This window comes from Coregonus clupeaformis, chromosome 8 (assembly GCF_020615455.1).
Source record: "Coregonus clupeaformis isolate EN_2021a chromosome 8, ASM2061545v1, whole genome shotgun sequence".
Taxonomy (NCBI): Eukaryota; Metazoa; Chordata; class Actinopteri; order Salmoniformes; family Salmonidae; genus Coregonus; species Coregonus clupeaformis.
This window is the reverse complement of record NC_059199.1, coordinates 53,827,156-53,899,244: the sequence shown is the minus strand read 5'-3', so window position 1 is coordinate 53,899,244 and position 72,089 is coordinate 53,827,156. Positions and strand designations below refer to the sequence as shown.

The 72,089-nt window shown below is 43.4% G+C and overlaps 2 protein-coding genes across 3 annotated transcripts in view; one reads left to right on the top strand and one right to left on the bottom strand.

Annotated features, from left to right (window-relative positions):
* The window catches only part of LOC121571334 (astrocytic phosphoprotein PEA-15-like), a 46,608-nt gene extending 36,589 nt beyond the window's left edge, over positions 1–10,019 (bottom strand). Inside the window, exon 1 of the mRNA XM_041882737.2 lies at positions 9,643–10,019. The gene's annotated coding sequence lies outside the window, so the exon portion shown is untranslated. The remainder of the gene's footprint in view (positions 1–9,642) is intronic.
* A 17,540-nt stretch (positions 10,020–27,559) lies between these two features.
* On the top strand, positions 27,560–64,806 carry LOC121571335 (calsequestrin-1). 2 transcript variants are annotated; one of them, XM_041882740.2, is made up of 12 exons: positions 27,560–28,005; positions 51,139–51,171; positions 52,996–53,089; positions 54,680–54,780; positions 56,382–56,493; positions 58,348–58,421; positions 58,732–58,862; positions 59,124–59,169; positions 59,561–59,615; positions 59,834–59,934; positions 63,507–63,581; positions 63,812–64,806. In XM_041882740.2, exons 1-12 carry the CDS (start codon positions 27,769–27,771, stop codon positions 64,133–64,135), a joined length of 1,383 nt encoding a protein of 460 aa, XP_041738674.2. In that variant the 5' UTR covers positions 27,560–27,768; the 3' UTR covers positions 64,136–64,806. The 2 variants fall into 2 exon arrangements, with proteins under 2 accessions (XP_041738674.2, XP_041738675.2); XM_041882741.2 differs by lacking the exon at positions 51,139–51,171.
* Positions 64,807–72,089: the final 7,283 nt, after the last annotated feature.

Below are 72,089 nucleotides of genomic sequence, written 5' to 3'. Positions count from 1 at the left end.
CGCGCAGCACTCAGGGAGAAGGGCACAATGGCCACTGGCCGCAAAAGGCATGGATTTATTTAGGGTGCATTACGGCCACACAAAGGGGATGCCGCCGTGAAATTCTAGGCATTATCAAGTGCTTGTCAAATTGTGAATGAGTGACTGATGTAGTGTGTACAGCCTGCGCAAAAAACAAAGCAGAGCTCATGCCTTTCAAGCGACTTTTTTCAAATCATCATTAGAGTCGCATCATGCAGCCTTACAATGTAAAAAAATCTAAACAGATAGCCCAATGTTTGTAGAACAACTAAAGTTACATTAATATCTCTAAATTAAGCATATAGGAATACCTATTTCTTTGTTAACCACTCAACACAGAATAGCCGCATGTGCGCACTGCCTCAAATTGTTTGGAGAAAATATCCTATTTTATTCAGCTTTGTTCAATTTTATTCTTCATACTATAAAATAATGCCACGGAATTCTAAGCAAATCTTGTCTGCTAAATGAACTAGTGTAGCCCAAAGCCATATGACATAGCCAGATCAGGATCTAACATAAGGACAACACAGAGTATGCTATTCTGTTCTTCTGAAATAGACAACATTTTCTTCATACCATGCTTCTTTAGACCTGTCTAAAATAAATAATGGATTTATTGTGAAGGTGGAGGCTATATTACATGGATTTATTATACTTGTAAAATGTAGATGTTCCAAAGGTCAGCATCAGTGGCTTGTAGGCTATGTGTGGAAGCCAGGAGATGCTAAATATGTTGATGTTAATTAACGGTTAATTACTGTGAGACCGACAGTTATTTGCTTGACAATCACCGGCTGACGAAATTTCGTGACCGCCACAGCCCTAGTTGTGTATTGTTAGATATTACTGCACTGTTGGCGCTAGGAACACAAGCATTTCGCTACACCCGCAATAACATCTGCTAAATATGTGTATGCGACCAATAACATTTGATTTGATAAGGTATCCTCATGTGGATTACATAAGCAACAGCACACCACAAGGTCAAACCCGCACGCATGCACACACTCACACGCATGCACGCACGGACGCGCCTACGGACACACATGCATGCACGAACGCATGCAAGCACACACACACCTCCCTAGCGAGTCTCTGCCTGTCTTTTTATTGTGTTATAGTGTATGTCAATGCCAGGGGAATCAAGTTAACATCGTCAGCTGGCACAGAGCAGCACAAAAACTCACTAAGTAATGGAAGTCATTCACCTTAGCTTTATAGAAGAGAAACTGATCAAATGTGAAGCTTGTGTGTGTGTGCAACCCTTAACTGATGGAGGGAGTCTGCTTGGCCAAGACCCAGATGGATGGATCGATGGATAGATTCATGTCTTACTGAGCAAAATGAACAGCGAGAAAGACCCAGGCCAGAAAGGTTTGAAAACGAAAGACTTTGGGATTTTGTTTGTGTGTGTTTGTGTTTGTGTGTGTGTGCTCTTTTGGGGAATACAAATCTCTTAACAGCACCCAGGTTTGGAGATATCCACAGTGCCATGGTAACATACACCCACGTCCATCCATCCATCCATCCATCCATCCATCCACCTCTCTCTCTCTCTCCATCTTTTTACACTGATGCTAGCTGACAGCACACACACTGGCTCATTGGTTACACAGGGGTTGGCATGGGCAAACTCACGCTCTCTCTCGCTCACACTCGCTCTCTCTATTGCTCTTTCTATCTCTTCCTCTCTCTCTCTCTGTCTCTCTGTCTCTCTGTCTCACTCCCTCTCTCTACCCTCTCTATCCCACTTGATCATCTCAACAGCAGATGAAGAGGCAGAGCAACAGGCACAGACCAGCCTCCCTGCCTAGAGATGCAGACTCTCACTCTCCCTTTCAATTCAATTCAATGATATTATATTTGCTTTATTGGCATGACGTAACAATGTACATATTGCCAAAGCTTAATTTGGAGATTTACAATATGAACATAATAAAAATAATAATAATCAATATTGTCAATGGGACAACAGTAACAACAATATTCAAGGGTCAAAATAACCATACATTGAACAATAACAATGGCATAGAGGACATGTGCATGTTGGTTGGTCTGTCAGACACTCCCTCATTTTATGGCAGGCAGCAATGTCGTGCGCTGCCAACCCACAGCTCTCTGCGTCCTCCTCCAAAAGGACGGGTAGCCTATTCTCATCAGAGAGGTCTTTGAAACCTTGAATAAGGGTTTTTGACATTTTGTCAAGAAATGCAGCTCTGTCTTGGGTTCTGCTGTGGTGCAGTGGTTGCACAGCCTTTCCTCTACAGGGAGCCAGGTTTTCCTGTATCTACCCTTCTCAATGGCAAGGCTGTGCTCACTGAGCCTGTACTTTGTCAAGGTTTTTCTAAGGTTTTGATTAGTAACCATGGTCAAATAGTTTGCCACGGTGTAGTGTCGATTTAGGGCCAGATAGCACTGCTTTATGCTTGTGCTTGAGTTTCACAATAAGTAATGTAGTTTTGTTTTGACTGTCTTGTAATTTGGTTTATTCTGATTGATTGGATGTTCTGGTCCTGAGGCTTCAGTGTGTTAGTAGAACAGGTTTGTGAACTCAGCCCCAGGACCAGCTGGATGAGGGGACTCTTTTCTTTGCTCAGCTCTTGGCATTGCAGGGCTTGGTAATGTATTGTTTCCAAAACTTAATTGCTATTTTTTGAGTTTTTATTATTAGTGGATATTGGCCTAATTCTGCCCTGCATGCATTGTTTGTAGTTTTCCTCTGGAAATGTGGGAGAATCTTATAGAACTCTGCATGCAGGGTTTCAATGGGTTGTTTATGTCAGTGGGTGAAATCTTGTTTTGCAAGAGGGACCCCACACCTCACTGCCATAAAGTGTAATTGGTTCAATGACACATTCAATTAATTTCAGCCAAATTTTAATAGGTATTTTTTTATATATATATATATATTTTTTGTCATTTAGCAGACGCTCTTATCCAGAGCAACGTACAGTTAGTGAGTGTATAATTTTTTTTATTTTGCTTTTTTTTTTATACTGGCCCCCCCGTGGGAAACGAAACCACAACCCTGGCGTTGCAAACGCCATGCTCTACCAACTGAGCTACACCCCTGCCGGCCATTCCCTCACCTACCCTGGACCAATTGTGCGCCGCTCCATGGGTCTCCCAGTCGCGGCCGGCTACGACAGAGCCTGGATTTGAACCAGGATCTCTAGTGGCACAGCTAGCACTGCGATGCAGTGCCTTAGACCACGCCGCCACTTGAATTTGAATTTGTTTTTTAATGGCGTAGAATGCCCTGTGTGCTTTCTCTCTCAGTTCATTCACTGTCTCATTTAGGTGTCCAGTTGAGCTGATTGTTAAACCTAAGTAATTGTAGTGTGTGCAGTACTCTATATATTTTGTACCAATTGAGAACTTTAGTCTAATTCTCTGAGATCTGGATCTTCTCTAAAAAATCATAATTTTTGTCTTTTTGGGGTTTACTGCCAGGGCCCAGGTCTGGCAGCACTGCTCTAGCAGGTCCAGGCTCTGCTGTAGGTCATGTGCTGTGGGCGACAGCAGGCACAGGTAATCTGCGAAGAGCAGGCATTTAACCTCTGAATTCTGGAGACTAACACCAGGGGCTGAGGATTTTTCTAGAATAGTGGCCAATTCGTTGATGTAAATATTGAAGAGTGCAGGGCTCAAATTGCAACCCTGGCGAAGGCCCCAAAGAATTCTGTTATTTTCTTGCCAATTTTGATCCTGCACGTATTGCATTTAATTATATAATATGTTTTACCCCCTACCCCACTTTCAATAACTTTGTAGAACAGTCCTGTATGCCAAATAGAATCAAATGCTTTTTGGAAGTCGATAAAGCAAGGCTACATCTTGGTATTATTTTGGTGGACATGTTTATCTATCAGGGTGTGTAGGGTGTAAATATGATCGGTCGGGCGATGTTTTGGAATAGATCCAAGATGGCTTTTACTCAAGACATTGTGCTTATTAAGGAAGTTTAGAACTCTTACATTTATAATACTACAGAAAACCTTTCGCAGGTTACTATTCACACAAATGCCTCTGTAATTGCTAGGGTCAAATTTGTCTCCGTTCTTAAAGATTGGGGTTATGTCTAGATGTCAGGGAAATAACCTACACTCAGGATCAAACAAAACAGTTTTAATATAGCCAATTGAAATTTTGCACTAGTGAATTTGAGCTTTTAATGTAGGATGCCATCAGGTCTGCATGATTTTTTAAATTTGAGGGCCTGAATTTTCTTATAGAGCTCCTGGTCAGTAATTGGGGAGTTCAATGGATTTTGATGGTCCTTTATAGCTTTTTCTAGTCCATTCAACTTCTCATGAATTTGGCATTGTTCTGCGTTTGCATCAATTTGAACGGTGTTGTAGAGTGTTTTAAAATGGGTTGTCCATATGACACCATTTTGTATCGCTAATTCCTCTAGTTTCATTCTCTATTTCCCTTTCTCTCTCTCTCTTTATCTCTCTATCACACACACACACACAGACCAGACCACCTGAAGATAAACCTTTCAATGTTGTGTGTGTGTGTGTGCGTGCGCGCGTGCATGTGTGTATGTGTATGCATGAGCTCGCGTGTGTGTGTAGTAAGATACAGAACAACTGATTGCTGGTACTGTGTGACACACACAGGCCACCATACCCACCACAGATACAGGCAGGAGGAGAGCCAGAGAAAACCAACACACAGCTGGACTGATCAGACTAAAGGTACAGATGTAGGATCTTCATTTGAGCCAGTTTGCTACAGCAGGAAAATAATCCTGCAGCAACAGGAAATATGAATTATTATGTGGATTATAATTAATGGAAAAATGTTGTAGGGGTTGATACATTTTTCTTTAGGGCAAATCAAGTCTGACATTTTAAAGTGGAAATTACAAACCTTAGAAGCCTTTCTAAACTTTGAATACACCACAAGTTTGCATTTGCTGCTATGCAGGAACATTCTCAGCAACAAAAGAGTGATCAAATGAAGATCTTACATCTGTATGACAAATCCACCAACAATGTGGAGGGTAGAAGGACAGACAGACAAACACGATAGAGACAGAGAGAGATGGGGAGAGAGAGAGAGAGAGAGAGAGAGAGAGAGAGAGAGAGAGAGAGAGAGAGAGAGAGAGAGAGAGAGAGAGAGAGAGAGAGAGAGAGAGAGAGAGAGAGAGAGAGAGAGAGAGAGAGAGAGAGAGAGAGAGAGAGAGAGAGAGAGAGAGAGAGAGAGAGAGAGACAGGCAGACAGACAGACAGACAGACAGAAAGAGAGACAGACAAACAGAGACAGGCAGACAGACAGACAGGCTAGCATCTACAGTAAAGAGTGAGACAGAGAAAGAGAGGAACACAGATGAAGAGTTAGAGGTGCCCCTTTCTGTGGCACACCACGATATCTCTCTACACACACACAAACACACACACAATACCTCCATATGTGCACTTAATCACCCTTCTCCCGACACAGCGGTCCAATCGAATCAAGTCATATCAAATCAAATCATGGCTATTGAGACGTTTCATCTGGAAGCAGAGAGAGTGGATTACATATAGGAGGGGGGATTGGGGGGCTGCTGTGTGTGTGTGTGTGTGTGTGTGCACGCGCACGATTCCAGGAAGATTCCCTAACAAACCAGGAATAGTGTAGCCTACATATGGTCTGTGTCCCAAATGGCACACTATTCCCTATACTGTATAGTGCACTACTTTTGACCAGGGCACTGACTCTATGGAAGCACTGCAGCATAGCAACTGCTGGGATGGGTTAATCCGTTTTTGTGCCGACCCAGCTTAGCGCTGGGAGAGGCTTAAGCCCTTCTCTCCACCCCACCACTGGACTGCCAGACAGTGGATGGTTGACCTTGTGAAAAAGAGAGAGAGAGAGAGAGAGAGAGAGAGAGAGAGAGAGAGAGAGAGAGAGAGAGAGAGAGAGAGAGAGAGAGAGAGAGAGAGAGAGAGAGAGAGAGTTTGTGTGTGTGTGTATTCGTGTGCATTTGTGTGTGACTGAATCGAAATTAACATGGATTAAGGAGGGAAACAGTTTCTGAAATATAACATACTGTTGAGAAGGTTTCCCCGACCCAAGTTAAGCCTCGTTCTGGACTAAAGTGCACTTTCAATGGACTTTCATATCTGTTCCAGAATGGAACCATGGTTTGAAAGGTTTTGGTGAGGAGTTCCAATTCCAAAATTCCAAAGTTATCTCCAGGGTTCAACTTCAATACAACACACCACTGGCAGCTCAATGATGTAACACAGCACCCACCCTTTAAGACATTTCCTCTACATCTGGAACTGATTGAGAAGAAAGTGTAAAAATTCCGGAGAATTCATTTTCACAAGCACATCCCGACTTCCTTACTGTCGGTTCCAAAATATGTGCTGAGACTGCAGACCTCAATACAGAAACACTGCTAAATAACGTATCTTACATCGTAACATGACAAAGCATTTAATGTATAGTTTCCTTTCCTTCAGGTACAGAGTGAGACATTCCTGATTCCACAAGTGACTCAGTCAGAAAATGCTCAATGGTCACAGTAAAGAAAGTTCTGCTCTGATATGTGAGTCAAGAGAACAACAGGGTGGTCAGGGTGTGTCTCTTTGACGTGGTGGTAGAGGACATTGAGACAGCTTGCTTTTTGGTTTAACCTCTTAAGGATCGGACCCTTTTTTTCAATTTTCGCCTAAAATGACATACCCAAATCTAACTGCATGTAGCTCAGGACCTGAAGCAAGGATATGCATATTCTTGATACCATTTGAAAGGAAACACTTTGAAGTTTGTGGAAATTTGAAAATTAATGTGGGAGAATATAACACATTAGATCTGGTAATAGATTATACAAACCAAAAAACATGCGTATTTTATTAATTTTTTTAAATAATCTTTGAAATGCAAGAGAAAGGCCACAATATAATATTGCAGTTTAGGCGCAATTTAGATTTTGGCCACTAGATGGCAGCAGTGTGTGCACAAAGTTTCACATTGATCCAGTGAAGCATTGCAATACTGGACTATTTTGTATCAAGTCTGCCCAAATGTGCCGAATTGGTCAATTGATACATTTTCAAGTACATAACTATAGAGAACATCCAAAAATGATATGGTAATACAAAATGTAAGTTTACACACTCCCAGGAATGTCATACATGATGGATCATTAGCTTACACACTAACTTTCACACATCTAGATGGCCGGGAGGGGTGGGTGTGGAGCCAGAGACAGCAGGGGTTCAAACTGTAGAACCCAGTTCCTACATTTGAATATAAAAATTGATTTGATCAAACGAAACTGTGCTACATTTTATCTCTGGGACCCTTAGTATGACAAATCAGAGCAAGATTACTGAATGTAGATATATTATTAACCATCAGAGGGGAATGTATCAAACCAGTTGCCGTGATAAGTTTTTTGTTGTTGTGCACTTTCCTCAAACAATAGCATGGTATTTTTTCACTGTAATAGCTACTGTAAATTGGACAGTGCAGTTAGATTAACAAGAATTTAAGCTTTCTGCCCATATAAGACATGTCTATGTCCTGGAAAGTTTGCTGTTACTTACAACAGTCATGCTAATCACATTAGCGCACGTTACTCAACCGTCCCGTATACGGGACACCGAACCCGTAGAGGTTAATGATCCTCTCCCCTCTCTCTCTCTCTCTCTCTCTCTCTCTCTCTCTCTCACTCTTTCTCTCTCTCTCTTCCGGGCCGGCATGGCGCTCCCATTTGATATATCGATTTCAGTTTTTTGCTCTGTGGACAAAACTGTTCAGCACAGCAGAAATGTGCTTCCCCCTTGGCTACTTCCTGTCTGTGTCTGTGGGATTGTATGCGGTCGAGTGTTTGCAGCAGTCTCTGAGTCAACACAAAGGGGGTTCGGAAAGACAAACTATTTAAAAACCTTAAACACAAAAACAACTGGTCCTTTTCTAATAGCACAAAGCAGAGTAGCTTTCTTAGCTATGACAGTTGTAGTCGTTACATCTTCCTACAGAATGACTTGAAACAATATAAATATAGTCTGGTGCCAAATCTGTGCTTTTAGCCAACTCCTCTGACTATTGCTGGACTAGTACACACTCAGTTTGTACAACAGATGTACAACGCATTTAATACATCGACTGACATACAACCAATATTTTTTATGGGTTTGGTTGTAAAAAAAAGTTTACACAACCATTGTGTGCACAGTGCACACAGATCAGGAGACTTGTGGAAGTGGTCCTTGGTATATTTGGAATGTAACTTGTGAGAGGAAAGGCAGTGACAGGAAATGCAGTGGCCGCTGTCACCCTTTGCCTGACACTGTTTACAGTGCATTCCACCATGCTTGGGTAATTCTTGTACAGAACAGGTCAATCAGGATCACTGTACTGTAGGCAGGATCAGGGACATATGTTTCAAGTGTCACAGAGTAGGAGAGATGGCCTTGGATCAGGTCCCCCCCTGTCCATGTAATAGTTTTCATTGTGATCTAAATGGCTAAACTGATTTTAGATCCTCCTCTGAGACGCTTGATACAGCTCCAGCTCTGTAGCCTAGTAGTGCAAGGTTTACTGTACGCCAAATCACTGACAAAAATGACAATGAAATAGACTAAAAATAATATTTAGATGACAATACATTAGTAATGCATTAGTAATTAACCAACAATAATAGCAAGATTAATTATTATTACCATTAGTGTTATTATTTCATGATAGTACTGTCACTAATAACAACATTGTTGTCTCAATCATCAACCTTATTCATTATAGTATAGCCTAACAGCAGTTTTCAGCAAGCAGTCTATATGGTCATTATCTTTCCCCCAATTGGTCACTCGTGCACACATTCGTGCATGGTGATGCTGGGCTCGCGCAGCGGTCGGGATTAAAGATGATGTGTGCTCAACATCTTCCTCATTTCCATTATTCACGGTCATGATGAGGCACGACAAACACCAACACATTAACTAGGTCACAGGTTGTTTAACAGCATCGATTATTAGGCTACAGTTGAACCACTCTCCGATACTGAACACCACAGAACGTTCCAGATAAAGTGGGTAGGGTTGTCAATGTAAAAAACCAAATGGGATTACTCTAGGCTAGGCTACACAGCAACATTGAGAAAGCAGAAGTGACAGTTTACACAATATCATCATAACGATTAATCAATACATCGAGTAAATTAAATGGTCCTTGAAGGATAAGGCATTCTCCTATAATGCAAATTCATGGGTTAAGCAGTTCATTCAAGTCGGGTTCTCTTCCGAGTAACGTCCCATCATTCAAACCAAAAATAATTGCCGGCATTGTTCACTTGTTGAGAAGTGGGTTATCATCCAAGACAAAAAACAACCCAACAACCAAACGAAAGTCATTTCAAGTGTTTTGAAACACAAAAGTATACATGTTATGAAAGTAGGGTTTATGGTTCATCATGTAACGGAATTCACTGATGATGGTGCCAAAATGATGATAAATCCAGTAGTAGCATACAATCATTATTATATAATTGTATAATGACAAATCCTAAAAGCAAAAACAGAAAAACACACTCGCATACAATGACACGCCAACATTATAACCTCCCATACAAACAGTGAGTTAAACCAGAATGTTAAAAAAAATGTGTTGGCTTACCCCGGGTTTTGTGTAGGCTATGAGTCCGCGAAGAGAGATGCCCTGTTCTGTGGGTAAGATAGTGTTCACTTCTCTACCAGTTATCAAAATGTGATTTGTATTCGATTGACGCACAATCTCGCTGCAAAATCGGCTTCTTCAGTCAGCTCCTCTATCCAGAATGTAGGCTAGTTGGTTTAGGATGTTGTCAGCTCTGGGACGCCGTCTAGTGATGGATTTTATTTTATAAACATATAAAAGCGATTACAAAAGCAATTGTTATGGTGAAATTATATTGGCTAGTGTGGATAAGTGCTTTGTTTTTGTTCCAGGCAAGTTCTATCCGTCCGTCCCGTTGTCTGCATACACAGTCTTGCCGGTTCGTTGATGGAAACGCCTTTTCTTCTCTCTCTCTCTCTCTCTCTCTCTCTCTCTCTCTCTCTCTCTCTCTCTCGCTCTCTCTCTCTCTCTCTCTCTCGCTCTCTCTCTCTCTCAATTCAATTTCAATTCAATTCAATTTCAATTTAAGGGCTTTATTGGCATGGGAAACGTATGTTAACATTGCCAAAGCAAGTGAAGTAGATAGTAAACAAAAGTGAAATAAACAAATATTAACAGTAAACATTACTCTCAGAAGTTCCAAAAGAATAAAGACATTTCAAATGTCATATTATGTATATATATACAGTGTTGTAACAATGTACAAATAGTTAAAGTACAAATGGGAAAATAAATAAACATAAATATGGGTTGTATTTACAATGGTGTTTGTTCTTCACTGGTTGCCCCTTTCTCTCTCTCTCTCTCTTGGTTGTAGTTCCTGGTCACACGCGCTGTCTGATACCGTTGTTTCGCAGACACTGGCGCACACACATTTTTCCAAGATGATGTCAGCGGGCTATCCGGTTTGCAATCCCACCTCCTTTTCTTTCCCTCTCTCCCTCTCTCCCTCCCTCCCTCCCTCCATCACTTAGCCTCGCAAAGCCGCCTGATCCCGCTGCTATCCATCACTGCCACAGTCCCAGACACGTTATTGTCCTCCAACTCTTTTTCTCTTGATTCCTCCGATGTAACGTCCAGTGTGGCTTCGGTATCGCGAGCATCTGAGGCGTGGCATCTCGCCAGCCAGCAGCGCGAGGTAGATGACATGGAATTCTCTTTACTGTTTGTCACAGTAAAAACAAGCCCAATTTTAATATCATTTTCTCTCCACTCTGATGCAGTTGTATATTCAACGATGTTAACTTGTGGGCCTACTATATTAGGTTAGCATACTATATTAAATTGCCATTTTGTGGTTGGATGGTAGTGGGTGGGAGAATTAGAGGAGAGATAGAGAGAAAAGAGAGATGGAGAGAAGGGACAGCTATTTTTGACTGTAGTTGAAATGTACCTCTTTCTTTAAAATAAGTGTAACTTTAAACCTGGACAACTCTCACAGCAGTGTTTATGGTTTAGGGGTGTTCCCTATATAGTGCACTACTTTTGACCAGAAGCCCTGGTAAAAAGTAGTGCCCACAAATTCCTCTATTGGCCATGTCTCTACATAACAACTCATTATGGTATTGAATATTATATGATATCGTCAGGGGCGCAACTTTGGTTTTAGAAGTATTATTAAAAAATATATATTACTTTTTTATCCAGTCGGATAAACACTCCAAACAGCCTACTCGACCGCTCGCAGTGTTGCCAAGTCCTCAGTAAGGAAAGTAGCTATTGGCTGTCCTAAAAGTCGCTAGAAGTCGCTAAATGACGTCATCACATAATTTGCATAATTGCCCATGTGCATGTAATTGTGATGGACCCTGTAGGAGAGAGGAATAACGTTGTGGGAGAGACAAAAAGTGAGTAAAAAACACCCTACATTGACATCCCGCCCTGAATGTAAGCCAGGGCGGGATCAGCCAGCGGTTCATTTGCAGTCTGGACGCAGAGCGGTGAACATCTCCTGCTCTGACTGCAGCTGGGAGGGACTGCTGTGCGAGGACTGGGCCGCCTGTGAGTGCTTTGGGACTGGGGTGGGACGGGGGTGGGGCCCACGGTATATCGTTGAGAAGAGTAAGAACGATATGTGCTTTCACGTCAGAGTCTCCAAAAGACTCCAATAACACCAGAAAAAGTCGCTAGATTTGTCGCTAGTCGCTTTTTTGAAAATGTGTCGCTAGAAGAGTCTGAATACTCGCTAAATATCGCTAAGTTGGCAACACTGACTGCTCGGAGGTGTCCACATGGTCCTAAAGCACACCGTTGCCTCGTTTTGTATCACATTCCAATGATAAAACTGGGGGGGACAAAAATGCAATTTTAGAATGTGGGGGGGGCATGTCCCTCTCAGGATCGTGTCTAACCCTCTCAGGATCGCTGGCAATAGAGTAAGCAGAATTACTCTGCTATGCAATGATAATCGTTATGGTATTAATAAAAATGATAATATTAAATATTAACTCGACTCCACAAGATGGGATGCAGATCCATTACTTTATAATTACATATTGCCATGACAATAATATTGGCTGTGGCATAATACAAATATGTAGTTATAAAATCTAGATTGATTGTTTTTATAATTTAGTCATTATACCTGTAATTTATGCCTTCACATGATTTGATATGTATCAACATAACATATACATTTGTCCAAATAGAGTATAGGCCCATGGTTTGCCTTATCGCATAGACAGTTGTGCTCAAGAATAACAGTTGCATATTGTTTTTGACATTTGCAAATTATCATCCCGTTCTTCATTTGCATACATCTAAAAGAAAGGGGGATGTCAGGTGGTCCCTTGCTACCGTAGCAACATAGATACAGCACAATAACCAAACAGAAAACACAGAAATATCATACAGAAAGTATCCAGGTTTTCTCAGTGACTTTGCAATGGATAATGAGTATGTCATTTACAGATCTTGTCCCATACCCTTCAAATAAAGTGTTACCCAAGTTTAAATAGCACAGCAGATCACAGTAGCCTAATCCAAAATAATTACTATAAAGTATTATATAGAAACTCAAACTCTTAGATTGTCGGATATGCAGTGGCGTTATCTAATTTTCCCAATAGATTTCGACAAGATCCTGGATTATGTTTTTATGTGTTTTGCACACATTAATATTTTAACATGTTTGTTTGACAATCACAGCACATGTGCTGCCATGTGCATGTGTGTGTCAAGGTTATTATAGTAAACTAAAACTATACTAAAACTATTATCTTTGTCCATAATTATGTTCATCCATAATGAATGATGTTGTTTTAGTTTTTTCTATTTTAAACTTTGGGCAAAAATCAAATGGGTTTTTCAAGCATTTTTTTGCAATGGGGTTTTAATTTCCAAGTTTCTGAATCTGGCAAGTAAATGCTGCCAGGAGATGGCAATGTTTCAAATAGGCCTAGCTTGTGCATCACTATCACTAGCTATCTAGTCACTCTAGACAGACAGTTTGCCTCCCACAATGTACCAATATTCCAGCCATACACATCCTTACAAGTACCTGGACAGAGAGGAGGAGTCAGAACAGGGAAGAATGTCACTGCCTTATCCAATGACGTCAACGCCTATCCGCTTGTTGCCCTAGTGTGAACATCCCCGCCGGACACAAAGTAGTAGCTAGCTAGCAATATGGAGAATGCTAAATGAAAAATATAAAAGTTTTTTTTTAATGAGTGCATTTCGCAAGTGGCTAGTTGGCATAATCTACCTTCACTAAAACCACGGCTAAGGTTTTGCCCACATACTTTGGTTTCAAATCATTCTGAGATGTCTGCCTCATTGACTGTACAGTATATGAATGGACCAAGCCATCGATGACGTCACACCATTCGTTCTTATGTGAAGACTCAATGGCTCATTTGAAGCTCAGGAAGTCAATTTTAGCTTGCTAAGATGGCGTCTCATGGGGGGGATTCTCAAGACATGACATGCGCAGTTTGAGCTACTCCAGGAAGTGACGTTGCAGGTTGCGACCAGGGAAGAACAACTGCCCCCTCTCATTGAGTATCTCAAGCTGAAGGCAGACCGGGGTACTGCAGGCTGCCGGTAGCAACTAAATTATCCTTATAACTTCTTCTGTGTGCAATTTTTAAATAATCGGCCCAAGGACATACAACTGGTGTAATAGAATAAATGATTGGTACCATGATTGTCTTCGATTAGTTTATTATTTACAAGAATATTGAAGACAAAGATTGCCATTTTCCCATTGACTATAATGGGGGGATCCTTCTTTCTGGATACAACAGCCTGCAGTACCCCGGTCAGCCTTGAACTTAATGGAAGGGGCAGTCGTACTCCTCTGGACTGCCTACAGGCTTCGGAAAGAGTTAGATTTTTCAGGCTTGGCCCGCCTACCAAAACTTGTGTTTTGTTGGGAGAGAACTAAAACTGAAACAAAAATAATATAAAAACGAAATGTTTTTATCAATCTAAAATGGAATAAAAACTAGTAAATCAAGTCAGAAAACTAACTAAGACTAAACTGAATTTCACATAAGAATCCTAAAATTAATATAAATAAAAACTAATATAAAACCACAAAACTATTATAACCTTGGTGTGTGTGTGTGTGTGTGTGTCTGTGTGTTTATATTATTATGTGTTTGTTTTGCATAGTGCGATGGGTGTGTGTGAGTGTGTGTGTGTGTAGTTGTTCGCCCCCAGGAGAGAGTCTAATCAGGAAGTTCTCATTTCCCATCACAAGATCAGCTTGTTTAGGAAAAAGAAGAAGAAAGGCTCTCAGAGACGAACACACACACACACACACACACAGACAGACAGACAGACAGACAGACAGACAGACAGACAGACAGACAGACAGACAGACAGACAGACAGACAGACAGACAGACAGACAGAAAGAAAGAAAGAAAGAAAGCAATCCTCCCTGAGGGGCCATGCTCACTAACTGAGAAAGAAGGAAGGGAGAGAAAGAAAGAAAATAAAAATATATAAATATATTTGATACAAAGAAAAAAAATTGTAAAAGAGAAAAAGTTTTTAGGGTAAACTAGATTAAGAAAAATATGTACAGATTGCTGTCGTAGATACAAAAGTATTTTTGTTGTTGTGGATGCTGAAAGCTACTGTGCAATATAGCCTAAACACATTTCTGCTAGTCATCTGATGGCCAGAGAATGAGAGAGAGAGAGAGAGAGAGAGAGACAGAGAAAGACAGAGAGAGAGAGAGTGTCTGTGCGTCTGAGTGTGTTCTTCTGTGTGTGTTCTATCCCTGGCCACTGGCTGTGATGTCGCTGAAAGGAACGCTTGTTGTAAGAGAGGGGGGAAGGGGGAAGAGTAGACAGAAAAGAGAAACAATGAGAATGCAGAGTCATTCTGCCCATCTCTTTCTCTCCTTTTAAACCCCCTGTCGCTTTCTCTGGCTGACCCTGATCTGACAGCACTGATTAGTAGTTTGTGTGTGTGTGTGTCTTACTGTCTAAGTACCTAGACTGGTCTTCTTTAGATAACACACATCGCTAAGTACTAATTGGACATCAATAACAAGCATAAGGAAGGAAAGACTGCATGCTTAATATTGACATGGAAAATGATATAGAATTGCATGAAATGCGTTTATAAAATGTTAGTTTTTTTATCAGACCGCAAATAAGTCCTCTACGGACTCGGGAGAGGCAAGAGCCATGCGTCCTCCAAAACACGATCCTGCCAAGCCGCACTGCTCACTTAACCCGAAAGCCAATCACACCAATGTGTCAGAGGAAACACTGTCCAGCTGGCGACCAAAGACAGCTTGCAGACACCCGGCCCGCCATAACGAGTCGCTAGAGCACGATGGGACAAGGAAATCCCGGCAGTGCCTTAGACCGCTGCGCCACTCGGGAGGCCCTAAGCAGAATATTTTAATACCACAACAGAGCATGACAACGAATGAGCGCATGCTGCAGCACCGGAGAGAAAATTGATTTAGCAAGATAGGCATTTCGAATTAAATGCGGAGTGGAGCTTTATAGTTAGGCGGTGACATCACGTGCCCCGCGTATTTTCAAAATGATTTTCAAAAAACATCATTTGTTGCAATAAGAAAAAATCCACCCCTGTCGAACGGATAAAAATGTTGTCGATCTTTAGAAAATGTATCCTATATCTGCCGTTTCCATTACACGTGTCGCAATGAATTGTTTTGCGACGTTGCTTTTGTCTAATATACCTTGGTCAATGGAAACCTGCCTAATGTCAATAAGCTTCATCACTATCTTTCCTTTGCGGTACCTCAAACTGTCATGATTACCAGCTGAGATAAACTTTTATGAGTTGATTTTACTCCTTGCTCAGAGTTTGTCTGGGCGGTGTCTTAGCATCATCTTAAAACCTACTCTGAGCTGTGATTTTTTTGTCTTAAAACAGGTTTTTATCAGGATTCCTTTTCTGAGATGCTCTTCTTCTACTACTTCTGTGAGTTGGTAAACTAACTGAAAGGGTGCATACTGCCACCTGGAGAAGTAAAGCTATGTTGGAAAATAGGAAACCACTAGGCTCTTTTTTAGTCGGAGTCAGGGTTTTGGAGAAGTTCTGCTTGGGAAATCCGTTTAACGTCTCCAGTAAAATCTGGAATGTGTTGGAGGAAAGTGTGGAGTTGGTGAGAGTCACAAGAAGTGGTCTTATTTTAATTTTTTGTGTGTCTGCGGAGCAGAAGAAGCGTGTTTTAAGACTAAAAAATATATCGGAGTGGAATGTTTCCTGCATGGATTTTCGTGGCAGGGCACCTATCAAGGTTATTTCTGGGGTGGCACAAGAAATAAAGGCCGATGTAGTGGTTGGTGCACGTTGACTGACCTGTATGGTGGACGGAGAAAATATATTCACTTCATCCATGATACTGTTCTTTGATGAAGAGTCTCTCCCTTCTCATATAAAGTTAGGATTCATGAGCTAACCTGTAAGAGCTTTTGTGCACAAGCGCCTTCAGTGTCATACTGTTGAAGTCGGAAGTTTACATACACTTAAGTTGGAGTCATTAAAACTCGTTTTTCAACCACTCCACACATTTCTTGTTAACAAACTATAGTTTTGGCAAGTCGGTTAGGACATCTACTTTGTGCATGACACAAGTAATTTTTCCAACAATTGTTTACAGACAGATTATTTCACTTATAATTCACTGTATCACAATTCCAGTGGGTCAGAAGTTTACATACACTAAGTTGACTGTGCCTTTAAACAGCTTGGAAAATTCCAGAAAATGATGTCATGGCTTTAGAAGCTTCTGATAGGCTAATTTACATTATTTGAGTCAATTGGAGGTGTACCTATGGATGTATTTTAAGGCCTACCTTCAAACTCAGTGCCTCTTTGCGTGACATCATGGGAAAATCCAAATAAATCATCCAAGACCTCAGAAAACAAATTGTAGATCTCCACAAGTCTGGTTCATCCTTGGGAGTAATTTCCAAATGCCTGAAGGTACCACGTTCATCTGTACAAACAATAGTATGCAAGTATAAACACCATGGGACCACACAGCCATCATACCGCTCAGGAAGGAGATGCGTTCTGTCTCCTAGAGATGAACGTACTTTGGTGCGAAAAGTGCAAATCAATCCCAGAACAACAGCAAAGGACCTTGTCAAGATGCTGGAGGAAACAGGTACAAAAGTATCTATATCCACAGTAAAACCAGTCCTATATCGACATAACCTGAAAGGCCGCTCAGCAAGGAAGAAGCCACTGCTCCAAAACCGCCATAAAAAAAGCTAGACTACGGTTTGCAACTGCACATGGGGACAAAGATCTTACTTTTTGGAGAAATGTCCTCTGGTCTGATGAAACAAAAATAGAATTGTTTGGCCATAATGACCATCGTTATGTTTGGGGGGAAAAGGGGGATGCTTGCAAGCCGAAGAACACCATCCCAACCGTGAAGCACGGGGGTGGCAGCATCATGCTGTGGGGGTGCTTTGCTGCAGGAGGGACTGGTGCACTTCACAAAATAGATGGCATCATGAGGAAGGAAAATTATGTGGATATATTGAAGCATCTCAAGACATTAGTCAGGAAGTTAAAACTTGGTCGCAAATGGGTCTTCCAAATGGACAATGACCCCAAGCATACTTCCAAAGTTGTGGCAAAATGGCTTAAGGACAACAAAGTCAAGGTATTGGAGTGGCCATCACAAAGCCCTGACCTCAATCCTATAGAACATTTGTGGGCAGAACTGAAAAAGCGTGTGCGAGCAAGGAGGCCTACACACCTGACTCAGTTACACCAGCTCTGTCAGGAGGAATGGGCCAACATTCACCCAATTTATTGTAGGAAACGTGTGGAAGGCCACCCGAAACGTTTGACCCAAGTTAAACAATTTAATGGCAATGCTACCAAATACTAATTGAGTGTATGTAAACTTCTGACCCACAGGGAATGTGATGAAATAAATAAAAGCTGAAATAAATCATTCTCTCTACTATTATTCTGACATTTCACATTCTTAAAATAAAGTGTTGATCCTAACTGACCTAAGACAGGGAATTCTTACTGGGATTAAATGTCAGGAATTGTGAAAAACTGAGTTTAAATGTATTTGGCTAAGGTGTATGTAAACTTCAGAATTTGGTCATGTGTCAAGTGTGTGCAGAAGGGAAGATTGCCAGATTAAGGGAAATGCTGCAACTGTGGAGGTGAACATGCGCCTGAATTCTTGGAGTGCCCTGTTAGGGAGAATGAGGTGGCAATGGTAAGGAGTGTCCAGCGTGTCTCCTATCTGGAGACGGTGAGAAGATTGGAAGGAACGAGTGGCGGGGAAGAAGCAATGGTAGTAGAGCCACTACGACCAGTGAAGGTTTCCCATCAACCTAGGGATAGTGAAATGCTGCATGTTAAAATGGTGGACTTTGTATTATTTATTGCAATGGTCATAAACTGTACAGCTCAAGTGGAGAAGAAGTTTAAGAAAATTGGAATCATTGTGAATGGCGCTGAATGTTTTTTGGGTCTTCGTGATTTCACAGCCGAGGCCGTGCAAGAAATCCTGTCGGTGAATGTACCCCTATCACAGGCCCCTGAGCCTGTGTAGGAATGTATTTTGGAGTGGACTGTGATTGAAGAAGTGTAATGGGTTTTCTTAGTTGATGTGTTATATTTTGTATGATGTCGTTTTCCCCCTTTCCCAAAATGTTTTTGTTGTTGTTGTTTCTTATACAATACCCCGTCCAGCTGGTGGCGGTAATGCACCATTAATATTGGATGCCAACTGCCGTTAAACCCCATCGAAAGATTAATTTAGACGCAATAATGGCTGCCGTGTTAGTGTTGTTAGAGGGAGAAGATCCAAAATGGCTGCAGTTTCAGTTCTCTGCAGGTGAAGGGAGAAGATACAAAATAGCTACAGTTTCAGTTTGGTGCAGGTGGAGGGAGAAGATCCAAAATGGCCGCCGTTTCAGTGAGGTGCAGAGAAAAAACGTAATGGTGGGTTGCAAAACTAGAGCCAGTTAAATTAATGTTCTGTTTCTTTGTGATTTGTTTTATTGACTTTGTAACAATATACAAAAACAAATGACAATACAAATGCATGTTACAGTATCTTTTCAGTGTGAAATTCAAGGTAGTGTAGATTAGAGGAAAGTATTGACATTTGAAGAACTGAAGTGACTGGCTAATCGGACAAAGGCGTTCATTCAAGGACAACACACACACACACACACACACATACCCACACACACACACACACACATCTCCACCAATCATCAACACCAACTGTTCAATTGGAGGCTTGATTTTGTCATTCTGTCAGGTTCTGCAGTTACCAAGCAACATGTCCCGTGTCCCAACTGTCAAAGAATCTTTCAATTTTTATAGTTACTTTGTCCCAAATGGCAACTTATTCCCTATGGCCCTAGTCAAAAGTAGTGCACTCTAGGGTGCCATTTAGGACGCAAACAGTGACTGTCATATTCTTGTCATCCTGAAATATGAAATAAAATGCCAATATGTGTCAGACCTGGGTTCAAATACTATTTGAAATCTTTCAAATACTTTGAGCGTTTGGTCTAGCCTGCCTGGAGTGCCAGATGACCAGGATTTTTGGTTCAAGGACTATTGGTCCATTAAGCCAGGAAAGCTCAATAAAGCACAGAAAAAGTATTTGAAACGCTTTCAAATATTATTAACCCAGGTCTAATATGAGTAAAGCCAATAGAAGGGTTATACAAGGATAGTGATTTTGATAACAATACAAGGCAGGCAAAATTATCTGTATTCCTGCACATGCAATACCCTTTTCAAAATCTCTGTAGAGTGTCAATGTAACGCTCCACAGGCTGTCGTGCGCGCGCATGTGTGTCTGCATGTGCGTGTGCGTGTGTGTGTGTTGCTGTCTTACACACTTTTCTGCCCTTTCTGGTTGCCTGGACACCAGTGCAAAAGGCTGGCACAGGTTTCCCAAACCCATTTGGTGAGCTCACAGCAGAGGAGAATGAGACACACACACACACACACACACTGCTTAGCAACGTTTAGGCTAGCATACGGACCGTGGGCGAGCCACAGAGAAGGAGTAGGCATTAAGGCCATTACTGTCCCAGTATGCTGTTTGTTTGCGAGTGCGCGTGCGTGTTTGGTATGTTATACACTGTGTTCCTGTTAGCTTTTAAAGCAGGTTATGGAGGTCTGATTAGGGGCTGTGGTGGGATAAGGAGAGGATATGAGGGTTTAATGATCTGATGGATCTGAGGTTCAAGCGGACATCAATATGTAAGGGACTGTTCTGAAAGGTGTGTCTGCTTTTGTCTCTATGTGTGTGAGCATGCAAAATGTGTGTGCGTGTGCACGCATGTGTGTGTGTGTGCACTATACACAGTCCCAGTGAGTCTTTCAGTGTGACTCTACTGAGTATAATTACTGCGATACATACCAAGTCAGAGAGATGATTTACATTTTCCTCATAATAATTGTTTATTCTCTCATAGATTCAAAACTGCAATGTCTCTCTAAAACACATTTTCTGGACTTTCCCTCATTTTCTGTTTCTTACCCTCTCCCTCTTTCTCTCTCTCCCTTTCTCTTTCTCACCATCTCTCTTTCCCTCTTAATCTCCCTGCCTCTCTCTTTGTCTCTTTCTCTCACTCTCTCTCTCTCTGTATTCCTGCCCCTCTCTCTCTTTCTCTCATTCTCACCACCTCTCTCCCACCACCTCTCTCCCCCTTAGCACTATAAGTCGAAGTGTCACATTCCCAGTTCCCACAATGCATCTGGTCTGAAGGAGGTGACAGGATGTACAGTACACGTATCATACTGTGCATTTCACAAGGCTTGATTTAGAAGAACAGAGTACATATATTCACTTATTTAAGGATAAATGAGATGACGAAAACATCCTTTTAGTGCACCTTGCATTGCTTTGGTATCATAGGTTATTAAAACTTTAATATAGTATACATTGATTGCTTCGCTTATATTTTATCTACCACTTTATTTACCTTGTATACATCCAAGATTGGTGACATGACTATATCACATTTGTGTAAACAGTGCCATCTCCTCTGTCTTGGTTTATTTGAGGAAGTGGAGGAGAACCTCCAATCACTATGGTAACAGCAAACACAATTTCCAATGACCACAGTAGCCTACCATGTAACAGACTAGGAGAACCTTGGAGAGGAGGAAATTATGCAGGGGCGCTCCCACAGAAGAAGAAGAGGCTGTCGGGCATTGTTTTCCCGCAGTTCTGTTAACTATGGCGAGGGCAGCTGTTCAGCAGGTGGGAGTGATGGACACTGTGTGCTAGCTTAGCCAGCTAGCCCTACAGAGAACTCCGGTACACAGCAGGCGGGGGTGACACAGTGTGCTAACTAGCAAGCTAGCACAGTGTGTCGCTAGCACACAGTGTCGCCCCCTCCTCCCGCCTGCTGTGTACCAGAGTAGCTAGAGGTAGGTGGGGGCGACACCGGTAGACAGTGTTCTTCGCCCCCGCCTGTTGGGCAGGGTTTTCTCCGGTACACAGCAGGCAGGGGTGACTCCTTGTGCTAGCTGACTAGCAAGCTAGCACACAGTGTCACTAACTAGTAAGCTAGCTAGTTAGCACATGGTGTCACCCCAGCCTCCGCCTGCTCTACTAGTGGGAGGCGGGGGCGAGCGGTAGACAGTGTCCTTTCGCCTCCGCCTGTTGGGCACGGTTTTCCCACAATTCTGTTAACAACGGTGAGGGCAGGCGGGAGCGAAGGACACTGTCTACCCGTGTCGCTCTCGCTAGCTAGAAAAGAGGACTCCGTTACACAGAAGGCGGGGGCGAAAAAACTCGGATAATATTTTTATTTCCCTTTTGACCCACATTCAAAAGTGTCACACAAGCAGATGCAGGAATGCCCACATGCAGGAACGCCCTGAATTGCGGGCTGCAGTTGCACACGATTGAACATTTTGGGCGACCTGACCAAATGAACATATAAATGTTAGTTATAGATCTGGCATTCTCATTGAAAGCAAGTGTAAAAAGTGGTAGCTCTGTCCTATGTGTGCTATTTCTATGCTTCCGGTTCTTAAGTTTTGTATTTGTGTCTTTTACTTTCGGTTTTGTGCACCAGCTTCAAACAGCTGTAAATACAATATTTTTGGTTATTGAAAATATACACTATATATACAAAAGTATGTGGACACCCCTTCAAATTAGTGGATTCGTCTATTTCAGCCACACCTGTTATTGATAGGTGTCTAAAATCGAGCACACAGCCATGTAATCTCCAACATTGACAGTAGAATGGCCTTACTGAAGAGCTCAGTGACCTTCAACGTGGCACCGTTATAGGATGCCACATTTCCAACAAGTCAGTTCGTCAAACTTCTACACCGGTCAATTGTAAGTGCTGTTATTGTGAAGTGGAAACATCGAGGAGCAACAACGGCTCAGCCGCGAATTGGTAGGCCACACAAGCTCATAGAACAGGACCGCCAAGTGCTGAAGCGCGTAGTGTGTAAAAACCATCTTTCCTCGGTTGCAACACTCACTACCAAGTTCCAAACTGCCTCTGGAAGCAACGTCAGCACATGAACTGTTCGTTGGCAGCTTATATAAATGGGTTTCCATGGCCAAGCAGCCGCACACAAGCCTAAGATCACCATGCGCAATGCCAAGCGTCGGCTTGAGTGGTGTAAAGCTTGCCGCCATTGGACTCTGGAGCAGTAGAAACACGTTCTACTCCTGAGTGGCGCAGTGGTCTAAGGCACTGCATCGCAGTGCTAACTGTGCCACTAGAGATCCTGGTTCGAATCCAGGCTCTGTCGCAGCCGGCTGCGACCGGGAGACTCATGGGTGGTGCACAATTGGCCCAGGGTAGGGGAGGGAATGGCCGGCAGGGATGTAGCTCAGTTGATAGAGCATGGCGTTTGCAACGCCAGGGTTGTGGGTTCGATTTCCACGGGGGGCCAGTATAAAAATATATGTATTCACTAACTGTAAGTCGCTCTGGATAAGAGCGTCTGCTAAATGACTAAAATTTAAAATGTAATGTAAATGTTCTCTGGAGTGATGAATCACGCTTCACTATCTGCCAGGAGAACGCTACCTAGATTGTTGTGGAAGAACTTGGCTGGCCTGCACAGAGCCCTGACCTGAACCCCATCGAAAACCTTTGGGATGAATTGGAACGCTGACTGCGAGCCAGGCCTAATCGCCCAACATCAGTGCCCGACCTCACTAATGCTCTTGTGGCTGAATGGAAGGATGTCCCCGCAGCAATGTTCCAACATCTAGTGGAAAGTCTTCCCAGAAGAGTGGACGCTGTTATTGCAGCAAAGGGGGGGACCAATTCCATATTAATTCCCATGATTTTTGAATGAGATGTTTGACGAGCAGGTGTCCACATTATTTTGGTCATGTCATGTATTTCACAGCGGTTTCGAAGGTACAATGATTCTCTACACTACACTATTGCTTGTTTTGTCACATAAACTGAAATTAGGGTTATTATTCGAATTTTAGCAACCAGGGAATGCCTGAGCGACTTCTGCATTTTGCACCTTTAAGATGCACTGAATGCCATAATATTATGCTATTATGTGCCTGTATATGCAAAGCAGCTAAATGACAATCATAGTGATTGAGATGTTTCAACATGTGTGGTGCCATTACTACTATGGCCAGAGGAGGGTGCTGTTTTCCACTGAGGTGCAATACCGTTGTCATTGCCCTACATTTTTTTGTTAAAAAATACTGGCCCCCCGTGGGAAACGAACCCACAACCCTAGCGTTGCAAGCGCCATGCTCTACCAACTGAGCTACAGGGTCCTAGTACACACACATACACACCACAAACATTCATGCACGCATGCAGGCTTGGTTGTCGACCATTAAATATATACACACACACTCAGTCACTTTCTCTCTCTCTCTCTCTCTCTCTCTCTCTCTCTCTCTCTCTCTCTCTCTCTCTCTCTCTCTCTCTCTCTCTCTCTCTCTCTCTCTCTCTCTCTCTCTCTCTCTCTCTCTCTCTCTCTCTCTCTCTCTGTCTCTCTCTCTCTCTCTCTCTCTGCTCTCTCTCGCTCTCTCTCGCTCTCTCTCGCTCTCTCTCTCTCTCTCTCTCTCTCTCTCTCTCTCTCTCTCTCTCTCTCTCTCTCTCTCTCTCTCTCTCTCTCTCTCGTCTCTCTCTCTCTCTCTCTCTCTCTCTCTCTCTCTCTCTCTGTCTCTCTCGCTCTCTCTCGCTCTCTCGCTCTCTCTCTCTCTCTCTCTCTCTCTCTCTCACACGCACACACTACCAATAAAATAGAAGTTCCTCCAACCTCCATTTAACTTCCCCATATATTGTACCTACCAGCTCCTTGCACCCAACCCCTCTTCCCCTGTCTGCCTGGTATCTAAATAGGCACAAACTGTATGAGCCAGCATATGACATGGAGGAGGAGAGGATGAGGTTACAAACGGTTAATTAATAACTCTCCTCTCCTTTTTCACTTTGTAAACTAATATCTGACATGCTCTCTCTCTTTAGCCCTCCTTCTCTCTAGCTCTCTCTCTCTGGCTCTAGCTATATGTCTCTTTAGCTCTCTCCTTTCAAGATATCGCTCTTTCTATCTAGCTCTCTCTCTCTCTCTGGTTCTAGCTCTCTCGCTCTTTAGCTCTCTCGCCTGTCTAGCTCTCTCTCTTTCTCTCTGGCTCCAACTCTCTCGCTCTTTAGCTCTCTCTCCTTCTCTCTAGCGCTCTCTCTCTCACACTCTCTCTGGGTCTAGCGCTCTCTCTCTTTCGCTCTAGCTTCCTCTCTCTCTCTCTGGCTCTAGCTCGCTCTCTCTATCTCGCTCTCTCCAAGTTCCCCTAAATATATATGCACTCACTCGTGCATATAGTGGTCCTCTGTAGCTCAGCTGGTAGAGCACGGCGCTTGTAACGCCAAGGTAGTGGGTTCGATCCCCGGGACCACCCATACACAAAAATGTATGCACGCATGACTGTAAGTCGCTTTGGATAAAAGCGTCTGCTAAATGGCATATTATTATTTATTATTATTATTATTATTACTGTACCTAGGCAACATGTGTACACACACGCAATACTAGCTAATAGCTAACATACACTGAGTGTACAAACATTAGGAACACCCGCTCTTTCCATGACAGACTGACAAGGTGAATCCAGGTGAAAGCTATGATCCCTTATTGATGTCACCTGTTAAATCCACTTCAATCAGTGTAGATGAAGGGGAGGAGACAGGTTAAATAAGGATTTTTAAGCCTTGAGGCAATTGAGAGAAGGATTGTGAATGTGTGCCATTCAGAGGGTGAATGGGCATGACAAAATAGTTAAGTGCCTTTGAACTGGGTATGGTAGTAGGTGCCAGGCGCACCGGTTTAAGTGTGTCAAGCACTGCAACGCTGCTGGGGTTTTCATGCACAACAGTTTTCTGTGTGTATCAAAAATGGTCCACCACCCAAAGGACATTCAGCCAACTTGACACAACTGTGGGAAGCACTGGAGTCAACATGGGTCAACATCCCTGTGGATGCCTTGATGAATTGAGGCTGTTCTGAGGGCAAAGGGGGGTGCAACTCAATATTAATGTTTTGTACACTCAGTGTATATCATGAGTAAGTTTCACTAATGCTGTAGTGGTCGAATGGTTTGGTTTAAAGTCAGATTGAAATTGTGAAATTAAATTAAATGTATGTACTGATACATTTGGGAATGTATTAATTTCTCAAAGAGTTTTGCTATTGAACAGATTACTGATATAGGTCTATAGTTATTTGGGTCTAAGGAGTTTCCACCTTTATGAAGAGAGGGGTTACTCAGGCACATTTCCAAACAAAAGGTATTTCACCAGTCGTTAAAGACATGTTGAATAGATCTGCTAGAGCAGCGTTTCCCAAACTCGATCCTCAGGACCCCAAGGGGTGCACATTTTAGTTTTTTGCCCAGCTGATTCAAATGATCAAAGCTTGATGATTAGTTGATTATTTGAATCAGCTGTGTAGCGAAAAACCAAAACATGCAACCCTTGGTAATTTGTGTATTTCCAGAGACTTCTCTGGATTGTTTTAATTCATTGTAAGACTATCCATATAGAAGGAAGCTTTTGCATTTCTAGTTTTACTGGCATTTCTTCATTTTCTATAGGAAATAATAACAGTCACAAAATGCCCAGTAAAGCATCAAAGATTGCTGTTCTTCTAGTCCATCAAAGGAACCTACACTCTTAGGAAAAAGGGTTCCAAAAGGGTTCTTCGTCTGTCCCCATAGGATAACCCTTTTTGGTTCCAGATAGAACCCTTTTTGGGGTTCCTCAAGATGTTCAAATGTTCATAGATGACCAGCAGGGTCAAATAATAAACAAAGTGTTTATAGAGTTATAGAGTCAGCACCTCAGGAGTAAACATCAGTTGGCTTTTCATAGCCAAACATTCAGAGGTCGAGAGAGAGAGAGAGAGAGATAGTCGAAACAGCAGGTCCGGGGAAAAGGTAGCACGTCTGATGAACAGGTCAGGGTTCAATAGGCAGAATTGAAGAAACTGGATCAGCAGCACAACCAGGTAGACTGGGAACAGCGGCAGCCAGGAGTCATCACCATAACGTTAAATGTACAGTACTTCAAGGCGTTTACTCTGTGCCAAAGAATCTGTGCCATCCTGAATATGCGTGTCTGTCTGTCTGTTTGTCTGTCTAGGCACTCAGCTAGGCCCTGCACTGGCAGACTACAGTAAGGCCGACCTAGTTCAACATAATCATCTATGTGTCTCATGCCCTTTATACTCTGTGCCACCCTAAATATGCCTCTGTCTGTCTCTCTTTTTTTCTCTCTGTCTGCCACCCAGCTAGGCCCTGCACTGGCAGACAACAGTACCTAGTTCAACATAATGTGCGTCATGCCCTATACTCTGTGCCATAGAATCTATGACACTCTCAATATGCCCCATTCTCTGTCTTCTCTGTCTTCTCTCTCTCTCTCTCTCTCTCTCTCTCTCTCTCTCTCTCTCTCTCTCTCTCTCTCTCTCTCTCTCTCCTCGCTCTCTCTCTCTCTCTCTCTCTCGCTCTCTCTCGCTCTCTCTCTCTGAACTTGCAGGCTACAGTACACATCTATCAAGCCAAGCCCATCGCTCATCGACCCTCAGGATTCCATGGCGGCCATCTTGCTCACACCGTTTGTGTCAGTATTTTTAGCCGTGGTCAGCGTCCTCTACAAAACTTAATATGGGAATGGAATCCCGTCTCTCTCTCTCTCTCTCTCTCTCTCTCTCTCTCTCCCTCCCTCCCTCCGTAGCCATGGCATCCAACAGGTGGCCATGCGATCCAAAGATAGCCCCTCCCACGTTTCCATCCATTTGCTATTTTCTAACCCCCCAAACCCATCGTCATCAAGCCCCCCCTCCCTCCCACTTTCTCTCCCTACTTTTTGGTTGCCCACTCTCCCCGGGTTGCAGCCTGCTTCTCTCTCTCTCCAACTCGCCCTCGTCGTTGGAACCCCACCCCTCACTCACCCCCTTGGACAGTAGTGTCTGAGCCCACGTGTAAAAGGGGGGGTTCAACACTCCGACCTGCTCTTCTCTGGCCGGCGTCGAAACGAAGTGGACCTTGTTCCTAAGTGGCGTTTTTTAAATTGTATTTTAGGAACAACGTAAAATATATATATTTTTCTCAACATTAAACAATTCAGCAATTGACGTCCAAGTCGTGGGAGACCTGAGTGGGGGGAACCAACAATAACCTGGAACCATGAAGTGGGGTTGGGTGTTTCTGGGGGCCCTGCTCTCTTTGGGGAACCTGTCCTGGGGAGAGAAGGGTCTGGAGATCCCTGAGTATGATGGGAAAGACCGCGTCCATGATCTCAATGCTAAGAACTACAAGTCTGTGATGAAGAAGTACGATGTCATGGTGATCTACTACCATACACATGTGGAGAACAACAAAAATGCCCAGAAAGTATTCGAGATGGAGGAGCTCGCCCTGGAGGTGGGTCCTATGGAGGGAATGGATGGAGGGATGGAGGGGAAGAGGGAGTAAGGATGAGAGAGATGGAGGAGTTGACCCTGGCCGTGGGTGTTGGGACAGCATGACGAAACGGAGGGATGAGGGGAAAAGGGGATGAAGGGTTGAGGGAGGTGGAGGAGATGGTCCCCGAGGCTATGACCCCTGAGGTGGGGAGAAAGGATGCTGAGAAAGAGGGGGAAAGTGAGAGAGTGGATAGAGGGAAGCTGAGGGATGAGAGAATGGAGGGAGGGGCAACAATGAGGGAGAGAGACATAGCATAATTTGAGCTGCAGGTACATTCCAGGAAGCCGGCAGCATCATCAACCCAGGGGGAAATGGAGGGAAGAGGGGATGAGGGAGAGAGAGAAAGAGACAAGGTGGCAGGGGAGAACACTACATGCAAAAAAAAAGCACCTTAATAGAAAATATAGACTGTCTTTCCTGAGAATATTAGGAACCTGGTTAGACTGAACCAGGATGTGGAGCACTCCAAATGTCTGGGCCTTGGACACGTCATGTTATTGGTTGTTGGTAACAGAGTTGAAGCTGGTCTGGTCTGTGTAGCTGAGTCCTAAATCTATAGGTTTTCGCTTCGGGGTTCTCTGGGTTATTTAGTTCTGGTTGAGGGTGTCCAAGCGGCTTGTGGGTATATTGGTATGTGTGCGTGCATGCAAGTACAGTATGTGGGTGTAGTGGACAAACTACGTAACTCCTGAATTCGGAGAGGGTCAAAATTAGACTATGACATCATAGCAACAACCGATATGTACCCTTGCAGTGCACACTGCACTGCATGCCCACAGCAGATCTGGGTCTGTATGTATCAAGCGTCTCAAAGAAGGAGTGCTGATCTAGAATCAGTTTAGCTTTTTAGATCATAATCAATAAGATTACATGGACAGGAGGGACCTGGGGCTGTTTGAATCAAGAGTTTCAAAGTAAGAGTACTAATCTAGGATCAGGTCCCCCCTATCCGTGTAATCTTATTCATTGTGATCAAAAATCCTAGATCAGCGCTCATACTCTGAGATGCTTGATACGGCCCCAGACTTACAGTGTCTTCTTACAGGTCTAGAGTAGCGCTAGCTGTCACGACTGTAAATAGCTCTGGACAGGGTTACCAAGAAGGTGAAGAGCCCTCCGGGGAGAGATAGAGAGCCATATACCACGGCTCTAACTTCTCTCAGTGCTTTCAATGCTCTCTCTGCACCATAATACACAACGCTAGGTGAACATCTTAACCTTCTACTGCAGTGGTTAAAGTACTTCTAAATCAGGGTCACACAGAGTGTTTTTTGGTAGTCTTAAACAAATCTACTTTGAGACAAAAGTATACACCTCACACACATGGTTATGGCCTTAAAAAAATAAGATACCTGTACCATGTCAGATATACATTTACATTTAAGTCATTTAGCAGACACTCTTATCCAGAGCGACTTAGAAATTGGTGCATTCAACTTAGGATAGCCAGTGGGACAACCACTTTTAATTTTTTTGTATTATGATTTTTTTCCAAAAAACGTTTATCGAGTTGAATTGTATTACATTTTTTTGTTTGCATCCCAATATTACACTTTATATACATCACAGAAAACTGAAATATAACAAAACCGTTTAACATTTAAACACTGGAGTTTCAGCGGGTTTTTTGAAATTTTTATTAATTATGAAATCATGAAAAATATTAATAACATTCCAACCATAAGGCCACTAGGTCATTTAACTGCAGGAAAGGGCTACATCATCGTTTATGTACCTACCACGCTTCGGATACGCCCATGTGCAGCCATGTAGCTGAGTTGAGCTGTGTGTGTGTGTGTGTGTGTGTGTGTGTGTGTGTGTGTGTGTGTGAATAGCTAGAACGCTGAGTCGCTGAGTAGCTAGACCCCTCACTGTCATACTGCTGACTTTTGGCCAATGTGGAGCGTTAGTTAGCCAATCAGCAACAAGCTCTCAGGGGTCTAAAATACATACTGAAAATAGCAGGTCATTTCCACCAAGCAGGATTTATTAATTTATGAATTATTAAATTATGTACCCTGACAAAATCAGATGTAATTGGATTTTTAAGAGTTCAGAACCCAATATACCTGTTATAATAGTTTTATTGCAGCAAAGACCCCAATTTCTCAAGATATTGATCAGAGGATTGGTCTAGCATGACGGTTTATGTTGTATGACTTGCTCTGACGCATTTCACAGATGGAAAATATCATATGATTTCACTTCAACCCTGTAATGTCCTGTAATGCTATTGGACAGATGAGTAGCACAAGATGTGTAATCCAATGTACTCTATATACGTAGTGATGAGGCTCCTGAGCTGCTGTCTCCTCATGGATGTCTCAAACCATAAATAGTGTGGATGAGAATGATTCAGCCATATACAAATTACAGCAGTCCCACAATGTCTAAGATTTTGCTTGTTTCTTTAAGTTGTTGTTGAGGTTGTGGTGGTGTCTGGATGCAAAAGCAGTGCTTATGTGAACAATTTAATGAAATGGTAATCTAGAGGTTTTGAGTGACATAACTGTTAAGAGTGTTGAGTGAGAGAGAGAGAGAAAGTTAAAATGCAGATGCACCACTTAAAGAGATTGAACGGGATCTTAAGCCCTTAGAAATTCGTAACATATTGTACAAATTGGAATTAGTGAAATATAATACGAATTGCAGGATTATATATTGATTATTATGTAAAAAACATTGCAGGATGTAACGTATCATACAAATTTTCGGGGACAAGTTTTGGCTCGTGAGCGCTACTTTCAAAACTACTGGTTGGAATTATACAAAAACTGTGCTGCATCACTTTAAGACAGGCAGCCTGAGCAAGATCACAAAACAACCTCCGGTTACCATCTTCTTGCCTGTGACAACCCTTCTCGACCTAGCGTGGCCGTAGCGAGGAAAGTGATCCTCCTCAGCATCTTCTTCTCTGAGAGGTCAAAGGTCAGAACTCTAGCGAGAGTCACCCCGGTCCTCGACCAGTCACACCTGAAATATGCCTAAAATGTCACCCTTTTAACCTTACCGGAGTCAGATTATCTCTCTCTCGCTCAAAAATAGGATCACTGAGCTGAATATCTATATCTATACAGTGCCTTCGGAAAGTATTCAGACCCCTTGACTTTTTCCATATTTTGTTACGTTACAGCCTTATTCTAAAATGTATTAAATAAAAATAAATCCTCAGCAATGCCCCACAATGACAAAGCGAAAACAGGTTTTTAGAAAATTTTGCAAATGTATTAAAATTAAAAAACACAAATACCTTATTTACATAAGTATTCAGACCCTTCGCTATGAGACTTGAAATTGAGCTCAGGTGCATCGTGTTTCCATTGATCTTCCTTGAGATGTTTCTACAACTTGATTGGGGTCCACCTGTGGTAAATTCAATTGATTGGACATGATTTGGAAAGGCACACACCTGTCTATATAAGGTCCCACAGTTGACAGTGCGTGTCAGAGCAAAAACCAAGCCATGAGGTCGAATTAATTGTCCGTAGAGGTCCGAGACACGATTGTGTCGAGGCACAGATCTGGGGAAGGGTACCAAACAAATTCTACAGCATTGAAGATCCCCAAGAACACAGTGGCCTCCATCATTCTTAAATGGAAGAAGTATGGAACCACCAAGACTCGTCCTAGAGCTGGCCGCCCGGCCAAACTGAGCAATCGGGTTCTTGGTCAGGGAGGTGACCAAGAACCCGATGGTCACTCTGACAGAGCTCTAGAGTTCCTCTGTGGAGATGGGAGAACCTTCCAGAAGGACAACCATCTCTGCAGCACTCCATCAATCAGGCCTTTGTGGTAGAGTGGCCAGACGGAAGCCACTCCTCAGTAAAAGGCACATGACAGCCCGCTTGGAGTTTGACAAAAGGTACGTAAAGACTCTCAGACCATGAGAAACAAGATTCTCTGGTCTGATGAAACCAAGATTGAACTCTTTGGCCTGAATGCCAAGTGTCACGTCTAGAGGAAACCTGGCACCATCCCTACGGTGAAGCATGGTGGTGGCAGCATCATGCTGTGGGGATGTTTTTCAGCGGCAGGGACTGGGAGACTAGTCAGAATCGAGGGAAAGATGAACGGAGCAAAGTATAGAGAGATCCTTGATGAAAACCTGCTCCAGAGCGCTCAGGACCTCAGACTGGGGCGAAGGTTCACCTTCCAACAGGACAATGACCCTAAGCACACAGCTAAGACAACGCAGGAGTGGCTTCGGACAAGTCTCTGAATGTCCTTGAGTGGCCCAGCCAGAGCCCGGACTTGAACCCGTTCGAATACATCTGGAGAGACCTGAAAATAGCTGTGCAGCAACGCTCCCCATCCAAACTGACAGAGCTTGAGAGGATCTGCAGAGAAGAATGGGAGAAACTCCCCAAATACAGGTGTGCCAAGCTTGTAGCGTCATACCCAAGAAGACCCGATGCTGTAATCGCTGCCAAAGGCGCTTCAACAAAGTACTGAGTAAAGGGTCTGAAAACGTATGTAAATGTCATATTTCAGTTTTCTAATTTGTAATAAATTAGCAGAAATTTCTAAAAATCTGTTTTTGCTTTGTCATGGGGTACTATGTGTAGATTGATGGTTACCATGTTCTCAGAATATAAGATATTAATGTTGTAGACACGTTTCATGGGAATTTTGCCAGAACATTCCTGTGTCCAACGTTGTTTAAATCATAGGACATTCTGTTATGGTCCCCTGGAAGTTTTTGTCTTGTTCCAAGCTTGTTCCAGGTACATCCCTAAATACGTTTTTAAGACGTCGCCTGAAGGTCCCAATGAAACGTAAACATTTTTACAGACCACCCCTTGTTACTGTTGTCGACCCTATCAAGCTAAGTACAGGCAAAATCCTAGAAGAAAATCTGGTTCAGCCTGCTTTCCAACAGACACTAGGAGACAAATTCACCTTTCAGCAGGAGGACAATAACCTAAAACACAATCCCAAATATACGTACACTGGAGTTGCTTACATGTCCTCACCTGGGATTTAAACTCATAACCTCTTGGTTCACGGCATTCATATCTTCCTGCTATGCCACCATGTATGTGTCAGTTATCAGTTAATCCGACTATTCTCCTATCAATAATTTGATTTATTTATTTCAGAAATGTTAGGGTTTTCTGTATAGTTGTCTAATGTTGGTGGGGTATTTTACTCTCTTTTAATGTTACTCCTTTATCACTATTATAAATCAAATCATTTTTCTTGAGTGTACTTTTAACCAAGCTGAGATTTAAATCAAAGTGCAAAGTGTAGCAATACAGGTGAATCCAGTCACTGACACAGACATGGTGGCGTAGCAGCAAGATTAGAATGCCGTGAACCAAAAGGTTGAGAGTTCAAATCCCAGGTGACTCACATGTTAAATAATAGTTACTGTATAAATGAACATGCACAATGTAATTGAGCCGACAAGGTGAAAAATCTGTCTGTGCCCTTGAGCAAGGCACTTAACCCTAATTTCCTCCACGGGCACCATATATCTATGGCTGACCCTGTAAAACAACATATGTCACTGCACCTATCCGGTGTATGTGACAATAAAACATATATTTTTATTTACATGCTAGCTAAGCAAGCATTAGTACACTACACTATGGTGGATTCTGTGTAGATTTAGGCTATGAGTCACATCTAGACTGTGTAGCATTGCTGTACTTGAATATGTGTAACATTTTATGAAAATATATCTATGTCTGCCTGGGCATTTTAGTGTTGCAGTGTCTACTGTGTATACACATCCAAGTCCCAAGGATTGCATTAAAAGTAAAAGACTTAATATGCTGAACCCTCACCAATTATCGCCTGAGGCACCTACAGTAAGCATAGTAAAGTACCTATATACAACATGGTTCTGCACGCTTATCAGTTTCACAATGGGATTCTTAAGTCTTAAATTTGACCAGACAAGTAGGCTACCTCTGGATCATACCCAATAAGAGGAAACACGTAGAACGTTGGGATACCAGACATAAGATAACTCTGCAACAACAAATCTTATAATGTATTTTCAGTCATTGTCCACCTAATGCTCCATGGCTGATATTGGCCACCATTGCTCTACCTATGGGTGCAGGGTAGGGACTGTAAGCTAGCCTGTACCATGTATCTATGTTGGGGAGGCAGGGAGTAGCAAATGTTAGTAAAGAGACTGTAACCCAAAGCCTGAGGAGCGAATGTACTGTAAGGCGAAAGGTCAAGGGTCAACCTTATAGGCTGAATGGGATACTGGCTAAAGGGGGCAGCGGGCCACCGGGTTCTACATGTTTTTGAAGGGGGGCAGCAGGCAGTTAAGCCTTTATGGCTCACTGGCTTTGAAGAGGGGAATAGTGAAGAATAGATGCATCTATCCGTAGTCCAAATGCTACGTTTTCTTGGGTCAAACTGGGGTGTAGTTTTTACTCTTCTTTGGGAGAGGGATGGAGCAGGCCTGACATGAAATGGGATAAGGGACAGCGAGCTTAAAGCTCACAGTCCCTACCCTGCAAACAGTAGTAGAGCATGGTTACTGTAGGGTGTCCAATCAAAAACGCATATTTTGACCAACAGGTAAAATACTATGTTAATTGTGTAGACAATCCTCCAATAAAACCAATGGTCCAATGTCTCTATCACGATCTGTTCAAAAGCTATTGGAGTTTTTACCCTTGTAGGATGGCCAGAATTAGGGTCGGCTAAATCAATAGAGAGCAACAAGTGGTCAAAAATCAGGAAAATTACACAGCATCATGTCATCTAGACTGGATACTGTGAGAGAATAATGGCTACTGACAGTCTCACTTTCCTGTTGTACTCATCATCTTTCTTCTTGTATCCACAGTACATAAAACAATATAGCGGTAAGATAGATATCGATTTTGAGACATGACATATTTTAGTATAGGCTTTTCATATTATTGCAAAATTCCTGTTCTTTTTCGAAGATTTCTCACAAAAACAAGCGAATCTCTGTGAAATGTCAATGGAGCACTGAGTGAGCGTACCGCAAGCTTTTTTATTTTCAAAGCCTTTTACATTTAATTCAGCTCAAAAACCTTTACACACTGTGGCCCTCAATGGCTGATATTAGGTATTTAGGTATTTTATTAGGATCCCCATTAGCTGTTGCAAAAGCAGCAGCAACTCTTCCTGGGGTCCACACAAAACATGAAACATGACATAATACAGAACATTAATAGAAAAGAACAGCACAAGGACAGAACTACATACATTTGGACAGAACTACATATATTGATTGGCCACCCCTGGAGCTACCTGTGGATAATAGTACATTAGCTAGTTCCTCCACGTCTTCCTTGCATTACTAGCTGCATCTTCTACAGTACCATGTGGAATAGACATTCCCTGTTGTATTGAGCTGAAGGTTCAGACTGTCTTCATGGCAACCGCGTCACTCTTCTGGCGCCATGCTGTTGATGCAAAATAACATCATCACTGCTCATTAGGCAGCAGCAACAATAACAATACTTTTATTACTGCCAGTTCTCATGAGAGTAGCGATATAATGCAAGCCCAGAGTTACTAACTAAGAAATTAAAAAGGTTTTGAAAGTGGTTGAGTACAACATTTGTGGATGATTAAAATGTTACAAAGGATAAAGTATCCTATGGTTAAGATATTGTGAAGGTCAATAAACTGTGTGTCTTGGGCTTCATAGTTTGCGATGTCTATATTCTATTCAATCCATTACTCTTAATTGTGATAATTTAATTTTAACACAGTTCCACGGTCCTGCTCTTCCTTATAGCCCTCTACTTCCTGACTGTACGCTCCATAAATGCCTTTCCTCTGATGGCACTTTGGAATTAACAGATCCACAGGACAGCATGGACCAAGTCCAGACCATGAGCTTAGTCAATCAGTGAATGGATCAAGAGCTTGTTGAAAGGATCTACCAAAGCATGGCATCTCTGTGCCAGCCAGCCAGCTTGGAGACCACAGCCAGCCAGTCAGTCAGTTAGTCAGCCAGCCAGCCAGCCAGGAGACCACAGCCAGCCAGTCAGTCAGTTAGTCAGCCAGCCAGCCAGGAGACCATAGCCTCATTGGTTCTGACTCTGACCATGACCGCAACCCAGTCTCATCAGTCATGAACTGACTGACACAGACTTCTCCCACTCCAAGCCAAAATGTAACATCTGATTATCTTAGTAGTGAAGAGAACAAAGACTGTGTTCCTCAATATAAAATGGCTTCCTTTCCTTGTCTCCTCTATGGCTTATAACTAGGAATATGAGTTTTACCTGACCAGGAACAATTCTGGAAATAGCTATGGAAAAAAACTTAGTGAAACACTCCCTAGTTATAGGGAGAACTCTAGGCTAGGGCTCAAGTTTTATAGTGGTAAGGTGACATGGCCATGAAAAACTGGTCCTACAGATAGCTGGAAGGACAGGATATAATTTCCCCCTTGCTTCCACCCGTCGTGTCTTGCCAGGTCCTGGTCTTCGAGGAAATGGCACGTGGATAGAAAGATAGTTAAAGTTATTGAGACGCACATTCATTAATCACAGCCACAGTGGCAATGGTGGGGCTATGATACCGCAAGGTGGAAAAACACTCACACAGATAATTATTTATTGATGTGTGTGTGTATGTGTATGTGTACAGTGGGGAGAACAAGTATTTGATACACTGCCGATTTTGCAGGTTTTCCTACTTACAAAGCATGTAGAGTTCTGTAATTTTTATCATAGGTACACTTCAACTGTGAGAGACGGAATCTAAAACAAAAATCCAGAAAATCACATCGTATGATTTTTAAGTAATTAATTTGCATTTTATTGCATGACATAAGTATTTGATACATCAGAAAAGCAGAACTTAATATTTGGTACAGAAACCTTTGTTTGCAATTACAGAGATCATACGTTTCCTGACCAGGTTTGCACACACTGCAGCAGGGATTTTGGCCCACTCCTCCATACAGACCTTCTCCAGATCCTTCAGGTTTCGGGGCTGTCGCTGGGCAATACGGACTTTCAGCTCCCTCCAAAGATTTTCTATTGGGTTCAGGTCTGGAGACTGGCTAGGCCACTCCAGGACCTTGAGATGCTTCTTATGGAGCCACTCCTTAATTGCCCTGGCTGTGTGTTTCAGGTCGTTGTCATGCTGGAAGACCCAGCCACGACCCATCTTCAATGCTCTTACTGAGGGAAGGAGGTTGTTGGCCAAGATCTTGCGATACATGGCCCCATCCATCCTCCCCTCAATACGGTGCAGTTGTCCTGTCCCCTTTGCAGAAAAGCATCCCCAAAGAATGGTGTTTCCACCTCCATGTTTCACGGTTGGGATGGTGTTCTTGGGGTTGTACTCATCCTTCTTCTTCCTCCAAACACGGCGAGTGGAATTTAGACCAAAAAGCTCTATTTTAGTCTCATCAGACCACATGACCTTCTCCCATTCCTCCTCTGGATCATCCAGATGGTCATTGGCAAACTTCAGACGGGCCTGGACATGCGCTGGCTTGAGCAGGGGGACTTTGCGTGCGCTGCAGGATTTTAATCCATGACAGCGTAGTGTGTTACTAATGGTTTTCTTTGAGACTGTGGTCCCAGCTCTCTTCAGGTCATTGACCAGGTCCTGCCGTGTAGTTCTGGGCTGATCCCTCACCTTCCTCATGGTCATTGATGCCCCACGAGGTGAGATCTTGCATGGAACCCCAGACCGAGGGTGATTGACCGTCATCTTGAACTTCTTCCATTTTCTAATAATTGCGCCAACAGTTGTTGCCTTCTCACCAAGCTGCTTGCCTATTGTCCTGTAGCCCATCCCAGCCTTGTGCAGGTCTTCAATTTTATCCCTGATGTCCTTACACAGCTCTCTGGTCTTGGCCATTGTGGAGAGGTTGGAGTCTGTTTGATTGAGTGTGTGGACAGGTGTCTTTTATACAGGTAACGAGTTCAAACAGGTGCAGTTAATAAAGGTAATGAGTGGAGAACAGGAGGGCTTCTTAAAGAAAAACTAACAGGTCTGTGAGAGCCGGAATTCTTACTGGTTGGTAGGTGATCAAATACTTATGTCATGCAATAAAATGCTAATTAATTACTTAAAAATCATACAATGTGATTTTTTGGATTTTTGTTTTAGATTCCGTCTCTCACAGTTGAAGTGTACCTATGATAAAAATTACAGACCTCTACATGCTTTGTAAGTAGGAAAACCTGCAAAATCGGCAGTGTATCAAATACTTGTTCTCCCCACTGTATGTGTGGTTGTTTTTGCTTCATCCCATGTGACAACATGTGACAGAACAACAACAACTTTATGAATATCTTGTTATTTAGTATGAGCATTTTAGAACTTCTAGAACTATAGCTCCTCCCTGTGTGTGTGTGTTTACCTTGAGCATTTGTCTTGAGTGCCCACCAGGTTGGCGGGGTAGAAGGTTTTCACTTTTGGGACGATTCTATTGGTTTCTGTGCCCCAGGCAAGCTCAATCAAGTGCAGCTAAAGCATTTAAAATTATTAAAAATAATATTAGAACCCATGTCTGGAAATTAGCCGTATACAGGAGAGGTATGCAGTGGCGACCCGTCATTCAGGGCAGGTGTGGCAGAGCCAGTTTGCAAACAATGTAAAACAATAAAAATATGTATCATTGAGTCAACACAGCCGCATACAAACATGGTCTCTTTTTTGCTTTCTTGAGTAAGGCAGCTCCAAAATGTAGTTGTTTCAGCCTAGCTCAGTGCTTTCTGTGGTAGTGGGGCAGCCAGTGGAAAATACGGAGCGTAGGGGTTGGTAATGTTCTTTAGTTGCGCCGTGATTGGCTCAGTGTTCTGTCACTCATGGGGACACTACGTGACCGCCAAATCTAAGGGTAGAGCTCGAAAATTCAAGTCCGTTGGGCGCTGCCATAGAGTTACATTAGAAGTGCCCATCCAAGAAGGCTCAAGGTCATTGGCCACAGATAAAATGACGTCAAATCACGTTATATCTACAGTAGCTTTGATTGGACTGATCATGTCAACATCATATTTTCTAAATATTAGCTAGCAGTCGTCATCATGAATCAAGTCGACAATCTACTGGCAAATCCTTTTTAATCCTTGTCATATGAAGAGAAATTATAGATAAAACGTATCGGTGCTCATCGGCCATTGGACATAAACATTACACAACAAGTTGGAAATCGCAAATTCAACAATGAGTGGTTTGGAAGGAATCAGTGGCTAACTGCAAGCATTGCAAAGCAATCACTAGCCTGCTATTCAGTGGAGTGGCTGTGTGGTCCCATGTCTAGTTTTAAGGGTCTCTTTTCCAAGCTTAAAATGATAAACATTCAACATTGGCCATGCTGTCAATCCAGCATGATTTCTGCCGCGCTCAAAACAACTGTTAACTCGGAACTGGGAAATCTGACTTCAGTGAGTTCAAGAGACCTGGGAAGTCGGGAAAAAACGAGCTCCGACTGGGAAAATACGTTTTGAACAGTCATCCAACTCAGAATTGTAAATCAGGAACTCAGGCCTCTTTCTAGAGCTACGACCTGAAGATCACTGAAGTCATCATGATTCGACCTAGTTTTTTTCCCTGAGTTCCCAGTTGTCTTGAAAGCACCATAAATCCAGAGAATGCCAGACTTTGATGACAAAGTTTGATGACAAAATTTGCCCACGAAGGACCGCCGCGCCACCTTCCTGTTCAAGTGAGCACAGCACAACAAGGTGAGTCCAAAAATGTATTGTATTCTGCTGCATTAATGATGTAATATGCCAGGGCGATATGTATACTGTAGCTAAGAAAGTAATGCTAAGTGTATGTTGTGTAGTAAGCTGTTAGTAGCCCATGTGCCTCACCCTAATAATTTGGTCAATTTGCCCCTCTTAATTTCACCAACTGTTCTGACTTAGTGGTACACATGTAGCCTATAACCTGTTTTAGAGAAATGTAATCATTGAATATTGTAAGAGCTTTAATTGTCTGCTTATGTGCCCCCTTTATTTATCCTACGGATCTGAATTGGTGTACAGGGAGAACACTGTAAGAACGGCCCTTGTTTTGAATTCTGTCACTGTACATTTCAAAAGTGCTGAACAAATAGTTATATTGACTATGTCCGTCCTAGCTCGGTCATTAATGTCTTAATCGAAATTACGGATTGCCTCTTATCCGCTTGTCGTCCCCTTATGCCATAGTTTGTACATCTCAACTGTCAGTAGAAACCACATTTGTTTAAGCAAGTCAGCCATTACATTTACATTTTAGTCATTTAGCAGACGCTCTTATCCAGAGCGACTTACAGTTAGTGAGTGCATACATTTTTTATTTTTTTTATTTGTTCATACTGGTCCCCCGTGGGAAACGAACCCACAACCCTGGTGTTGCAAACGCCATGCTCTACCAACTGAGCTACACGGGACTATCCAGCCATATCAGCTATGTTTTTTAAAAAGGCAGTTAATGAGGCTGAATGAACTGTTTCACTGCCAGACAAGGCTCCGCTGATAGCCAGGTGTAGCAGTGGTAAGGTGTTGGGACTCTGCTGTTGGGACAGCTTTATGTAGGCCCTAACAGTTTGTGGGCACCATTTGTCACCGTTATAGTGCAATTAATGTATTGTTTAGTGTTGTGTTGTGGCTTTGCTGGCATGCATCCCCCCTTTGGCTGTCCCGATAGGAGAACCCTTTGAATAACCATTTTTGGATCCAGGTAGAAGCCTTTTGGTTCTATAAGGAATCCAAAAGGGTTCTACCTGGAACCAAAATTGGTTATCCTATGGGGACATTACTGTGTTTACGTAATGCCAAGTGACCCTTGTACTATCCTCACCAACCAACCCATAAAGAAACTATGGATGCATCTCAAATGGCACTCTATATACTTGATCATTATACTTATGTAACCGATGTGAAATGGCTAGCTAGTTAGCGGTGCGTGCTAGTAGCGTTCAGTGATGTCATTCGCTCTGAGACCTTGAAGTAGTTGTTTCCCTTGCCCTGCAAGGGCCATAGCTTTAGTGGAGCAATAGGTAACGATGCTTCGTGGGTGACTGTTGTCAATATGTTCAGAGGGTCCCTGGTTCGAGTCCAGGTTTGGGCAAGGAGAGGGACGGAAGCAACTGTGTTAAACTCACACCATCCAATGATCACACAGCACTGCATAAACATGATACAATTCTGTAAACATCCCTGCACTACACCCCAGTCCTAGCGATTTGTACAATATCTGTTCAGCGCTAAAAAAGAAAGAGCAGGATATTGGTCTCAGGCCCTTATGAAGTCTCTATCCCCATCCATCCTATCAACAGTCAGTTTTCCCACTGCACTACAGCACACCCCAGTTTTCTAACCTAGTAGATAATCAGACTCCTATCCCCAGATTCTGGACACACACACACACACACACACACACACACACACACACACAGATTCTGCAGCGTTGGCTGGCTGCAGCCTGTAGCAGACAGCTATGGGGGTTCTGTACTGTACTTCTCAGCAAGTCTCCAAAGCCTTGCCAAAATAGTCCCTGATGAAGCCAGAGAACCGGCCGTCTGGCTGCTCTCTCTCTGTCTGTGTGGAGCTACATTTAACCCACCTACTAACACATGGTGCAGTTGATGGTGGCGACTAGGTTGCTGAGCTTTAGTTGATTTCTACTGTCTGCTCTGGAATATATATATATATATATATATATAATTTTTTTTTTTTTAATTTTAGGACCATTCAGTGAATGTCTGGGTGAATATAATCTGCTGTCTGAATATCATTTGTAGAATCTGAGGTAGAATTCAGAAGAATATTGGACATTAAAGCCTAGATATCTCTTTAATGTCTCAAAGAGAGTACATTTCAATTGTTGTGCTTCTATGAGGTGGATTTGACCTCAGTGCAGGTTCATTGAGGTTGTGGTTCCCAGATTTAGTCACAAGTGACAGGCAACGTGACACACTGTTATCCATTGTGTTTGTACTGTAAGGCCTAGACTCTAGAGGACACACACACATGCATGCACGCACACACACAACGTTGCTGTTGTTTTATAATAGCCTGTACTTCATGTTGTGCCTAATGATTAATAGATGACCCTCCGCTCTCTCCGTAGGCCTACTGGATGTTGGAATGTATTTTTATATCTTATTCATAGGAGAGGTAATGTCAGGGAAAACGGTGCGCACGCAGAGAGGGGCATTATTTCTGATACCTCAACCTACCTGTAATTGTATGTAATATGTATTTTAGTTTGATACACTAGTCTTTAGAATATCTTGTATTTCTAACAATATATATTTTTATGTATCTTTTGCCCATCTCTGCATGCATGCACGCACGCAAACACACACACACACACACACACACACACACACACACACACACACACACACACACACACACACACACGAAAAGACAAGGGAGCAAAAAAGTGCCTGGTTAAAGTTTAAAACTCACATTTTTGTATTTACATTTCTTGTTTTATTCCCTCAAACTAGAACTAGAGAGAGAGCCAAAGTAGGAAAGGGTGTAAGGGGTGTCAGTCGTTGGTGTCATGGTTACTTTGAAGTGTAAACATTAGAAACACCTGTTCTTTGGAGTATCATGTGGTAACGTCTTTAGCTTAATATGTAAACTATCTTGAGCACCAGTGGAGCCTGCTGAGGGGAGGACGGCTCATTATAATGGCTGGAACGGAGTAAATGGAATGACATCAAACACATGGAAACCATGTGTTTGATGTATTTGATAGTATTCCACCCATTCTGCTCCAGCCATTACCTTGAGCCCGTCCTCCCCAATTAAGGTGCCACCAACCTCCTGTGTTGAGCACGTTTGGAGTGATACACAATATACAGTACAGGTTGGTAAATAAAGGATCTGTATTTCTAAGTAGTATTGTAGGTCCTGGAGTTTTTGCAGTTCAGGTCATGTGGTCTGGAAAAACTGATGGTCCTAGCAATAAGTAGTATAGTTTACCCCAGTTCTGTGCATTATTTGACATCTTAGGTGTTCTGCTTCTGACGTCCAGGTAAAACAGCCAGAATGATGTACTCCAGCAGAATAGACAGTTTCTGATAAAGCTTTGCCACAAAGCCTCACTGTTCTCCCTGATTGATTTATCCCGCTTGGCTAAACAGCAGCTGAACCTGCAGAGTGATGTGTGATGCGAGGAGAACATTGGCTGGTTGGCTGGTTTCGTGTGTGACATATTTGCGATGGAGCTCATATAGGGAGCATGAGTCACTCCTCCAGACTCATATCTGCACTCCTCAGCTATCTACCAGGAGACACTGTAGTATGTGCTGGTGTGAAGTCCGATATGATTTGGAATGGACATTCAATATCATGTAAAACTGGAATGATAGGCTATTAAAGGTGCATTCTGTAACTTTCAATTCATTTGAATTCCCCAGTGGAATGAGATAGGCCTAATACAAAAATAGCCTACATCTGGCTAAGACCGTTACAATCATCAAGACCCACTACCTACTACAAAGAACAGGGGCAGCACTTTTGACCAGAAATAAAAGTTTCAGAAATCACATATTTCATACCAGGAAAGCATTTTTATTACATCTATGTCTATTCAGGGCACTTCTTTTAGCCACACCTACGGTATGCGACTCAGCAACGTGTATACATCTGGTGTTTAACTCTTTAATGCCCACCCTGCTCAGTGTTGTTGTAACATGTTGGTGTAGGCTGTAGGGATGCCCTGGTGTGTTAAAGCTACATCATCACACACGAACACACACACACTGGTGTTTTACAGTTACATGCATTAATTATTGACATTATAGCTGGAAGCGGATACGATAGAACTGGAAGGCTCCAGGCCTTCTTTTGAATTGTGAAAAGCCTTTGTGATATTTGGGGTGTGAAGTTGAACTGACGTTGAGTAGAGAAGCACTGACATACGACAAGTTGAGTTGGAGTGAGAAAACAAACATGGTGACCAAATGAGAGATTCTACATCTTGGTAAAATCATTGGATGTTATAGCTGCAGAGATGGTGTTTCTATGTTTGAATGATGAGGATGATTTGTATTTGAATAAAGCTGGGAAACGTTGCAACAGTAGTCATAGAAACAGGGAAGGATGCACATGCAGCCATTTCCACACACAACCTATAACCCCCCCATCATCATAGAGACTATCCCCGTGAGTGGCTCAGAGGTGACGCACACACAGATGTGTGGTGACTCATCGAACAACGTGCACTTACAACCACATTGGCAGCGATAAAGATACTATACAGCTTCCAGAACAGTTTTACTGCACTGCCACACAGCAAGGTTGAGGTGACCTGATAGAGCTATAGCTGTACTGTAACCATTAGTTATTTTAGTTTATGGACATGACATGAATGCACGATTTACAGGAAATTACGGATCTACTGTGCTAGCTGTGTGTTTTCTATGCACTTAGTCCGTCCCTCATTCAACCATAGAATATGAAAGAGGTTGCCTCTAAACATTGATACAGAGGCTGACACTTCTTCAACCATCTTGGTATGATTGAAGGTTGGGTAATCTGATCCAAGATCTGCGGTTAGGAGGAACTTCTACCACGTCATCTTTTCCCTTTGGTCCCATCAGCCAACACCTCTCATCTGTGTCTGGACAGTGAGAGAGGGAGCCAAGAAGTCACAGTGCTAAAGAGAGTGCTAAAGAGAGAGGTCACAATGAGTTAGATAGAAGCTGCAGTCAGAGAGAAACAGAAAGTGAGACTGATCTCTCTGTGAGGAGATGATTGATAGTCTGACCGACTAGAGTGAATGTTAGTCGTGTATTAGCTATCCCTCTCCCTCCCTTCTCCTCCCTCCTTCTATCTCTCCCCCCTCCCATATGTATCAAAGCTTCACATCTTCTCCGGTCTCTTTCCCCTCCCTCCCTCCCTCCCTCCCTCCCTCCCTCCCTCCCTCCCTCCCTCCCTCCCTCCCTCCCTCCCTCCCTCCCTCCCTCCCTCTTTCCTTCCCTTCTCCTTCGTCTTTCTCTCCCTTTTCCTCCCTCTTTCTCTCCCTTCTCCTCCCACTTTCTCTCCCTTCTCCTCCCTCCCTCCTTCCCTCCCACCCCTTCACGTTTTCCCCGGTCTCTCTCTGAGCTCCCCAGGAGGCCTTATATAGCTGTAGGACTGTCTTGCTCAGCTCCCCACCCCAACGCCAGTTCAGTTCAGTCTCAGTCTCTCTTATAAATACCCCTGCTCAGACTAATATGGAAGTGCCTTGGAGGTATCGGATGGGTAGCCTGTGATGGAGGAGGAGAAGTTGGAGTGGGCTGTGTGGGGGGGGACGACGACAGACCTTTAGTACACTAGTATGTGGACACCCCTTCAAATTAGTGGATTTGGCTATTTCAGACACACCCATTGCTGACAGGTGTATAAAATCGAGCACACAGCCATGCAATCTCCATAGACAAACATTGGCAGTAGAATGGCCCATAATGTAGAGCTCAGTGACTTTCAACGTGGCACTGTCATAGGATGCCACCTTTCCAACAAGTCAGCTTGTGAAATTTCTGCCCTGCTAGAGCTGCCCCGGTCAACTGTAAGTGCTGTTATTGTGAAGTGGAAATGTCTAGGAGTAACAACAGCTCAGCCGCAAAGTGGTAGGCCACACAAGCTCACAGAACGGGACTGCCATGTGCTGAAGCGCGTAATGCATAAAAATGGTCTGTCCTCGGTTGCAACACTCACAAACTGCCTCTGGAAGCAACGTCAGCACAAGAACTGTTCGTCGGGAGCTTCATGAAATGGGTTTCCATGGCCGAGCAGCCGCACATAAGCCTAAGATCACCATGCGCAATGCCAAGCGTCGGCTGGAATGGTGTAAAGTTCGCCGCCATTGGACTCTGGAGCAGTGGAAACACATTCTCTGGAGTGATGAATCATGCTTCACCATCTGGCAGTCCGACAGACAAATCTGGGTTTGGCAGATGCCAGGAGAACGCTACCTGCCCGAATGCATAGTGCCAACTGTAAAGTTTGGTAGAGGAGGAATGATGGTCTGGGGCTGTTTTTCATGGTTAGGCCCCTTAGTTCCAGTGAAGGGAAATCTTAAAGCTACAGCATACAATGACATTCTAGATGATTCTGTGCTTCCAACTTTGTGGCAACAGTTTGGGGAAGGCCCTTTCCTGTTTCAGCATGACAATGCCCCCGTGCACAAAGCGAGGTCCATACAGAAATGGTTTGTCGAGATAGGTGTGGAAGAACTTGACTGGCCTGCACAGAGCCCTGACCTCAACCCCATTGAACACCTTTGGGATGAATTGGAACGCCGACTGAAAGCCAGGCCTAATCACCCAACATGGGTGCCCGACCTCACTAATGCTCTTGTGGCTGAATGGAAGCAAGTTCCCACACCAATGTTCCAACATCTAGTGGAAAGCCTTCCCAGAAGAGTGGAGGTTGTTATAGCAGCAAAGGGGGTACCAACTTAATGCCCATGATTTAGAAATTAGATGTGCGACGAGCAGGTGTCCACATGCTTTTGGTCATGTAGTGTATCTTTGCTTGAACCACTACTGGAGTGGGCTATATCAGCTAATCATCGCTAATGTGGGCTGGATGAATCAGCTAGTTAGCGAGGCTATGCTGTCAAAACAAGCTAGTCTTCACTTGTTTTAAATGTGTTCTGCTACTGACAAGCAGTTGAACTGCAGTTGCCCCTTTCCCTCACCATGAGACCACACATGCTAGCAACTCCAAAGTAACTTACTACTGGCGATATTTATTTCAAACTCACCCCTGTGAGTCGGTGGGTAGCTCATGCATGCTACTAGGATGCAATGCACTGCCGCGTTCGCGGTGGCAGAAGGGCGGGGATAGGACTTTTTTCAAGATTAATGGGTTTATGAGAACTGATCTACTTTGATAAGCAATTCGTTGCATTTAAAGTTACAAGAGATAAGAGACTAAAAATACAATAAAAAGTAAATCCTTTTTTTTAAACGCCACCAATCAAAACTGCACTTTGTCCTTAGGAGGGCAAATACTTTGTGAATACAGGCCCTGAACTATAGCCTTTCAGTATGTTGTTGAAAGAGTAGTTGCGCTTATTCTGAATCTCAGTTGTCTGTTGAAGTTGGATTGTTCTGTACTCTGCGTCTTGACCTGTCAGCATCTCTGTGTTCTATTGACTGTCCTGTATGGTGGAAGTATTCTGCAATCTATATACTGTCCTGTGATGTAATGACCAAATGTCCTAATATACACTGAGTGTACAAAACATTAGGAAACTTGCTCTTTCCATGACATAGATTGTCTAGTTGAATCCAGTAGAAAGCTATTATCACTTTATGATGTCACTTGTTAAATCCACTTCAATCAGTGTAGCTGAAGGGGAGGAGACAAGTTAAAGAAGGATTTTTAAGCCTTGAGACAACTGAGACATGGATTGTGCGTGTGTGCCATTCAGAGGGTGAATCGGCAAGACAAAAGATTTAAGTGCCTTTAAACTGGGTATGGTAGTTTGTGCCAGGCGCACCGGTTTGAGTGCGTCAAGAACTGCAATGCTGCTGGATTTTTCATGCTCAACAGTTTCCCGTTTGTATCAAGAATGGTCCAACACCCAAAGGACATCCAGCCAACTTGACCCAACTGTGGGAAGCAATGGAGTCAACATGGGACAGCATCCCTGTGGAACGCTTTCGACACCTTGTAGAGTCCATGCCCTGACGAATTGAGGCTATTCTGAGGGCAAAAGGGGGTGCAACTAACATACTACATTTGATAAAGTACGACTGGGGTTTATATATAAATGCCTGGAGCATTTCAATTTTGGACCATCTCTTATAAATTGGGTTAAAATCATGTATAGTAACCCTAGGTGTAAAATAGTAAATAATGGCTATTTCTCTGAAAGTTTTAAACTGTCAAGAGGAGTGAAACAAGGTTGTCCACTATCGGCATATCTATTTATTATTGCCATTGAGATGTTAGCTATTAAAATCAGATCCAACAATAATATCAAGGGATTAGAAATCCAGGGCTTAAAAACAAAGGTGTCATTGTACGCTGATGATTCATGTTTTCTTTTAAATCCGCAAATTGAATCCCTCCACAGCCTCATAGAGGATCTAGATACATTTTCTAACCTCTCTGGATTACAACCAAATTATGATAAATGTACTATATTGCGCATTGGATCACTAAAAAATACAATTTTTACATTACCATGTAGTTTACCAATAAAATGGTCTGATGGTGATGTGGATATACTCGGAATACATATCCCAAATGAAATAAATGGTCTCACTCCCCAAAAAATGTATAGAAAGTTAGATAAGATCATGCTACCATGGAAAGGTCAATACCTTTCAATTTGTGGAAAAATCACCCTGATGAACTCTTTAGTATTATCCCAGTTTACCTATTTGCTTATGGTCTTGCCTACGCCTAGCGAACAGTTTTTAAAATTATATGATAAAAAAATAGTCCATTTTATTTGGAACGACAAGCCAGAAAATTTTTTACGGGCCTGTTTATATAATGAATATGAATTAGGAGGACAGAAATTATTAAATATTAAAGCATTAGACCTATCACTAAAAGCTTCAGTCATACAAAAATAATACTTAAATCCGAACTGGTTCTCTAGCAAACTAGTAAGATTGTCTCACCCAATGTTCAAGAAGGGAATTTTTCCCTTTATTCAGATTACAACCCCTGACTTTCAGGTATTTGAAAAGGAAATAATCTCCCAAATATCACTATTTCTAAAACAAGCCATAGAAAGTTGGTTGCTATTTCAATTTAATCCTCCAGAAAAAATAGTATATAGTATGTATAAGCATGAAGTAGAAGCCTAAGCATTGTTGTTCACTAGTTTACTCCAATTAGGGAAGGTATGGTGGGGTTGGAAAGTAATAAAGGGAAATATATATATTTTTAAAGGATATGTATGTATATATATATGTATGTATATGCGTATATGTATGTATGTGTATGTATGTGTATATATATATATATATATATATATATATATATATATATATATATATATATATATATATATACAGTGGGGGAAAAAGTATTTGATCCCCTGCTGATTTTGTACGTTTGCCCACTGACAAAGAAATGATCAGTCTATAATTTTAATGGTAGGTTTATTTGAACAGTGAGAGACAGAATAACAACAACAAAATCCAGAAAAACGCATGTCAAAAATGTTATAAATTGATTTGCATTTTAATGAGGGAAATAAGTATTTGACCCCCTCTCAATCACAAAGATTTCTGGCTCCCAGATGTCTTTTATACAGGTAAGGAGCTGAAATTAGGAGCACACTCTTAAAGGGAGTGCTCCTAATCTCAGCTTGTTACCTGTATAAAAGACACCTGTCCACAGAAGCAATCAATCAATCAGATTCCAAACTCTCCACCATGGCCAAGACCAAAGAGCTCTCCAAGGATGTCAGGGACAAGATTGTAGACCTACACAAGGCTGGAATGGGCTACAAGACCATCGCCAAGCAGCTTGGTGAGAAGGTGACAACAGTTGGTGCGATTATTCGCAAATGGAAGAAAAACAAAAGAACTGTCAATCTCCCTCGGCCTGGGGCTCCATGCAAGATCTCACCTCATGGAGTTGCAATGATCATGAGAACGGTGAGGAATCAGCCCAGAACTACACGGGAGGATCTTGTCAATGATCTCAAGGCAACTGGGACCATAGTCACCAAGAAAGCAATTGGTAACACACTACACCGTGAAGGACTGAAATCCTGCAGCGACCGCAAGGTCCCCCTGCTCAAGAAAGCACATATACATGCCCGTCTGAAGTTTGCCAATGAACATCTGAATGATTCAGAGGAGAACTGGGTGAAAGTGTTGTGGTCAGATGAGACCAAAATTGAGCTCTTTGGCATCAACTCAGCTCGCCGTGTTTGGAGGAGGAAGAATGCTGCCTATGACCCCAAGAACACCATCCCCACCATCAACCATGGAGGTGGAAACATTATGCTTTGGGGGTGTTTTTATGCTAAGGGGACAGGACAACTTCACTGCATCAAAGGGACTATGGATGGGGCCATGTACCGTCAAATCTTGGGTGAGAACCTCCTTCCCTCAGCCAGGGCATTGAAAATGAGTCGTGGATGGGTATTCCAGCATGACAATGACCCAAAACACACGGCCAAGGCAACAAAGGAGTGGCTCAAGAAGAAGCACATTAAGGTCCTGGAGTGGCCTAGCCAGTCTCCAGACCTTAATCCCATAGAAAATCTGTGGAGGGAGCTGAAGGTTCGAGTTGCCAAACATCAGGCTTGAAAACTTAATGACTTAGAGAAGATCTGCAAAGAGGAGTGGGACAAAATCCCTCCTGAGATGTGTGCAAACCTGGTGGCCAACTACAAGAAACGTCTGACCTCTGTGATTGCCAACAAGGGTTTTGCCACCAAGTATTAAGTCATGTTTTGCAGAGGGGTCAAATACTTATTTCCCTCATTAAAATGCAAATCAATTTATAACATTTTTGACATGCGTTTTTCTGGATTTTTTTGTTGATATTCTGTCTCTCACTGTTCAAATAAACCTACTATTAGAATTATAGACTGATCATGTCTTTGTCAGTGGGTAAATGTACAAAATCAGCAGGGGATCAAATACTTTTTTCCCTCACTGTATATATATATGCGAGAAAAAAATATATATCTGCAATATTAAAGCTGATCTACCCCCTAATAAACAGAAAAAAAATAAAAATATACTAACATACAAAAATGAATGACGACGTAGTAAAATTGCCAAGCATAGTAGTGGATAAGTATCCAGATTAGAGCACACTATTAAAAGTAATATAGTGACTAGGCACAATATGTTAGTGTGGACATTGGGACACATACACTCTGTGTTATGCTTTGTTTAAGGTCCTTTGTTTACACTCCTGTTCAATGACAGTCTTGCTTTAGTCTTGTAATAGTCACTGAAGGTGAATGATTATGGCCGGGATTCAATCAAAAACGCATTGTTGACAATGCACCTTACAAAGGACATTTCCAGACGTTCGTGGAGATCGCATTCACGGTCTGTGGATGTTGGCTCAAGTGTAAATTACTTGACCTTTAAAAGTCAAGTGCAGTGTGCTTGTCGAGGATGCCCCTTCAGTTGAATCCCAGCCTATATGTGAATGTCATGTGCTAAAGCAAGACTTCTCTCTACAGTTACTCACCAGTCCAGCCGCCCTGACGTACCAGGTATGTTCAGGCCCTCAAAACAACCCCCTAGAAAGCTACTGCCCTACAGCAACCCCTCAGCAGCTTTCTTTCAATGCTCTGTGACTGTGTATGTCCCAAATGGCACCCTATTCTCTAATTATTGCTCTACATTTGACCAGAGCCGTAGGGCCCAGGTCAAAAGTAGTGCACGATATAGGAAATAGGTTGCCATTTGGGAGGCAGACTATGATTGTGCATCTATGGACTGCAGTAGGGAATGAAATGTTGCAAGTAAAGCTGTCCTATACTCACCATAGCTGAAAAAGAAGTAAGCAAAACAAATTATATAGGTTACAGATGGTCTAACCGCTTCATCCTTTCATTCATTTGTTTGTTTGTTCGTTCGTCCTTCCACCCACCCATCCATCCATCCATCCATCCATCCATCCATCCATCCATCCATCCATCCATCCATCCATCCATCCACCCACCCATTCCTTTAACAAATTTAAGCAAAACAGAGATGCTGGCCGCAAGGCATTGCTTGACAAGAGAGCAGAACTTGTCCCATTGGCTTTACTGTAAACCAAATCCACATGATAGTGGCCATCTTGGTTTAGCGGCCATCTTGCTGCCAAATTCAGGGTTGCTGTGGAAGGCTGGTTTGGCTGAGGTGGAGTTGAGGCTTGGGCCGAACCATGACCTGGCTCATAAGGGTGTAAACATTGCCTAGCTGACTGTTTCCGTGAGTTGGTGTTATCTGAGCTGGACATATTAATGAACATCTTTTAATGGATATTGGCTGCTTTTAAATGATACCTATTCTGCAATGAAAGAGTACAATGTTTTTTCTACTGATGAATTGTGTTTCATATATTGCCATAGATTGGTGGTGTCTAGTGGATAAAAGGAGAACAAAACGTGTGTCTCTCTGTGTGCAAGTGTATGTTTGCGAGTATGTGTTAGTGAGTTTGCGTATGTAGGCAATAACCACACAGTATGCAAGTTTACGTTCCCAAAGCGTGAGCCCTTCTCCTTTCCGCTGCCCACTGCACCTGTCGTGACCACGTCTTTTCCCATCGACACACTCACACTATGTCCCACACCCCCGCCCCCACCCTTTTCATCTCTCTGCCCTTTCATTGGCCGGGCTAGCTGTCCGTCAATGGGTCCAGTTTCACACAGATTTAGAAAGTGCAAGGCAGCACTCTAGGACAGTTGCTTTTAAGGCCTTGAAAGTAGGAGGAAATACCATGGATGGGGGGTGGGAGTGGGGGTCCTTACATAGAGTATGTGGGAAATATATTTTTCATTCAGGCAAGCAGAGGGCAGTACGGTCATATGTGTCTAGGACTGGACTGGAATGCTGAGCACCTCATTCTTAAGTGAGGGACGGCACAGCTATAAACATAGACTAAGCAAATAGGAACCTCTTTCAAGCTGAACAGGCGGTTTGGGGGGGACTGTGTTGGCTCACACACATATCTACTCAGTTCTAAATCAACCCCATGTCCCTATAGGCACTTGTGTAGATCTGAAATGATATGATAGGTATAAGCAATATGGTGAAGATTCCACCTAGCCTATCAGAGGGCAAGGTTGAGCTACTAAGATATTGCTTATAGCTATCAGATCTTTTCAGGATCGTTCAGTGCACAAATAGGGCTAGTGATCGATTTGAAATGGAGCGATAAACAGACGTTAGGAGGTGGGCTCTAATACTGCTCTTTCTTTCTTTCTTTCTTTCTTTCTTTCTTTCTTTCTTTCTTTCTTTCTTTCTTTCTTTCTTTCTTTCTTTCTTTCTTTCTTTCTTTCTTTCTTTCTTTCTTTCTTTCTTTCTTTCTTTCTTTCTCTCCTCTGCAGCTTGCAGCCCAGGTTCTGGATGATATTGACGATGAAGACATTGGATTCGGCCTTGTGGATGAGAAGAAGGACCTCTCTGTTGCCAAGAAGCTGGGTAAGACCTCACTCATCTCTTCACCCCCTTTTCATCATCATTCAAATGTCAGTGCTTCAGTCTGACTTCACATGAAATCCTGATCTTTCCTGCCCTCTTCTGGCCCTGGTTGAGGGCCGTAGCTATAGTCATGAAATGTTATGGTCATGATACGTGGTCAGGAAATACTCAGGGCCCTAGAGATCAGACACATACAGTAAATACCTCAGGATCACCCACAGGACATTATTCAGCCACCAGAGAGCTGTATTGGTCTAGAGACATCCCTAGCAGAGATCTAAGTCTCTAACTTTCAGTGTCTAACTAACTTGCTGCTTCTCTATATAATTTATGTCTCTTTGTCATATATATCTTATCCTTTTCTCGTGTGGTCCTCTGTAGCTCAGCTGGTAGAGCACGGCGCTTGTAACACCAGGGCGCGACCGGGAGACTCATGGGCGGCGCACAATTGGCCCAGCGTCGTCCAGGGTAGGGGAGGGAATGGCCGGCAGGGATGTAGCTCAGTTGATAGAGCATGGCGTTTGCAACGGCAGGGTTGTGGGTTCGATTCCCACGGGGGGCCAGTATAAAAAAATAAAATAAAATGTATTCACTAACTGTAAGTCGCTCTGGATAAGAGCGTCTGCTAAATGACTAAAATGTAAATGTAAAAATGTAGTGGGTTTGATCCCCGGGACCACCCATACACAAAATAATGTATGCACGCATGACTGTAAGTCGCTTTGGATAAAAGCGTCTGCTAAATGGCTTATTATTACTGCCACTGCCCTCGGCGAATAAAAGTCTAAGAGGGTCAGTCACCGGTATGCAATAAAACAATAAAGGCATTCTACTTCAAGAGGGAGGCATTTACATGATGATTATATAGTGTATATATAAAAAAATACATTGTTTTACAATCGAGGTCAAAGACTCCTTTTTGATATACTTATAGTATGAGTCATGCAACTTTAAATGGTTAAGCCTACAGGGGTAGAACTTGGTTCAGGCAATAAACAACATTGTCTGGACGGAATTCATTCAATCTCAGATAACGTGGTAAACCACATTGCAGGTTTACTCAGAATTTTTGCACTGTATTTTAAGGCCAAGTAGGGTTTCAAGCCAAAATTCAATATCCAATGAAAAAATTTCTCTGCAAGAAGAATGGCTTGCAGTTACCAACTAACTTGCCCCATTGCTTCCCTAGCACCTATTTCTGACCTTTTGGGCTAGAAATCCTTACCTGTCCCCCCTAAACTTAAGCCCCTAATCAGAGTTCCTAACCTGTCCGATAAACCCTAGCCCCTAAGTAGAGTTTCCTAACCTGTCTTCTAAACACTAGCCCCTAATCAGAGTTCCTAACCTGTCCGCTAAACACTAGCCCCTAATCAGAGTTCCTAACCTGTCCGATAAACCCTAGCCCCTAAGTAGAGTTTCCTAACCTGTCCGCTAAACACTAGCCCCTAATCAGAGTTCCTAACATGTCCGCTAAACACTAGCCCCTAACCAGAGTTTCAAACCTGTCCCATTCCGCCTCGAGCCCCCATCCCTTTCTTAGTCCCTAGCCCCTAAAGAAAGTCTCTAACCTGTCCTTCTCTTATATCCCAGGTCTGGATGAGGTGGAGAGCATCTATATCTTTGTCGATAATGAGATAATTGAGTACGATGGTGAGCTGGCCGCTGACACCCTGGTGGAGTTCCTCTATGACGTGAGTAACTGTTATAACATTATATAGTTATTTTGGCTGCAGTTATTTGGTTGTAACTTTACTAAAGTGCTCTTACTCTGTGTAAACACTAAATTATAATTACAATGATTAATACAATGTATTATTACAATCTATTTCCAGCAAACTTAACATGTGTAAATATTTGTATGAACATAACAAGATTCAACAACTGAGACATAAACTGAACAAGTTCCACAGACATGTGACTAACAGAAATTGAATAACGTGTCCCTGAACAAAGGGGGGGGGGGGGGTCAAAAGTAACAGTCAGTATCTGGTGCTGTATCTGCATCTCCTCCTCATGGACTGCACCAGATTTTACAGTTCTTGCTGTGAGATGTTACCCCACTCTTCCACCAAGGCACATGCAAGTTCCCTGACATTTCTGGGGGGAATGGCCCTAGCCCTCACCCTCTGATCCAACAGGTCCCAGAAGTGCTCAATGGGATTGCGATCCGGGCTCTTCGCTGGCCATGGCAGAACACTGACATTCCTGTCTTGTAGGAAATCACGCACAGAACGAGCAGTGTGGCTGGTGGCATTGTCATGCTGGAGGGTCATGTCAGGATGAGCCTGCAGAAAGGGTACCACATGAGGGAGGAGGATATCTTCCCTGTAACGAACAGCGTTGAGATTGCCTGCAATGACAACAAGCTCAGTCCGATGATGCTGTGACACACCGCCCCAGACCATGACAGATCCTCCACCTCCAAATCGATCCCGCTCCAGGCCTCAGTGTAATGCTCATTCCTTCGACGATAAACGCAAATCCGACCATCACCCCTGGTGAGACAAAACCGCGACTTGTCAGTGAAGAGCACTTTTTGCCAGTCCTGTCTGGTCCAGCGACGGTGGGTTTGTGCCCATAGGCGACATTGTTGCTGGTGATGTCTGGTGAGGACCTGCCTTACAACAGGCCTACAAGCCCTCAGTCCAGCCTCTCTCAGCCTATTGCGGACAGTCTGAGCACTGATGGAGGGATTGTGTGTTCCTGGTGTAACTCGGGCAGTTGTTGTTGTTGCCATCCTGTACCTGTCCCGCAGGTGTGATGTTCGGATGTACCGATCCTGTGCAGGTGTTGTTACATGTGGTCTGCCACTGCGAGGACGATCAGCTGTCCGTCCTGTCTCTCTGTCGCACTGTCTTAGGCGTCTCACAGTACGGACATTGCAATTTATTGCCCTGGCCACATCTGCAGTCCTCATGCCTCCTTGCAGCATGCCTAAGGCACGTTCACGCAGAGAGCAGGGACCATAACTATGACCTTAATTGCCTACCGTCTGTAAGCTGTTAGTGTCTTAACGACCGTTCCACAGGTGCATGTTCATTAATTGTTTATGGTTCATTGAACAAGCATGGGACACAGTGTTTAAACCCTTTACAATGAAGATCTGTGAAGGTATTTGGATTTTTACGAATTATCTTTGAAAGACAGGGTCCTGAAAAAGGGACGTTTCTTTTTTTGCTGAGTTTATATTGTCAAATCTCTTCTAATCTGCTCCTCACATAAATCTCCCCACCTCTTCTCCCTCTTTCTTTACCTCTCTCCTCCTTCTCCCTGTGTCTCTTCCACTCTGCAGGTGATTGAGGACCCTGTGGAGATCATTGATAATGAGCGTGAGCTCAAGGGCTTCCACAATATTGATGAAGACATCAAGCTGGTCGGCTACTTCAAGAGTGAGAAATCCCCCCGTAAGTACAGCCAATCAACTCTGCAAGAAAGACCAGAGAAATCATGACTAAAGTTGCTTGGATATGGAAAGCTAGCCTGGTCCCATAACTGTTTGTGCTGTCATGCCAACTCATGTGGTCATTGTCACACAATTGTCACAAACAGATCTGGGATCAGGCTAATGGGATGCTAGTCACAACACCTACAGTCGTGGTCAAAGGTTTTGAGAATGACACAAATACTAATTTTCACAAAGTCTGCTGCCTCAGTTTTGATGATGGCAATTTGCATATACTCCAGAATGTCATGAAGAGTGATCAGATGAATTGCAATTAATTGCAAAGTCCCTCTTTGCCATGAAAATTAACTTAATCCCCAAAAAACATTTCCACTGCATTTCAGCCCTGCCACAAAAGGACCAGCTGCCATCATGTCATTGATTCTCTCGTTAACACAGGTGAGAGTGTTGATGAGGACAAGGCTGGAGATCACTCTGTCATGCTGATTAAGTTAGAATAACAGACTGGAAACTTCTAAAGGAGGGTGGTGCTTGAAATCATTGTTCTTCCTCTGTTAACCATGGTTACCTGCAAAGAAACACATGCCATCATCATTGCTTTGCACAAAAAGGGCTTCACAGGCAAGGATATTGCTGCTAGTAAGATTGCACCTAAATCAACCATTTATCGGATCATCAAGAACTTCAAGGAGAGCGGTTCAATTGTTGTGAAGAAGGCATCAGGGTGCCCAAGAAAGTCCAGCAAGCGCCAGGACCATCTCCTAAAGTTGATTCAGCTGCGGGATCGGGGCACCACAAGTGCAGAGCTTGCTCAGGAATGGCAGCAGGCAGGTGTGAGTGCATCTGCACGTACAGTGAGGCAAATACTTTTGGAGGATGGCCTGGTGTCAAGAAGGGCAGCAAAGAAGCCACTTCTCTCCAGGAAAAACATCAGGGACAGACTGATATTCTGCAAAAGGTATAGGGATTGGACTGCTGAGGACTGGGGTAAATTCATTTTCTCTGATGAATCCCCTTTCCGATTGTTTGGGGCATCCGGAAAACACCTTGTCCGGAGAAGACAAGGTGAGCTCTACCATCAGTCCTGTGTCATGCCAACAGTAAAGCATCCTGAGACCATTCGTGTGGGGTTGCTTCTCAGCCAAGGGAGTGGGCTCACTCACAATTTTGCCTAAGAACACAGCCATGAATAAAGAATGGTACCAACACATCCTCCGAGAGCAACTTCTCCCAACCATCCAAGAACAGTTTGGTGACGACCAATGCCTTTTCCAGCATGATGGAGCGCCTTGTCATAAGGCAAAAGTGATAACTAAGTGGCGCGGGGAACAAAACATCAACATTTTGGGTCCATGGCCAGGAAACTCCCCAGACCTTAATCTCATTGAGAACTTGTGGTCAATCCTCAAGAGGTGGGTGGACAAACAAAAACCCACAAATTCTGACAAACTCCAAGCATTGATTATGCAAGAATGGGCTGCCATCAGTCAGGATGTGGCCCAGAAATTAATTGACAGCATGCCTGGGCGGATTGCAGAGGTCTTGAAAAAGAAGGGTCAACACTGCAAATATTGACTCTTTGCATAAACTTTATGTAATTGTCAATAAAAGCCTTTGACACTTATGGAATGCTTGTAATTATACTTCAGTATACCATAGTAACATCTGACAAAAATATCTCATAAGCAGCGAACTTTGTGAAGACCAATACTTGTCAGTCTCAAAACCTTTGACCACGACTGTACAGTATTTTTGTGAACCACATACAGGTACTGCTGTATTCTGACAATTTCCTCTTATCAAGTATGTCAAGAGGAATCTCACATTAGGTTAATGTTATTTTTCTCTTTTACAGACTTCATTGAGTATGACGATGCTGCCGAGGAGTTCCACCCCTTCATCAAGTTCTTCGCCACCTTTGACGCCAAGGTATGCGACCGCGGAGGGCTGAATTCGATTCAGCTATATTCTAAACTCCATTCTGGAAAATTTCCATTGAACCCACTGCAAACTGACCCTTCGTACGTTGTATAATTTTTTGTTGTTTCAAATTGTAAACATAAGTTACCACAATGCCTTCACGTTTTAAGTTAAGTCTACTCAAGAAATCAAGTTTAGTCCACAAAAAGTAATTTTTGTTACATTACAAGAAACAACTTTTGTCAGTGAGGTAACTCATCTTTTTAAGTTCAAACACAGATTTTTGACAGCCGAACTGATGGTCTTTGTCCCCATCCAGATTGCCAAGAAGCTGAAGATGAAATTGAACGAGGTTGACTTCTATGAACCCTTCATGGAGGAGCCAGTGACCATCCCAGGACAGCCCTACACTGAGGCTGAGCTTGTAGACTACATCGAGGAGCATGACAGGTGAGTTTGGCCCTACAGGACAGCTGACCTACAATGCAAAGCCAGAAGTCCTATGGTATGTTATGAGGTGATTTACTTCACACATGTAGACAAAATGCGGTTCAAACTACAGTACTTGTTTTTCCTGGCCTCTGTCCTCTTGCTTCTGCCTTTCCTTGCTTGCTCTTGGGGTCTAGGCCGGGTTGCTGTAAAAGTACTCCTGATGTAAAAAGGGCTTTATGAATAAATGTGATTGATTGACTGCTGTCATTCTCATTCCAGGCCCACTCTGAGGAAGCTCGAGCCCCACAGCATGTACGAGACCTGGGTAAGATGTCTTCACTCACTATTGAACCGGAACTATACAGTAAGCCTATTTTTCATGGAGATGTACAGTAGGCCGGAGTCTCATCCCTTTCTTTGTTTCTTTCTTTGTTTCTTTCTTTCTTTGTTTCTTTCTTTGTTTCTTTGTTTCTTTCTTTCTTTCTTTCTTTCTTTCTTTCTTTCTTTCTTTCTTTCTTTTTTTTTCTTTCTTTGTTTCTTTCTTTGTTTGTTTGTTTCTTTGTTTCTTTCTTTCTTTCTTTCTTTCTTTCTTTCTTTCTTTCTTTCTTTCTTTCTTTCTTTCTTTCTTTCTTTCTTTCTTTCTTTCTTTCTTTCTTTCTTTCTTTCTTTCTTTCTTTCTTTTGTTTGTTCGTTCTTTTGTTATTTCTGTCCTTCAGGAGGATGACATTGATGGAGAGCACATTGTTGCCTTTGCTGAGGAGGATGACCCTGGTAATGTACATTGCACTAGGCGAAAGTAAAGTTTAAAAAAAAAAAACCCGAAGTGGGACCTTATGTTTTTCATGCGTCTTTCTACGCCTGCTATGTTAGGTTAGGTCATAAAATTGCTAGAAAATAGTTTGAAAGGTTGAGAATTGAATTGTCTTTCAATGAAGAAAGGTAGAAGGGGGGGGGGAAACTACAGTACCTGACCTTTGACCTTTTCCCAGATGGTTTTGAGTTCCTGGAGATCCTGAAGGAGGTGGCCCGTGAGAACACTGACAACCCCGACCTCAGCATCATCTGGATAGACCCAGATGATTTCCCCCTGGTAAGACCTGAATAAAACGGATGCATAGGTGCCTGAGCAATGGAGCAAACGGAGCAGCTGCAGACCCACTTTTAAAATAGGTGTGCAAAAGTATGTTTTTGCACACCTACTTTTTTAGCAGAAAATTATCATGATCCATTGGGTAATTTGACATTTTTCATAATTAGTAATATTTTGAGCTAGAAATTAAACAGATATGTAAATTGTATATAATAATTATCAGATTGCATTTTGCACCCCCTCCCCCATCGCCTCAAGATTAATGGTTTTCACCATTGGAATGTTTTGCCATGCTCCTGTGTCCAGTGGTGGATAAAGTACTCAATTGTCATACTTATGTAAAAGTAAAGATACCTTAATAGAAAATTACTCAAGTGAAAGTCACCCAGTAAAATAATACTTGAGTAAAAGTTGAAAAGTATTTGGTTTGAAATATACTTAAGTATCTTAAGTAAAAGTAGTTAAAAATATAAATAGTAAAGTAAAGTACAGGTACCCCAAAAAAACTACTTAAGTAGTACTTTAAAGTATTTTTACTTAAGTACTTTACACCACTGCCCCCGTGCCACTGCTTTGGTTCAGTACATTTTAACTAGTTGCACCAGCACCATCGATGAAAAGGCACCTGCAATTTTAAAAAGAAATCTGTTTTGTTGTGCTGTTGTTATATTTGTATTGTTGTTTCATGTCCGATGCACTCAGGTTGTGTTGTTACATATCATTTGAGTGGTGTGCACCACAAGCAAATTCATTCTATCCTTTCACTTCACTCGTGAAATTTTGGAGGAAAAGCGGTAATGTGCTTGCTTTTGTTATTCCTCATACTTTTCATGATTACTGTTTTTCACGATTTGTTGTCAAATACGTAGCCTACTCACTGTGGTGTGTTGTTCAAAAGGCCACTATTAAACAGAATGAGAATTTAAATATTTGAAAATAATTGATAGTGGGCATAGCCTAGTCCTGTAACTGCAGGCCACATACAGTGGGGAAAAAAAATATTTAGTCAGCCACCAATTGTGCAAGTTCTCCCACTTAAAAAGATGAGAGAGGCCTGTAATTTTCATCATAGGTACACGTCAACTATGACAGACAAAATTAGAAGAAAAAAATCTAGAAAATCACATTGTAGGATTTTTAATGAATTTATTTGCAAATTATGGTGGAAAATAAGTATTTGGTCAATAACAAAAGTTTCTCAATACTTTGTTATATACCCTTTGTTGGCAATGTCACAGGTCAAACGTTTTCTGTAAGTCTTCACAAGGTTTTCACACACTGTTGCTGGTATTTTGGCCCATTCCTCCATGCAGATCTCCTCTAGAGCAGTGATGTTTTGGGGCTGTCGCTGGGCAACACAGACTTTCAACTCCCTCCAAAGATTTTCTATGGGGTTGAGATCTGGAGACTGGCTAGGCCACTCCAGGACCTTGAAATGCTTCTTACGAAGCCACTCCTTCGTTGCCCGGGCGGTGTGTTTGGGATCATTGTCATGCTGAAAGACCCAGCCACGTTTCATCTTCAATGCCCTTGCTGATGGAAGGAGGTTTTCACTCAAAATCTCACGATACATGGCCCCATTCATTCTTTCCTTTACACGGATCAGTCGTCCTGGTCCCTTTGCAGAAAAACAGCCCCAAAGCATGATGTTTCCACCCCCATGCTTCACAGTAGGTATGGTGTTCTTTGGATGCAACTCAGCATTCTTTGTCCTCCAAACACGACGAGTTGAGTTTTTACCAAAAAGTTATATTTTGGTTTCATCTGACCATATGACATTCTCCCAATCCTCTTCTGGATCATCCAAATGCACTCTAGCAAACTTCAGATGGGCCTGGACATGTACTGGCTTAAGCAGGGGGACACGTCTCGCACTGCAGGATTTGAGTCCCTGGTGGCGTAGTGTGTTACTGATGGTAGGCTTTGTTACTTTGGTCCCAGCTCTCTGCAGGTCATTCACTAGGTCCCCCCGTGTGGTTCTGGGATTTTTGCTCACCGTTCTTGTGATAATTTTGACCCCACGGGGTGAGATCTTGCGTGGAGCCCCAGATCGAGGGAGATTATCAGTGGTCTTGTATGTCTTCCATTTCCTAATAATTGCTCCCACAGTTGATTTCTTCAAACGAAGCTGCTTACCTATTGCAGATTCAGTCTTCCCAGCCAGGTGCAGGTCTACAATTTTGTTTCTGGTGTCCTTTGACAGCTCTTTGGTCTTGGCCATAGTGGAGTTTGGAGTGTGACTGTTTGAGGTTGTGGACAGGTGTCTTTTATACTGATAACAAGTTCAAACAGGTGCCATTAATACAGGTAACGAGTGGAGGACAGAGGAGCCCCTTAAAGAAGAAGTTACAGGTCTGTGAGAGCCTGAAATCTTGCTTGTTTGTAGGTGACCAAATACTTATTTTCCACCATAATTTGCAAATAAATTCATAAAAAATCCTACAATATGATTTTCTGGAGAAAAAAAATCTCAATTTGTCTGTCATAGTTGACGTGAACCTATGATGAATTATTATTAATTTTAAGTGGGAGAACTTGCACAATTGGTGGCTGACTAAATACTTTTTTTCCCCACTGTATTTGTTCAAATGTAAAAACCTTGTTATTTTTCTCTTAAAAAAGCAATATTCTCAGTGTATGCTACATTATAATGATTTTGGTTTGTGTTTTTAAGAACTAAAACGATTAGATTATGTGTGCTGTGCCATTCTTTGTTTCTATCACAGGAGGTTGGTGGCACCTTAATTGGGGAGGACGGGCTCGTGGGAATGGCTGGAGCGGAATTAGTGGAATGGTATCAAATACACCAAACACATGGTTTCCATGTGTTTGATGCCATTCCATTGGCTCCGTTCCAGCCATTAATATGAGCCATCCTCCCCTCAGCAGCCACCACTGGTTTGTATTCACATTCATTCAAATTAGGCCTACACAATATCGAAATATGCAGGCTGTATATGAGTAGCTCTCAAAAAATGTTTTGGGTATGAAGTAGCTCTTATGAAAGAAAAGATTGGAGACCCCTGCTCTAGCCCAAACCATTCAAAATATGTATTATTCTATCGTGGCTTCTGGGCAAATAAATTAATAATACATTTGCAATATTATTTTTATGTGAACATAATCTATGACAAAATTGAAATGCAAAACTTTGCATTTTCAAGTTGACAGTTCTTGTTCAATGCCCTACCAGATAACTGTACAAAATAAAGTGAAAAGTTCTAATTCAAATCCTTATTGGATAAAACAATATTTTTCCTTCCATTTTGATTTCAATTACACATTGTCATACGTTATCCTGGCCACATTCTTAACAGTTTGGCCTGTCAATCAATCACTGTGGTTGGGATTGCCAAGGGAGGAGCAGGATATTGAGAGTCACAGGATTGGTAGGGTTTCAAACCTGTCAATGAATTATTGGGGGTGGAATTTTTAGGGAATGGGGTAGATTAGTAATCTAGTCATTAAAACACTTTTTGAATGTAATTTATTGTAGCAAAACCTAAGAAACATAGCAGGAAAATGTTTTTCAAAATTAAAAATGTTTCTCTTTATTTCCTTCTCTCCTTTAGCTTGTGCCCTACTGGGAGAAGACATTCGGCATTGACCTAGGTTCCCCTCAGATCGGTGTCGTGGATGTAGAAGATGTAAGTCTGATCTTCTCATCCTTCCTGGTCTCTCTGCTGTGTCTTTAGTACAGTATATCTCATTATGCTGTTTCATCAGGCTCTACTCTACCTTTTTCTCTTTGCTCCCTGGGGATTGTTGCTGGTCTATTTTCAGTTTCTCCAAGCCTCTCATTAGCTTCAATGCCTGTCTGCCTTTAGCCTATTTAGTGTCCATCTTGTGTGTGTTCTCACTGTGTGTTCCCTCTCAGGCCGATAGTGTGTGGTTGGAGATGGATGATGATGAGGACATGCCCACTGCTGATGAGCTTGAGGACTGGATCGAGGACGTGCTGTCTGGACAGATCGACCCAGATGATGATGATGACGATGATGACGATGGTGACGATGATGACGACGACGACGATGATGATGACGATGATGATGATGATGATGATGATGATGACGATGATGATGAAGATGATGATGATGACGACGACGACGACGATGATGACGACGATGACGACGACGACGACGACGACGACGACGATGATGATGATGATGATGACGACGATGATGATGATGATGACGAATAAATGATCGCTTGCCATCCTTGGGTTTACTCGGCTTTAGCCAACAGTGGCCAAAAGCCGGCACCAATATTCAGTTTCCTAACATCTCATCGTAAACACATGCTGTGTCCCTTCCTATTTGCTTTCTGTATCTCTTTCTCAAAGCACTGGTCAGATAGTCCAGTGACACGCCCAAAGGGCAACACCTAAATCAATTTCACTGGGTAAGAAAAGACAGGAAAGCAGGGGGAAGTTTTTGTCTGTGGAAAAAAGAATGGGTTGCGGTTCAAATGTAAGTTCAGTGTTCTTTGTTCAGTATGAAATGTTTGTCTCTCTCGGGGTTATAACTGTCTGTGTGTATGTGAGGACTAAGCTGGGGAAAACTTGCATGTTTGACCTGGTTTTGTTTATCTCGTTTAGCACTAGTCAGGGTTGCCCCCTTTCCCCTCCCTCCTTTATCCTATTTTTCTGTATTCTGTAACAACTACATGTTTTCTACTGGTAAAGAGAAGAAACAACCACCTTATTGTACTATATTGTACTATTTTTTAAAGAGAAGGAAACTTAACCTCACTGAAATGTCTTAAGAATAACACAGTTTGGAGTTCTTGGAATTCACAAAAAAGACAAAATAATTTGATTGTTTCTGGTCCGATATTGGGAAAAAAATTAAATATAAAAAATATTTAAAAACCCATTCTTGTTGTTTGTCATAATTTCTTCATGAATGTGAATGTGAATATGTGTGTGTGTATGTGACACACTATCAAACAAATCCATTTCCATTTCATAACAATTTGTAAACTACTGCTACATAACTGTGAACCTATGAAAAACTATTTCATATTGTTGATGGTGAAGCTTTACAAATCAAAACAACCGAATTCAAACATTTGAGAATGTCATAGAGACAAGACTATGTTAGCTTCATGTTTCTGGGCAAAAATAAAAGGTGGAGAATTCCCACAGAAGCAAACAGTTGATAAATCTGACTCAGAGAGTATGTTACTGCCGTGATGACAGGAGACATAAAACACATGATATACAGGTATTTGTTATAATATAGCACATATAGAGTATGCATAATGCTTGCAGTAACTTAACTGGCCATGGTGAGGCAGCTTTCCTATAAAGTACTGTACTGAGTCTTGATAAAACCTGGACCCTCCCAGGTGTCTGAAAAATTATTACCATAAGATCTGGAAATCTCTCTCTCTCTCTCTCTCTCTCTCTCTCTCTCTCTCTCGCTCTCTCTCACTGACTAACCATTCAGCATTATTGTTTTATTACTGTAACTTTGCACTTTTATACTAGTGGTGTAAACAATAAACCTTTATTTTGATCCCAGCATAACTTTCAACAGGATAACTGAGGTACTGTCTTTCTGAAATAATCACTAAGAATGTAATCTTTTCATGAAATTTCTCTAGAATTGAGCTGGTATAGTAGGCAGTGATTTGGGAAGCACTTTATTTTACGGTACAGAGATGACATGGATTCTGTCATTTACTAGGAAGTTATAAGTTATCAATGGGTATTTTCTGGTACTTACTTAATTATACCAATTGGTAACTACCTGATACCAAATGGTGCCGAATGGTGCTTCTTGCAGTGAGTCTCAAAGAAACAAATAATGCACAGGTAAGTCCACAGATCATAATTCACAAAGTAATTCACATGTTATTATTGTGTAATTACAATTTTAACATGTCATTTTCAAGTAAATACCAGGTCATTTCTGTACCATGAATTAAAATGCTACCTTGATTTGTTATTTATGTGTTTCTGAGTATGTCATTGTTGTCACTTAATGAACTTTACACTGAGTGTACAAAACATTAGGAACACCTGCTCTTTCAGTGACATAGATTGACCAGATGAATCCAGGTGAAAGCTTTGATCCCTTATTGATGTCACCTGTTAAATCCACTTCAATCAGTGTAGATGAAGGAGTGGAGACAGGTTAAAGAAGGATTTTTAAGCCTTGAGACAGTTGAGACATTGATTGTGTATGTGTGCCATTCAGAGGGTGAATGGGAAAGGCAAAATATGTAGCCCTTTGCTCCAGTCAAATTACCTAGTGGCCTTATGGGTGGAATGTTATTATAATTTTTCATAATTTCATAATTAATAAAACATATTTAATTTTTCTACGCAGAACATCCAGTGTGAAATGGTTGTGTTATATTTCAGTCTTCTGTCATGTATATAAAGTGTAATATTGGGATGCAAACTCAAAATTGAATATAGTTCTATTCTATATCTGACATGGTGCAGGTGTCTTCTTTTTTGAAGCCCATAACCATATGTGTGAGGTGTATAATTTTGTTTTATAGTAGATTTGTTTAAGACTATCAAGAAACACTGTGATACCCTGATTTAGCCCACTGTAGTAAAAGGTTAAGTGCCTTCGAATGGGGTATGGTAAGTGCCAGGCGCACCGCGTGACAAGAACTGCATCGCTGCTGGGTTTTTCACACTCAACAGTTTCCCGTCTCAAGAATGACCCACCACCCAAAGGACATCCAGCCAACTTGACACAACTGTGGGAACCTTTGAAGTCAACATGGGCCAGCATCCCTGTGGAACGCTTTCGGCACCTTGTAGAGTCCATGCTCCGTCGAATTGTGTCAAGGGGTGCTGAAGGTGGGTGTGGTGCATGAATCAAGCGCAGGACGCAGAAGCTCAGTCCAAAAGACTTTAGTGCAATAATCACGTAGAAAATAAGCACAATAAGCCCGAAGGCGAAATCACGGCGCACACAGGCGTCAAACAAACGGCGCACTAACATGTGCGAAAACCCTCTCCAAAACACTGGAGGGAAGTACGTAGCTCCAACACGAAAACAGATGAGCAATCACACACAAAGACAAACACAACCAACGAGAACTAAATAGGACACTAACGAGGACTAACAAGACACAGGTGTACAACATAAAGACAAAACCAAACGAACATGAAACATCGATCGGTGGCAGCTAGTACTCCGGGGACGACGACCGCCGAAGCCTGCCCGAACCAGGAGGAGGAGCAGCCTCGGCCGAAACCGTGACAGTACCCCCCCCTTGACGCGCGGCTCCAGCCGTGCGCCGACCCCGGCCTCGGGACGACCAGGAGGACGCGGAGCAGGGTGCGCGGGATGGTCCCGGTGGAACTCCGACAGGAGAGATGGGTCTAGGATGTCCCTCCGCGGCACCCAGCACCGCTCCTCCGGGCCGTACCCCTCCCACTCCACGAGATACTGGAGACCCCCCATCCGGCGTCTGGAGTCCAAGATGGACCGAACAGTGTACGCCGGAGCCCCCTCGATGTCCAGTGGGGGCGGAGGAGTCTCTCCTATCTCATTGTCCTGGAGTGGAACAGCTACCACCGGCCTGAGAAGAGACACATGGAATGAGGGGTTAATATTCTTATACTGAACAGGTAGATGTAACCTATAACACACCTCGTTCAATCTTCTCAGGACTTTAAAGGGCCCCACAAACCGCCGACCCAGCTTCCGGCAGGGCAGGCGGAGGGGTAGGTTTCTGGTAGAGAGCCAGACTCGATCTCCAGGTGCGTACACCGGCCCCTCACTGCGGTGGAGATCGGCGCTCGCCTTGTGACGAAGGACGGCCCGCTGCAGGTGGACGTGGGCAGCGTTCCACGTCTCTTCCGAGCGCCTCATCCAATCATCCACCGCAGGGGCCTCGATCTGGCTCTGCTGCCACGGTGCCAGAACCGGCTGGTAACCTAACACACATTGGAAGGGGGGTTAGGTTGGTAGAGGAGTGGCGGAGAGAGTTCTGGGCCATCTCGGCCCAGGGAATGTACCGTGCCCACTCCTCAGGCCGGTCCTGGCAATACGACCTCAGAAACCTACCCACATCCTGGTTGACACGTTCTACCTGCCCGTTACTCTCCGGGTGGTACCCTGAGGTAAGGCTAACCGAGACCCCCAAACGCTCCATGAACGCTCTCCAAACACGGGAGGTAAACTGGGGGCCTCGATCAGACACTATATCCTCGGGTACCCCGTAATGCCGGAAGACGTGGGTAAATAGGGCCTCAGCGGTCTGTAGGGCAGTAGGAAGACCCGACATAGGGAGAAGACGACAGGCCTTTGAGAACCGGTCCACAATGACCAGGATGGTGGTATTCCCCTGAGAGAGGGGAAGGTCTGTCACAAAATCCACCGAGAGGTGGGACCATGGTCGTTGTGGAACGGGCAGGGGTTGTAACTTACCCCCTGGGCAGATGTCGGGCGCCTTACACTGGGCGCACACCGAGCAGGAGGAGACATAAACCCTCACATCCCTAGCCAAAGTAGGCCACCAGTATTTAGTGCTAAGGCAATGCACTGTCCGGCCAATACCCGGATGTCCAGAGGAGGGTGACGTGTGAGCCCAGTAAATGAGTCGATCCCGAATCTCGAGCGGAACGTACTTCCGACCCTCAGGACACTGTGGAGGGCTGGGGTCGGTACGCAACGCTCGCTCGATTTCGGCATCGACCTCCCACACCACCGGTGCCACAAGGCAAGACTCCGGTAGTATGGGAGTAGGCTCAACGGACCTCTCCTCCGTGTCATACCGCCGGGACAGTGCATCTGCCTTACCATTCTGGGACCCAGGGATGTACGTGATTTTAAATACGAACCTGGTGAGAAACATACTCCATCGAGCCTGGCGAGGGTTCAGTCTCCTCGCTGCCCGGATGTACTCCAGGTTCCGATGGTCAGTCAAAATGAGGAAAGGGTGTTGAGCCTCCTCAAGCCAATGCCTCCACACCTTAAGGGCTTGAACTACAGCTAACAGCTCCCTGTCCCCGTCATAGTTACGCTCCGCCGGGCTGAGCTTTTTTGAGTAAAAAGCACAGGGGCGGAGTTTAGGTGGCGAGCCGGACCGTTGAGAGAGAACGTCCCCTATACCTGCCTCAGATGCGTCCACCTCAACCTGAAAGGGTAATGCGGGATCCGGATGCGCCAGCACCGGAGCCGACGTAAACAAGTCCTTCAGTCTCCCAAAGGCCATGTCCGCATCAGCTGACCACTGCAGGCGCACCGGACCCCCTTTCAGAAGGGACGTGATGGGAGCTGCCACCTGTCCAAAACCCCGGATAAACCTCCGGTAGTAATTCGCAAAGCCCAAGAACTGCTGCACCTCTTTTACAGTGGTTGGGGTTTGCCAATTACGCACAGCGGACACACGATCCACCTCCATTCTCACCCCTGACGCGGACAACCGATAACCCAAAAAGGAGACTGACTCCTGGAAAAACAGACATTTCTCTGCCTTGACATATAGGTCGTGCTCCAACAGCCTCCTCAATACACGACGCACCAGGGTTACATGCTCGGCTCGGGTAGACGAGTACACCAGAATATCATCAATGTACACGACCACCCCTTGTCCCTGCATATCCCGGAAAATGTCATCTACGAAGGATTGGAAGACTGATGGAGCATTCATCAACCCATATGGCATGACAAGATACTCGAAATGACCTGATGTGGTACTAAACGCTGTCTTCCATTCGTCGCCCTCCCTAATGCGCACCAAGTTATACGCGCTCCTGAGATCCAGTTTTGTGAAAAACCGCGCTCCATGCAATGACTCCGTCATGGTCGCAATCAGAGGGAGTGGATAACTGTATTTCACAGTAATCTGATTGAGACCACGGTAATCAATGCACGGGCGCAACCCTCCATCTTTCTTTTTCACAAAAAAGAAGCTCGAGGAGGCGGGAGAAGTGGAGGGCCGAATGTATCCCTGTCTCAAAGATTCGGCTATGTAAGTCTCCATAGCTTTTCTCTCCTCTTGAGACAAAGGATACACATGGCTCCGTGGGAGCGCTGCTCCTGCCTGGAGATCAATCGCACAATCCCCCTGTCTATGAGGAGGCAACTGCGTCGCCCTAGTCTTGCTAAACACGAGAGCTAAATCCCCATATTCAGGCGGAATGTGCAGTGCGGGCACTTGGTTTGGACTTTCCACCGAAGTCGCCCCCACGGAAACACCCAGACATCGCCCCTCGCACTGAGCAGACCACCCACCGAGAGCCCTCTGTTGCCACGAAATAGCAGGGTTATGGGTGCTTAACCAGGGAATTCCCAGCACCACTGGGTACGCAGGAGAGTTGAACAGATACAGCTGTATAGTCTCTTCATGACCCCCCTGCGCACACATCCTAAGTGGCGCTGTGATCTCCCTAATCAACCCCGACCCCAACGGGCGGCTATCTAAGGCATGAACGGGAAAAGGTTTGTCAACAGGTAGGAGAGGGATCCCTAAATCTACACAAAACTTCCGATCAACAAAATTCCCAGCTGCGCCTGAATCTACTAGCGCCTTATGCTGGGAATGAGGTGCAACCTGTGGAAAACACACAGGTATACAAAAGTGCGCAACAGAAAGCTCTGGGTAAGTGGGACGTCTACTCACCTGGGAGGCCCCCAGTGCGTGGCCTGTTGTCTTCTCCCCGGAGAACCCTCCCCAGCACCTGGCCGCAGTGTGCCCTCCACGACCGCACTTGGTGCAGGAGACAGGCCCCCTCGGGCTCCTCCTCCTCCTTTCTCTAGCGCCGGCACCCCCGAGCTCCATAGGGCTCGGCTCGGAGGTGCCGGAGGGCGGAATGGACGGACCCCCCTCGGGACGTCCACGGGTGGCCAGCAGGGTGTCCAGACGGATGGACATATCGACCAACTGGTCGAAGGTAAGATGGGTATCCCTGCAGGCCAACTCACGTTGAACGTCCTCCCGTAGGCTACATCGAAAATGGTCAATGAGGGCCCGTTCATTCCACCCTGCGTCCGCCGCTAGAGTCCGGAACTCTAGAGCAAACGCCTGTGCGCTCCTCCTCCCCTGTCTCAAGTGGACTAGACGCTCCCCCGCCGCTTTGCCCTCAGGTGGATGGTCGAACACGGCCTTGAAGCGACGGGAGAACTCGGCGTAGGAGATGGTGTTGGCGTCCATCTTCCTCCACTCGGCGTCAGCCCACTCCTACGCCTTGCCCGTGAGACAGGAGATGAGGGCGGAAACGCTCTCGTGTCCCGAGGGCACCGGGTGTACAGTGGCCAGGTAGAGCTCCACCTGCAGGAGGAACCCCTGACACCCGGCAGCTGTTCCGTCATACGCCCTCGGGAGCGAGAGCCGAATCCCCCTGGGTTCCGGACCTGGGACTGGTGGACCGGCCGATGGGGTTGGCAGAGTAGGTGGAGGCGTGGGTACCCCGCTGGCCTCCCATCGGTGTAAGGTGTTGATGACGTCCTGTAGAGCGGTCCCCAGTTGTCGTATCTGGTCATCTTGGCCGCGGACATGCTCCTCGAGCGACTCAGGCGTAACTGCAGATCCTGCTGATTCCATTCTGGTGTGTGATTCTGTCAAGGGGTGCTGAAGGTGGGTGTGGTGCATGAATCAAGCGCAGGACGCAGAAGCTCAGTCCAAAAGACTTTAGTGCAATAATCACGTAGAAAATAAGCACAATAAGCCCGAAGGCGAAATCACGGCGCACACAGGTGTCAAACAAACGGCGCACTAACATGTGCGAAAACCCTCTCCAAAACACTGGAGGGAAGTACGTAGCTCCAACACGAAAACAGATGAGCAATCACACACAAAGACAAACACAACCAACAAGAACTAAATAGGACACTAACGAGGACTAACAAGACACAGGTGTACAACATAAAGACAAAACCAAATGAACATGAAACATCGATCGGTGGCAGCTAGTACTCCGGGGACGACGACCGCCGAAGCCTGCCCGAACCAGGAGGAGGAGCAGCCTCGGCCGAAACCGTGACAAATTGAAGCTGTTCTGAAGGCAAAAGGGGGTGCAACTAAATATTAAGAAGGTGTTTCTAATGTTTTGTACACTCAGTGTATATAACACATATCAAACCGTTTTAAACAAATAATGATCTTAACCAAATTGCTGAATAATGCTCCCATTAAAAAGCTGATATTTTTAATTTGTTACTTAAAACTGTCTGCTCATT

Bases quoted from the DNA above. Each gene is read 5' to 3' on its own strand.
- LOC121571335 (XM_041882740.2), top strand. From the start codon at position 27,769: ATGAAGTGGGGTTGGGTGTTTCTGGGGGCCCTGCTCTCTTTGGGGAAC. The intron at 28,006-51,138 runs GTGGGTCCTATG...TTCTCTCTACAG, and splicing joins TGGAGGAGCTCGCCCTGGAG to TTACTCACCAGTCCAGCCGC. The intron at 59,170-59,560 runs GTAAGATGTCTT...TCTGTCCTTCAG, and splicing joins ACAGCATGTACGAGACCTGG to GAGGATGACATTGATGGAGA.